Source organism: Catharus ustulatus, chromosome 3, assembly GCF_009819885.2.
Source record: "Catharus ustulatus isolate bCatUst1 chromosome 3, bCatUst1.pri.v2, whole genome shotgun sequence".
Lineage (NCBI taxonomy): Eukaryota > Metazoa > Chordata > Aves > Passeriformes > Turdidae > Catharus > Catharus ustulatus.
In genome coordinates, this window is record NC_046223.1 from 114,901,785 (window position 1) to 114,962,460 (window position 60,676).

Consider the following 60,676-nt stretch of genomic DNA (forward strand, 5'->3'; position numbering starts at 1 on the left):
TCAAGTGATACAGGCACTTATTTTTGGAACCTTTGAGGGATGGTGACTGCATCACTTCCCTGCCTCAGTGCTTTACCTTTCTCTGCAGCTGCTCTCTGCAGGATGACACAAAACATTCCCCAGAAACATTCCCAGCAGTGTCACCCTGCAGCAGTCCTGGCTCTCATGGGAGCTCCTGAGACCCCAAATTCTGCCCTGGCTAGGGCACTGACATGACTGCAACTGAGAACTGAACCGGTTTCCTGATTCAGTACAACCATTACACCAGGTTTGTTTGTTTGATTTTTTAGGTTTTGAGAAGGTAATCTATGGTCAAATCACAATCCCATGGTTATTTTCTACCCAGCCCTGGACTGTGCTGTCTTTTCAGAGATGGAAGCAGGACGCAAGTACCGAGTTCAGGAGTGGGTCTGGGCACCTCATGTTTGCAATCACCAGTGCACCCATCCCAATACAAACAAAAATTTCATCTAAAAACTCCAACAGATCAGACCTCTCACATATTAGGAGTTTTCTCATCACTCTGAGGAGGTTTACAATGAGCCAGGCACCTTTGGCTTCTTTCTTTCCATTGAGAGTAAATGGAGCTCTCTACTCAGATGATGACATATGAAGTTAAATAATACAACTAAAACTCTGATTTGTATTAAAATAAGTTGGAATTCAATGCCTTAGTTTGAAAAAGCTTCTAGGCAGTCTCTGGCTATTGAGGCATAGGAATACCTTACATAATTTTTATAGAAAATTTCTGTTAATGGTCAATTTTCCATCTGTAAAATTAAATGTGACTCACTTCAGAACAAAGATCAATTATTTGAGAGAGGCCATTATTCCAGAAGTTAGAGCATGAGGATAACACTGCAAAGGCTTGGATTCCACCCCATTACTTTTCCAGTAATACTGTGCAACTTAAATTTTGTCTTGTTTTCTTCTCTCATCCGCATAACAGAGACAGTTTTGCTGCTCATGAATGTAGAACATGAGCTGTTTTACTCATGAAAACTTCATAGAATCACAGAAACACAGAACCATAGAGTGGTTTGGGTTGGAAGAGACCTGAAAGATCATCTTGTTCAAGACCCCTTCTGCTATCCCAGGTTGCTCCAAGCCCCATCCAACCTGGCCTTCAGCACTTCCAGGGATAAGGCAGCCAGAAAATAACTCTCTTTATAAAACTATAGGTAGATAAACCATAATTGTTGAATTTCATGGCTTACTAAGATACAAATGCTGTACATGGCAGTAGCTGTACAGGAGCAGCTGTGCTCTGTCCCCATCACTGCCCTTCCCTGAGGCCACCATTTCTCAAATCAAAGTGCTGCTGGATTCAATTCCATCTCTGCTGGATGGGTGACCCTGCCTGAAGACTTCTACTATAACTGCCAAAACATTCAAAACAAGTTCTATGCATGCAAAAGAGATCAGGCAAAACAGACCAACCAAAGAGCTGCAGCAGTTACTTTATTTATCAGTATATCTGGAAAAAAAAACCCCAAACACACTTATTTGAATTCCCTTCACTTCCTGAAGTCATAGTTCTAGAGATAAAATTTTCTTGTGGGTACCTATATAAATAATCCTCAAATAGAACAAGCAGAGAGTTTAGAACTTTCTTAGAAAGCACAAAACACGAGGCCAGGGGGCAGTGAGAGCAGAGGTTTGTGGTTGGCCATCCCTTGCTGACAATCAAGTGGTCAGTGTAAGGCTGCTGAGTTGGGACATTTCAGAGTCACATGGATTGCTGTCTCTTCTCCAGGCACTTCTCAATATCATCCAACACCTGCACAGCTGCTTTTGGAATACGAGTGCCTGGGCCAAACACGTTGGCAACGCCGGCTTCATACAGGAAGTCGTAATCCTGTTGGAAAAGAGATTTATAGTTAATAGTGAAACAGACAATTGATAATTGATTTGTAACTGGTGCATGCTCTGTCCTCTATGTTGGGCTTGAGAAAGGAACAAGCCCCAGAGAGAGGCAGCCCAGTTTCAAGGAAATGGGAAAAGGGTGGAAGTTAGAAGATAGAAAATATTACTAAAAATATCAGTAGGCAAGGGATTATTTCTTTAGACTCACACTAATGGCAATCCTTGGAAAATATTCAGAAGTCAGCTGTATATGAGTCTGAATAACCTAACCTAAATTTGATCTAACTTCCAATTTTGAAAATACTACCTTAAACAAGGGCTTGGAGCAGATGACTGCCAGGAGTCTCTCGCAGTCTAGAGTTAATCTAATTTTATGAGTGCCCAGAAATTTCAAAAATACTTGGGAAGCAGTTCTGTATCCTCATTTCTTCTCTATAAGATATATTACACCTTTACAACCACAAGGTAGCAACATCCCTTTGAGAGATACTGGGCAGAACACAAATTGTCTCCTAGAAAAACACTATGAGTTTTGTTTGTTCAGTTTAGAATTCTGTCATTCCTAGAAAAGGGAGAGGTGTGGGAAAAGGGCATAACAGGAGATTTATGTGCAAAATCAGTTTGGATTACTCTAGACAGAGGGTGGCTGTAAGGTGATGGAGACAGGCAGATTGTGCATCAGCTAAGGAAAATTTAAAGATGAAAGCACAGATCTGACTGCAAGGGAATCTGACAAACTGCTCAACAGTTTAGGAGAAAGCAGAGGGAATGAGAAGGAATCCCTGCCTGATGATGGGGAAGGTGAAGAGAGGCTAAAAAGTGAGTGAGATGTCCAGCCTATGGATGATGGGACCTGCCAGAGGCCTTTGTCACTGGCTGTGGCTTTTCCCAACCAGTGCCTGATGTCAAAAGGTCTCTGGAGACAGGAGCCAGCCTGTACCAATGATATGCAAGGACTGGTGATGCAAAACAACAGAACATAAACATCTCCCTGAAGCTCATCTCTTCACAACACAGCTGCATATTCCATCCCACAAATACTCTAAGTTAAACCAGGGCATGGTGTACAGAAAATCAGATTGGAGGAATCCCACCTTACAGACCTGTGCTGGCCATGGTGACTGTACAGAGGAGCCTTCAGTGCTCTGATATTACAGAACAGAGGAAACAGCTCAAACAGCTCAGACAGAGAGAAATCAGTCTCTCAGCTCGATGGAAATAATGCTGCCCGTACCTGAGGGGGGATGACTCCTCCACACATGACCAGGATGTCGGGCCGGCCCAGAGCATTGAGCTCCTTGATGAGTTCAGGCACCAGTGTTTTGTGCCCCGCGGCGAGCGTGCTCACCCCGACACAGTGCACGTCTGCATCCACCGCCTGCTGCGCCACCTCCCGCGGGGTCTGTGTGCAAACAAGGTGGGACAGGGCACAGCCTGGGGGCTGAGCACACATTCCAGGGACAAGGGATGCACCGGGAACGCTCCGGGTGCTGCTCAGTCCTACCTGGAAGAGGGGACCGATGTCCACGTCAAAGCCGATGTCTGCGAATCCGGTAGCGATGACTTTGGCTCCTCGGTCGTGGCCATCCTGACCCATCTTGGCAACGAGGATACGAGGCCCTGCGGCCCTCACGGTCCATGAATTTGTTCACTCTGGTTGAAACACACATTGTGGCAGTGTAAGTCACTGAGAATCGCTGGAAGTATTTCACGCATAAAAAGGGATTTGCTGCAAGTGTAGCGTAATTTTCATCAAATAAAAGGATCTTCTAAGTCATGGTTTGGCTGTGCAGTCTGCACACTACGTTAATCTTCATGTTATGTTATTACTAATTTGTATTTACCAGCCTCAAAAATAAAATATTCTTTATTAAAAAAAATCTTCCACTATTTTGCTTTCTAACAGGTAAAATACTGAATTCTCTGAGGGTTTAAAGAGCTGCATTACAACTCACTAAAACACATTTTTTTAGTTTTTAAGAATAATTATGATCTATTATTTCAAAAGTACTCACACACAGATGGGTCCTGGGCATCACATTCTGCATTATCATTCCACTGGGCAAACATCTGTCCATGGAAGGATTATTGTATCTCCTATTCTGTGCACTCATTTCACTGCCTCTCTTTTTTTGGATAGTGCAGTTCATGTTTTTGTTGTATTGATGCTACTATGTAATCACAGCCTCAGATATTAACTTGCCACCTTACTGCTCATTATTGAAGTAACACCAGGATCTGTCTGTGTTTACAGGCTGGACACACTGATCTTAAAAGTCTTTTCCAACCTAAATGATTCTGTGATTGTATGTAAGAAAAGGAGGTACATCTTGATTTTCAAGGGGTTAGTTCAGTTCTCTTTCACAAAAAAGCTAATTAAAATAGTCGAATTAAATAGTTACAATAAAAGAACAATGGTGACATTTTCCTAGCACAACTACTTTCAAGTCAATCTAATCACCACCACTGCAAAGCCATCAGTAATTCCCCTTGAGGAGAGCCTGAACTCTTTAAGGGGTAAATCCCAACACAGCAGGGACTGTTGAGCATCGATTTGTGCTGCATCATCTCCCACAGCAGCAATTGAGGCTCTGTGCCCCTGAGGGCAGCAGTAAAGGCAGAAGCTGAGAAAAGGCCCAAGAGGTAACAGTTTTCACACATACCAACATCTTCGGGTGCCTCGGGGAGTAACGCACAAAGACTGGAGGTTGTAAGTGGATATCCAGGCAGATTTTAGCAAGTTTTATCAACAGTAAGAGTGAAATTGCAGACCAATTTATGGGTAGATCAAAACAAGATTTTGTAGTATGAACTGCTGGAAATATTTTAGAGATGACTATAACACAGCCTTTAAAAGAAGCAACCCAATGTACAGGGATTTCAGGCAATGTTTCTCAGCTTCTTAATCCTGTGGCTGCTTAGACTTGTTTGAACAAAACCCTCAAATCATAACTTCACCTTGGTGAATTTTGTATGCAAGCAAATACAACTTCAATTAAGATTTGACTTTGTCTTATTGTACTTGATCTCTGTCATTCTACTTCCGTGCTTAGGAGAGTGCTTTTTGCAGGTCGTTGTTTTCCCCAGGGATGTCACCCAGGTTGGGAAATGGTTTTTTAGGGCACAGTCAGCAGCACATGTACCTCTGGATTAAATGTGAGGCCATTACACGTTTGGCTAGCTGGGAAGAGTTCTCACCTCTTGATGGCATGAAGGATTTCATCACTCTCCCCAAACTCCTGGCGATAGGCCCCGCTCACCATGCGGTCGCTGGCCTTGTGCTCCCCGAACACTTTCTTCATGGCATCTGTTATCTCCCCCACGGTGCACCTGAGGCACAGACAAAAACATTTGTATTATCAGCAGGCTGAAATGAAAATAGGACACAGACATCACTGGCCCAACCATCTGCCTTGCTGCTGGACAAATTTACTTACATTGGTTTCCCTTTCAGTGCTGCAACAACGAATATCCAGCTCACCCACTGCCACCCACTGACCAGAACATGCAAAGGGTTTTTCAGAAAATACTTTACTGCTCATGTGAGAATTGATTTACAACTGGCAAGACAATGGAGAATGGCAAAGTATTTCAGAAAATTAAATCAGATTTTCTGAATGGGGATTTTTTTAGGGGAGCTCAGACTGAAAGACCCTGTATTTGGACTCATGCTAAAATACAAAATGATGCCTTGGGTTTTAGCTTTTATGTTTTTCAGAATCTTTGCTGCTTAGTGTGTAACTCTGAAACTTCATATTAGGTGTTAGTTCTATTCACAGGGTAGTTAGACAAAACAATTCCTTTCCAGCTAGAGAATAAAGGACACCTGGTACCAAAAACAGAAACAATGGTGAGGGAAAGGGGTAAGGCAGGGGCTGAGACTTCATAGCCTGGGGCTGTGGTTGGACAATCGACCCCAATATGTAGATGAACCAAAACGTATAAGAGTGTAAAACTTGTGACCTGGATCCATCTTGGATTTGATTTGGGTGTAGCCCTGGCCAGGTTCTTGTACTGCCCAAGGTGTATCCTTTCAATAAATACTGATTTTATCCCTTTTGCTCTGTCCAGTCTCTGTTCCAGGTCAGCCTTTCCAGGCAACAAAAATGTAAATCAAGAGGGGACAAAAAAAGGAAGAACACACAGAAGAGACTGAAACCCAACATTTTAACAGGATTTTTTTTTATTTGCCTTTCCCTTTGATTCTTTTATTTTAGTGTGTGTTCTCCTCTACTCCTGACACAGCTCCTTTACCCACTGAGATACAGAAGGATCTGGGAAATTTATTTACATGCAACTTACAAGGTTTTTTTGCTACTGGACACACTGCACATGTTTGAAATAATACTTCTGCTGTAGCAGACTTTGCAAACTTTGTCAAAGGAAGGAAATAAAAATATTGTTCTTCTAAACCACTTTAAAAGTGTGCTTACAAATAGACACCAAAGTATATAACTAATTAAGGTAGCACATTCCAGACCTCTGGAATTGATGTTTTTTTCCTGCCACATTATATTTATTCTCTTCAACTCCCTGAAAGGAGGGTGGAGCCAGGTAGGGGTTAGTATCTTCTCCTAGGTAAGAAATTATAGGACAAAGTTGCACCAGGGGAAGTTTAGGTTGGATTTTAGGCTAAAAAGCAAGTGTGCAGCAGACTTAAAAACAGTGTCTATATATACTGGCTCCATTTCAGAGTGCTAGATTGCAGCCCAAATACCCCATGCACAAACAGTGAGGGCTTACTCCTGCCAGTGTGGTGAAGGGCTACAGTGGCATAAAACACATCTTTTCTTCTGGAGAAAACTAAGCTTAGATAAATCTTTCTCATTCTCTTTTGCAGAATCAGTATCTGAGTATACTTCAGTATTAAATAAAGTCCAGCATGGTTGTGGTGTGCTTTCCTGCTCTTACTATGTAAAAGTGTGAATGAAATTTTAGTGTTACAAATGAAAAATAAATTAGGTATAAGCTGGTGGCTGGGATGAAGCAGTTCTTGTGTACTGTACAAAAAGGAAACACACTTCTTTCTTCTATAGACACTGCTTCTGAAATCCCTGTGTTTTGAAAATTGTGTCCCAAATCTCTGCAAACCTTTAAATCTAATGCTTTTAAGTAATAACAGGAGTTCTGCTTTTAAACTACTCACAAATACTTTCCTGCTGTTTATCAAGAAGCCTTTTTTTTCTTTTTAATCTCTGCCACATATGCTTCCACAATGGAAAAGCTGTCTCTGGACAGGAAGGCTCAATTTCCCAGAGCTCACAATCCTCCTTCAAACACTGTATCAGATGCCAGGACAGTTTCTCTCTGTGGTCACATCCCATATAGTTTTGGGGCAGAACTAAGTTTTGTGTTTGGAACTTACAAAGTGCATTTTCAGTCCATTATGCTTTCACAATTACAAAAATGAGGTCACCAAGGGGAGAAACTAGGAGTTAAGTGGTCAGTTTTGGTACAGAAGATATGAATCCCTTGTAAATCTAACACTGCCCTCCTGTGACCTTCCCAGTTCAAAGACAAATGGACACATACTGCTGGAGGTTCCTGACAGGCTGTGGTTAAATGTATTTAAAATACAGTTATTAATATTTTAGGAATGGGAATGAAGGAATTTGAGACATGACAGTAAAAACAGGGCAGCACCCAATAAGGAGTGGATTTGGTTTGTTCATATTTGGGCCATTTAGTTAATTAAGGAACAGACAGACAGGATCTATTCTAGAGATTGATGCTGACCTTGAAACAGCTTCAGAAGCACCTTGGGTGAAAAAAGGAACTGTTCCATTGGACTCTAAGGATGCCTCACACTGCTCAAGAACATTTCTTACAACCTTGCCTGACTAAGCAAACTAATTTCTTCTTCAGCCAAAAAATGTTTTCACACCAATCTGTGGTGCAAGGAAAGATGAAGCAATAGAGCATGATAAGACTGTGAATATCCATTTTCACATCTCAGACGCTTCTTAAACTCCTTGACCCATGACAGAGCTGAGTGACAGAGAAACCCAGTTATGTCCTGGAACTGGTAAGAATATGAGTTTAAACAGAAGAATGTGTATGAACAGCCTCATTTCATATCAGATTCTTTATATCTGTAGTGTACCTTGTGAGAAATCAAAGCATTGCCTTAAGAAGCTGTAAAATATAATAATGGTGTATCTTACAATAGGGAACTGCAGCTGTTATTTATTTCTGTCTCTAAAGAAAAACCCCAAAACTCCAATCTTGGTGACACCACACCCAAGAAAAGTTCAAAGGTGAAAATGAACCATCAATTTTTGAACAAGAATTGCCTGTTCAACCCCACCCTCAGTACCTGGCACGTGCTGCTTCCACTGCCAGAGCAAGTAAGTTGCCTTCCCCAGTGGCAGCACATTGTGTGAGAGCAGCCAGGGACTGCTGGGCTGCTGCTTGGTCTCTGCTGGCCTTCACCTAAAGTGCAGGAGAGAGACATTCAGTTCAAAGAAACCACAAAGTGAAATGGGAAGTTGAGTGTGGAAGACTGTCTAATTTCAAATATTAATTCTGCATGTGAAATTGTCAATGTCCACTCCCTATTTCAATGAGATTAGAAGTGAAAAGGCATCTAGGACTTTAAAATGTGTACAAGTCTATAACATAACCCTAAACCAATTTTATCTACATTTTCACTGATTATGAAATTGTATGTTGATTTTCTGGTTCTGTAACCCTCAGTAACACTTGAAGCACCCAACAGTGAGTGATTAAGCAATGTTACAGGCTTTTAGAGCAAAACATTACATAGATGGTTTCTATCCTATTTTCAGAACATGTCAAGCTCTCAGTTTTTAAAAGTTGGACATACAGATATATATTCCAGTTTCACCACTAATGACCAGAGTGGACTCTCAGAAACTGGAAGGTCAAACTTCTGGCAAGGTCCCTTCCTCAGTCTCTGTCTGCAGGTACACTAAGATTCATTTTTAAGAAGGTTGTTCCCACCTTGTTGATTTTCTCAATCTGCTTGGCACGGACTGCAGAGTTATCAATGGCCAGAACTTCCACTGTCTCCTCTTTCTCTAGCTGGTGCTTGTTCACCCCAACAATGACTTCAGACCCTATTTCCAGTGGAAACACCAGAAACTCAGAACAATTTGCAAACTACTGTGAAAAGACACAATGTTAACAGGACAAGAAGATTTTGAGCATTATTATGCATTGCTTTGCTTATATCACCACATACATTTCAAATACGTAAAATCTGCTCTTATAGAATGGATTTAAGTCTGCATTTTCCAGATTTTTTTATGATGAGAGATTAAATGCATGAACATTCAAATCAGTGAATACTGCAGCAGAAAAAAAATGAAATTAACAATATTTATCTTGCAAACTGATTTAGCAATGACTCCCTAAAATACATTGGCTGTTTTTCTCTTTTTAAGCTTACATAAATGTATCTGACAGAACTAAGCAGAAATGGTCTCCTGTTCTGCATTTACTTTTCTGATTTAACAGATAAATAAGAAAGTGAAGTTAATACCTAATATACTCCATGTACATAAAAATTAATTTATCACGTTGGAAGATTTTATTTTAGATTTCAATCCTATGGATTTATCAGCTATTTTTATTTGCAATGCCTGCTAACATCAATATGCTCTTTGAAGCAACATTAAGTAATTTACCTTACGAGAAAAAACACAGAACTTCACTGATTATTCTTTATTGGTGTTAATTAAAACCTGCTTCAAAATTATCAACCATACAAAGAAGTCCATATGACTTCTTTCATGTTTAAGTTTTCCCTAGTTTCTGTTCCTGGATTACTATTGGAATAGAGTGGAAAAAGTGGAATAGTTTTAAGCACACATGTATAAATATCTCTATAAATACTTACTCTGTGATTACATATACATATGTATGGCAGACAAGGAGCTGTATCATCCTCTGCTATGACCTGACCATTCAGGAAAAACGGCAGCTCTCCAGAAAACCCAGGAATTCGGGTTTATCGCCATCTGGTGGCACTTCTGCTTTTAAACTCGGAATCACAGCTTAAAGCTCCTATCAGAAATCAAATGTTTCACTACTGAAGGCTCCAAACACTCCTTTAAAATGGTGTTCCTACTGCTTTGTCATCTGATCTTGAACCTGCCAAGCAAGACTTTTCACACTGGTGCTGTGTTTTGTATATGCTGTGCCTTTCCAGAGTTTTCACTGACATAAAACCATCGACATTTGTTCTATCACTCACAATCTGCTACTCCTAAACTGGGAAATAAAAACCCTCAGTGAACATGTTGTAAAAAGCCTTTATACTGAAGTATCCTATTGACACTTTTCCCTCTTTAATCCCCCTGCTCCTACCAGAGTCAATCCTGGCTTGTCTCCGGGCTGCACACTCTTCAATACGAAGTTTGGGGATGCCCTCAGCAACAGCTTTGGCCATTCCACCCATTTCTTCTATCTCCTCAATAAGCTGAGAAATGAAGAGGATTGAGATAGTGAGTAGTAGCAAGGTTGAAAAATTGAGTTTGTACCTGTGCTACCACCCACATTTTCATTAAATCTTTTTTTGTGCTCTACTGTGTTTTGTACAGTTTATTTACAAAGACCTCACTGAAGCAGAAGTGTAAAATAACTCCTTGATTAGAAGTTACCAATTTATCAAGCAGTCCCTTAGAAGACATTTCTCAGAACTCCTATCCATAAAATTTTCCCAGAGAAGATTTTGCAAACTGACCTTTAAAGCAGCTTCATAGACATCATTGGTGAGGGACTCCATGAGGTAGGAGCCCCCCCAGGGATCTGCCACTTTGGGAATCCCTGATTCCTCCTGGATTATGATCTGTGTGTTGCGGGCAATGCGAGCACTCTTGACTGTGGGCAGCCCCAAGGCTTCATCAAAGGAATTGGTGTGCAAAGACTGAGTCCCTCCAAACACCGCAGCCATGGCTCGATTGTGGTGCGGATGACGTTGTTGAAGGGATCCTGCAAGGAAAAGGGCAGCTCTGAGGCTCAGTGGTTCTCTGAGGCAGGTTAGTCATTATTGCAAAGGAAAGCAAAAATTCCCCACTGAAACACTGTAATCAGAAAAAAGCGAAGAAAAACCCAAATCAAACTGATTTATCACTTGTCGATATCTTAACAAAGAGATTAATCCATAAAGAAAGCTAAAATCATCACTGTGCTAGTAAACTGCTCACAGTAACAAATCAAAGTCTAATTTATATTTAGTGGTGTTTCAAAGAACTTAGTGAATCCAAATCACAGGATGGAACAGCAGGCCTGATGTCTTCCATCCTCCAAATCCAGAATTCCACATGTCTAACATGTGTCAGAAAAATTAATAGTCAAGATGTGTTTAGGAACTAAATGTGCTTGAATATTTTCATTAATGACACCATCACATAAGGTAATTATAGAAAACTGTGGTTAGGATAGGTAAGAATATAAAACATACTTTATTAATAGATACCTATTTAAAGGCATGTTAAGTATATTTGCCCTCTGAAACCTGTAAGGAGAAAATACTGCACACTGAGAAGCTTTATTAAGATGAACCACAATTTAGACAAAGAGTTATGATCTAGTCAGATGGACACAGGAAGACAATGGGATATAGTTTTGGTAATAATAACATTTTTACACTCCCACAATTCTTTTAATTGGAGGACTCACTGTTCTGAAGATTCCATGTTTTAGTTTTACTGTGTTGTTGCAATATAAGTAAACATTACATTTACTTAAAAAAAACCAACAAAAAAGCCCAAAACCTCAAAAAAACAAGGCACAGAAGTCAACAATGGTTGCAATCCCAACCTAAAAATAAAAATAACTCCTCTTGCATCTCTTTGAGCAGCAGGCATTGGGATCAGAGCTGGAACCCAGCTCTAACCTCACTTGGGACAGCTGCTGCACCTTTGTGAGTAACACCAGTAGCCACACCACCACAAGAACAGCTTTAGGTAAGGAGGTTGGTGAGAGTCCAATTTCTAACCTGCTCAGTGAGTGACCAGCCCGAAGTCTGACAATGAGCTCTCAGCAGAAGAGATTTGGAATTCTTGGGCTTAAACATTTTCTCAATCAAGTGAGCCCACAGCCGCCTCCCAGCTCTCAGCTTGGCTATTTCCATATAGAAGTTCATGCCAATTCCCCAGAAGAAAGAAAGCCTGTAATAGGAGAACAGAATATAACACTGAATCAATCATTCTAGTAACTCTGGATCAGTAATGGAGAAGCCCTACAGCAAGGTCTCTGATTAATGCACTTTTACAGATGATGGGAATTTTCCTATTTGCTTGTATGTGTAAAAATACTGAATTTGATATTAAACTCTACAGGGGTTTTACCAAAAGTGGGTTTTATACTTGCAAATTTCTTGAGCTCACCTAGGTGCAAATTCATCAATGGTGAGGCCAGCTTTAAGCCCAGTTCTGCAGTACTCCAAGCCATCTGCTATGGTAAGCCAATTCCAGGATAGCATCAGCTCCTGCCTCTTGCATGTGGTATCCACTGATGGAAATGGAATTAAATTTTGGCATATACTGGGGGAAAAAAAAAAGATACAACAGGGTATAGCAGCAGAAGGGAGGATTAAATACTTGTTCTATCAGCATTCACACAGAATCACAGAATGGTTTGAGCTGGAAGGGAGTTAAAGGTCATCCAGTTTCAACACCCACTGCTATGGGCAGAGACACCTTCCAGGATCCCAGGCTGCTCCAAGCCCAATCCAACCTGGCCTTGGACACTTCCAGGTATGGGGCAGCCACAGATTCTCCAGGAAACTTCTGCCAGGGCCTCAACATCTCACAGGGAAGAATTTCTTCTAACACCAAATCTAAATTCTCTTTTAGTTTAAAAATGTTTCTTCTTGTCCTGTCACTATCTGTGTAAAAGGTTGTCACTATTGGTGTTAAAAGTTGCTCTCCATCTATTTTATAAACCCTCCTCAGGTACTGAAAGGCTGCAGTGATGTCCCCCTGGAGCCTCCTCCAGGCTGAATATCCCCAGCTCTCTCAGCCTGTCTCCAGGGCAGAGGTGCTCCAGCCCATTCTCTGAATTCCTCGTTGACTCATCTCTACAAAGATGCGTTTGCAGATTTGATCTGACTCAAACTTCTAATTTATAGGATAAGTGATACTGGATCTTAACTTCTCCTGCTGGCCCTTTCCACAACCACATTTCTCTATGACATGTTTTCCCATCATTTCTTTGTTCTCCAAAGTGCCTCATGAACAGTAAGCCTAATAACAGAAGTGATACCTTTAAACAGTGAATACCTTTGAGGTGTACTGGAAGATGTCGGCAATGATCCGCATGGATGGCTCTGGGGGGAAAATGTAGGTGTTTCTGACCATGAACTCCTTCAGGATGTCATTCTGGATTGTCCCTGTCAGCTTGGCCTGAGGCACTCCCTGCTCTTCCCCAGTCACAATGAATGTAGCCAGCACAGGAATGACTGCCCCGTTCATTGTCATGGAAACGGACATTTTCTCCAAAGGAATTCCATCAAAAAGGATTTTGGTGTCTTCCACTGTGTCGATGGCAACTCCAGCCATTCCAACATCTCCTCGAACTCGGGGATTGTCTGAATCATACCCACGGTGGGTGGCTAAATCAAAAGCAACTGATAAGCCCTGCTGGCCAGCTACATGGAAAAAAAAAGGAAAAAACCCAAGAATCAACAAAGAGAGATAGTCAGAAAGGTTGAGCAGACTTGCATAAGAACGGGATCTAAGTTTATTAACTCTTATTTTACATGATTCAGGCAAACTAAATTTTGCTGTTAAACACTGTTCCCTCCCCAAATCTGTCCAAGGCCTAGTAGTCTTAAACTTCATATGGAAAAGTTTTAACTGGGAAAAAAAGCCATCCTTACTATGCTTTAAAAATTGCTGAAAAACAGCTTATCCACAAGTTATATGCCTAGACAGAAAGTATAAGACATATAGTTCAGCTTGGCTTAACTAGGAACAGAAGTGCCATAAACTCTGTCACATTATCACAAACTAAACACATACAGACTGTTCTCTGGCTCCACTAACACATGTTGTTATCTGTAAATCTGCAGTAAGAGAAAGTTATTCATATAAAGCAGGGACCAGGACAGCCAGAGCTCTTGTTGCTACAACCTGAAAGCAAAACCCAAAACTCTGCTGTCCCCAAGCATTCCCCCCACAACGAGTGACTGGGCTGTGCTACCAGCCAACCCAGGTTACCACTTCTGCTTCAGCTCTGTGATCTCAGCTGCTTGAACCCTGGGATAGATCCAAATTATGTCTGTGTGCTAAGGTACAATAACTAAAAGCAGAATTTAACACATTCATTCTCCACAGCAAAATGAAACAAAGGCACTTCCAGAAATGATCCAATTTCCCAGTAATGAAGACAGTGCCACTGGGAAGATCTTATAAAAAATCCAAACTCACAGTGTAGAATATCAACATTTGCCATGTACTGACTGAATTCATGTCCCCCATTGCTTCACAAGGCAGTGTTGTTTCCCAGAACAGTTGCCCCACCTTTGATGTTGTCCTTGTAGAACCTGTTGCTCTCCTCCACCGTGCTGAAGCCAGCATACTGGCGGATGGTCCATGGCCTGTACGTGTACATGGTGGGGTAGGGCCCTCGAGTGAAAGGCTTCACCCCTGGCAGCTCCTCAGGGAAGTCCTCCGTGTCCCTTTTGGAGTATAGAGGCTTGATGTCAATCCCTTCTGGGGTGTGCCAGATTAAATCCTTTGGGTTCTTGCCTTTCAGCTGCTTCTGAGCCAGAGCAGCCCACTCAGGGTGCAGTGGCTGCCTGTGCAGGGAGCGCCAGGCCAGGAGCGCGCAGCGGCGCGGCCGCAGCCGCAGGACAGCATCCCCGGCCCTCAGCATGGCTCTCCTCACAGTGTGGGGCGAGCTGGACAAAAGAAAAACAAATATTTTGCATTATCATCTGCACCTACATAGGAGATGTAGGATGGATGGAGAGGTCAACAGTTTGTAAAGCCAAAACAGGGAAAAATGAAACATGTCATTCATGCACTGGTTTGACAGACAGCCCTTCCTCTTGCCTTTCAACCAGGAACAGAGTTCAGGAAAAATCCCACATTTTCCTCTAACCAAGGAAAACATTCCCACAACTTATCTACATCCACATCTGAGATGTGTAACTTATTTCAGTCCCTCAGCATCTCCCTCATTAATCAGTCACTGAAAAGCCAGTGTGAGGCATGAAGATGGCACAGCCAGCTGCCTCTCACCTTCACATGTCTCCACTAGAATTCCTTAATGTCAAAGAGTGATGCTTTGCCAGGGATGGGGCAGCTACAGCTTCTCTGGGAAATGTGTGCCACCATCCTCACAGGGAAGAATTTCTTCCCAGTACCCAACATCAAGGAGGTGCTCTGCAAGAACTGAGTTGTCAGAAAATTGCTGATATAATCATACACTTTGGAGAAGATGGCTTGGGCTGGATGGAAACCAGATATAAGTTGAAAAAGAAAGGAGAAAAAAATGTGGTACATGAGAACACAGGGACAATACAAGCTGCAGAGCTTGTCCCACCATACATGAGACTACAGAGGCAATAATGTGAACAATTCCCTGTGAAGGTGGTGAGGCCTTGGCACAGGGTGCCCAGAGAAGCTGTGGCTGCCCCTGGATCCCTGGAAGTGTCTAAAATAAGGTTGGATGAAGCTTGGAGCACCTACTGGAAGATGTCCCTGTCCGTGGCAGGAGTTGGAATGAGATGATCTTTCAGGTCTTTCCAACTCAAACCAGCCTTGAGTTCAGTAACTCCTAAAAGCTGTAAGCTCCTTTGCTTCTGCTCTCCATACCTTATTCTTGCACTTCCTTACAAAAACAAAACCTTTACAGCTTGGCTCTAAGAGCCAGTTACCTCCTCACTGCCTCATCTCTTTCAGAACTCCCAAGAAACACACACTTCCCTGACACCTTTATGAGAAATCTTGCATAAAACTGGAAAGCACCTGTATCACTGAAGCAACACCCTCCAAACATGTGCTTTAATAATATGCTAAGTGTGGCATGCCTATAACCTGAGGAGCACAGAGCAGCTCCTGAGGAGCACATGCCCTGCAGGGATGTGATCCTGCAGCCAGGATGGAAGGCAACCTGTGCCCACATCCCTGCATGGGTCACAGATGGGTCAGGCTGGGAGGGACCACAGGGGCTCATCTGATCCAAGCTCCCAGCTCCAGCAGGGCCATCCCAGAGCTCAGGGCACAGTGCTGTGCCCAGATCATTCTGGAATATCCCAGTGAGGAGACTCCAGAGCCTCTCTGGTCTCTGTTCAGTGCTGGGTCACTGCCCAGACAGAAGTTCTCCTCCTGTGCAGGTGGAACTTGCTGGGATCAGTCCCTGCCCGTTCCTCTGGTGCCATTGCTGGGCCCTGGAGCAGACCTGGGCCCTGCTCTGCCCCTCCCTGCGCTCAGGGACACTCAGGGATGAGGTTCCCTCTCAGGATCTCCTCTCCAGGCTGCACAGCCCCAGCCCCCTCAGCCTTTCCTGGGCAGGGAGATGCTCCAGCCCTTCATCCTTTGTCACCAGCACTGGACACACCAGGAGCTCCATGGCTCTCTTGTCCTGAGGAGCCCAGAACTGGACACAGCCCCCCAGATGTGCCTCCAGGGCTGAGCAAGGCAAGGATCACCTTCCTGCTGGCAGTGCCCTTCCTATCGCACGCCGGGTTATTCCTGTCCTGGACGCTGCATTTACCCTTGTTCCGTGTCAGACAATTCCTTCAGCCCATGTCCCATCCCTCACCCCGCCCTGTCACCCCTCTCCGCACCTCTCCCTCCTCAGCACCCACAGCCGGACACGAACGCGCCGCTCTCCGCCCCCAACACGCCCCTCGGGCGGCCAATGGGGACGGGGGGCCGGGCCGGGCGCTGGGACAGGGGATAAGGACAAGGACGGGGGCAGGCTCGGGACAGGGACACGGAAAGGGATCAAGGCTCAGGCTCAGATCGGGATCAGGATCAGGACAGGGATGGGGCTCCCCCCGTTACCTGCCGCCGGCCCCGCCGTCAGCGCGCGGACCCCGCGCACGCGCGGTGGGCGGGAGCGGCGGTGCGCGTGCGCCGCGGGGAGCGCGGGTGGTTTGGTAACGGCCCGGCGGGCTGAGGCGGGAGCGGCGGCAGCGCCGCGGAGGGGGAAGCGGCGCCGGGAAGGTGAGGTTTGGAGCGAGATGAGGCAGGATGAGAGGAAGGGGGTTGTGGAGGTGTTATCTGCGATGCTATCCGGCAGCACCGGCATTTGGGGATGGGAGGGGGTATGGGTGGGAAGGACTACAACTCCCAGCATGCACTGCGATGGGGCGAATGGCTGGGCTGCGGGAGGAGGAGCGATGCATGCCGGGAGTTGTAGTCCACACCTTATTGCAGTCCACTGTGAAAGCTGTCCCACAACATCGGTAGTTATGGAGGCGGGGACGGACAGGGTTTTTCCCTGGTTAAGGGCTTATTTACCTGGCTGTAGTTTATTTATCTGTTTTAGGCCTCACTAACCCGGCCGGGGCTTTTTGTCTGGTGTCATTTTGACATTTGCCTAGTGAGAAATGACAGGACCTGAGAGGGAAAAGTGGCCTGAGGGGGTGAGGGAAAAGCTGAATAAATCTGAGTCGTGGTGCTTTAGAGACGAGAAGGGTGGTGGGGTTTGTGGTTACTCCCTTCTGTGTGACTGCTTTTCCTCTATCTCTATAGTAAGAAAAGAAACTGCAGGTTTAACTACATCAGGGACCACTGATGTGTTTAGGTGCTAAGGTAAAAAGTTCTTGGTAATTGGATGGCTGCACTGAAAATTAGAAAGATAAACCATAGAATCACAGAATGGTTTGGATTGGAAGAGAACTTAGAGATAATCTGTTTCTAGCTGCCTGCCAAAGCCAGAGACATCTTCCAAATGGGGATGCTTTTTTAGTGGTCCTGTATTTAGGTAAATGTACAGAATTTGGGCTCTAGGTTAGCAAATATTCAAACGTTTCAGCTCATTTAGGCTCATTTGGATTGAGCCCAATTTCCATAATTTTGTTTTTTAAAGTGTGGTTTGCACTGTATGGGTTATAATTGCTGGATTTTTATTTTGTCTTTGTTTCCTCCTGTTTACAGATAAAGAAACCCTGCCAAACATCTTCCAGTAAAATGGGGAAACCAACTGGTGGGAGATCATCAAAAAATCCTTTTAAATCACAAAATCAACAAAGGACTTCCAGCAAAAAAAAGGGAGCAGATGAACAAGGAAGAAAACAAGGTCAAAAAAGACAGGTATACATTATTTTGATCAAACAAAGTAGAAAAGTAATGGGGGGGGCGGGGGTGGGGAGGGAGAGACGAATTTTTTCCCATTTTTAGAATTGGAATTTATAGAGAATAATTCATTAACTAAGCATAGTCCTCAGGAAAAAGCCCAGTGTGAAGAGCTCTTTTGAGCAGTCTTCAATAAAGCTTTTTTGTTTGTGGTCAGTGTCAAAGACTTGCCAGATGCTGGCATAGTTCATAGGAGCAGATGAATGGTTACACAGGAGAGGTTGTCCAAAATTGCCTCATTCTCATGTAGATTTTTCCCTTCAGAAGGTCCCTCAGACAGTCAGAAGGGAAGCTGAGGAACTGGAGGAGTATTCCCTGCAGGTAGGGTCCTGTTCTTTCCTGTTTTACACCTTTGACTCCAGTCCTGAGCTGAGTCACAAAGGTGTCTGTCCAGGTTTGACAAGTCACACCTTCCCTTTTCTCCCTTCATAACAGGAGGAAATGGTTCTTCAAAAACAGTGAAGCTGTCCAGTGCTGCAATAGGATCTTGGCAGCCTCTCTCAGAGAACAGTAGGCTGTTCCTGGAAAATACACTGGATTCAGTAGTACTGTAAGTGCCAAATATCCTGGTGGTTCTTCTTTATTTCCTCAAGGGACAAAGTAAAAATAGTAATGCTACTTGAACTGGAAGTCAGTGTGTTTTTGACATGTTCTTTGTGCTTGCAGACTGTGTGATGGAAATTCTGCCTGTATTTTCTTTCCAGATCTGTTTTGTTCCAACAGAGGGAGAGAAAAGATGATGTTCAGAAGCACCTCAATGTACTGAAAAAAAGGTAAGAGATCATAAACTTAAAAAAAAAAGAGGAGAGGATTTCTTCTACCCAGTTGTTTTGTACCATCTTTGAGGGTGAGCTAAAACTCTCTCTCTGACATATACATATCTAAATATATATATCTGTATATATGTTTAGAGATACATATATATAAAGCTATATATCATGTTTCATAAAAGCATTTCCAGGTTTCACTAAAATAATCATCGTTTGGAAGCAGCTAAAAATCCTCCTCTTAGAACTTAATTTGAAAAGCAGAAGGGTCAGAACTGGGAAAATATTAGGAAAATATTAGTTAATATCATTTTATAGTCAGGGAGTGTCAAGGCCAGTGGAATATAAACCACACAAGGTCAATGCAATAGAAAACATGAGATTTGGGGATTTCTTGCTCCTGATTCCTTCCTTGGACACCTATTCCACATGATTTTGGAGAACAATTTAAGGCAGTTTTTCTTTCTCTCTGCAGTCTTCTACTTCACTGGCAGCAATAAAGTTTAAAATTATGTGAGATTAGAATTTTCTTTTTGCTTTGCAAAGAACTCCAAACAAGTCATGCTTTCCTTTTTCTGTAATTAAAGGGTGCTGAGAAGTTTCATGACTTTAAAGGTGCCTCCAGGGAGCTGGGCAACCTGAAGAATATCCAGAACCTTCAAGTGGCAGAGAAACAAATGCTTGAGACAAATGAGCAGTGTTTGCTACAACTGCAGGTATGAAAAGCAAGGAAGGAAAAAATTACCTCGCCACACTGCTGGCTGTGCCTGTGCTGTTGTGGAGGAGTGTCCAGTGTTTGTCATTGTCACCCAGCTTTGCTGCAAAGCTCTGTCTCTTTTTGGATGCTTCTTCAGTGGCTCAGTGTGGTTTGTGAGAAAGACTCACCAGCTTAAGTAAATTTTCTTGTGGTTTTGTGGCTGTTTGTTTCAGGATGAAATAACTGAAGTGGAGAGATTAGCAGAGCACATTAAGGAAAATACACTCCAGCTGCAGCACAAAATCCAGGTGCTCAAGAACCAGGTAGAGGAAGATGAAAAAGAGGCCAGGAAGGTATTTCTCATAAATACTTGTGTACTCTGTAACCTAGAGGAGTGGGCTGACTTCCAGAGCTTTCTCAAACAAACAATTTCTCAGGCAGTGTCATTTAAGGAGGGCCTCATTTGCTTTTGGGACTGGATCTTTTTAATCTTTCCAATTTCAGTTGCAGAGTTAAGAAGTTTGGTTTTAGAAGTTGGATATGCAGGTTATTTTCCTACTTTGTGCCTGAAATTTGGGGGTTTGGATTGCTTTTTCATTCTTTTCTTCTTTTTCTAGGTATTCCAGGAAAAGCAGTGGAGCACTCCACCTCCCAGACTCCCCAAGTGCAGTTTGCAGGCACCCACTTTGCAGGTGAGTGTGGAATATTTATTTATCTTTTCAGAGACACTTTGGTTATGAGGACGAAGGCAACAGAATGTGCTTTTATCCCTTAACCTCTGCCAGAGGGAGCAATTCTGAAAATTCAGAGAATTTGAATAGGTTTTCATTTTTCCTTTTTAATTTTTTTTTTTTCATTGAGAGCTATATGCTTATGTTTTAAAATCAAGACAAAATCCTAAAAAATACCTCATCCCTGGAAGTGTTCAGGGCAGGTTGGATGGGCTCTCAGAAACCTGAGGGTTGGAACAAGCTGGTCTTTAAGGTCTCTTCCAACCCAAACCATTCTGTGTCTTATGATTTAAAGCATAGTTTATCTTTTCCTAGAAACTCTGTGGTCGGGAACTTGCGATTTCTGAAATATTTCTCTAATTACTGGAGGGAAGACTTTGTTCTCTGACTTTGAATCTTTTTTGTTTTAGCTGTAGTTGGACTACATGAAATTGCTGTTGCACTCAACAAAAGCTGTTTTTTTTATTTGTTGTCTATCATTCTTTCTTTCTTTAGGAGGAAATTTTGAAGGTAAAGAATCAGGGGGGCCTTTTAAAGGATTTGAACGCTATTCAGCGGTCAGCTGACTTGAAGAACTTGTTAACCCTTGTTGAGAAGACCTATGAGAAGGTGGATTTGCTTTGAGTAGCCAAAATGTGTGGAGTCTCCATGCTGAGTTTGGAATCTGCTTTCTTTCTAATGGGCTCCAGTTGTGACTGCTGAAACATTTTCTATTTACATTGGTATATAAATCTGTAGATATATTTTGGACTGATTTAAGTCATTTGTAGGTTTTTTTGGGGTTTTTTTGAACTGTGATGATGTCTAATGATGATATACCCTGTCTTAGGAGAAGGGAGGGAAATGGATGCTGGTGTTTTTGCAGAATAAGGGAACTGCTCCATTATGTTTGCACTTCTATATTTGTAAATCACTGAAGGCAGTGTCTTTTACCAAAGTAGATTTATCAGGGGTTTAATCTTTAAACCTGAAACAGGTAGTAAAAATAAATTTATCTAATACTCAGTTGTAAATCCCTGTTCAACTTTTTTCTATTTTTTAATGCAAAGCCCTCAATTGAAAAAAACTGAAAAATTTTTATCAAATGTACAAAATAGTTTTTATGTTTTCATTACTTAATACAGAAAACAACATCAAACAACAAAGTATTTTCTCAGGTTAAATTACCTGCTGGAATATAGCAGTGCTCTTTACACTGACTTGCCTCATAAACTCTAGTTCTTCTGTGTACAAGCTGCTGCTACTCTTAATGAGACAAAACCTAATTATTTTTCATCCATGAGGGCTTGAAAGCCTCTCTGGAGTTAGAATCATGGAATACCTCAAGTTGGAATGAGTCTATAGAGCTCTCTGCTCCTCACAGGATTGCCTAAACCATGTAGGATCAGGAAAACCAGTCTAAGTGCTTGCTTTATACTGAATCACAGGTAAAGGAATATGATTATTTAGAAGTATTTCTCAAATTTGTGGTCACTTGACAAGGGGAGCATATACTGCTATAACCATTAGACCAAAATAATTTAATCCAGCATATTGGTTAAAGATTTTCCTGCATGCCAGGAAAAGGTTAAGTAAAGATACACTCCTTTGCTTTCATTAAGGGTGATGATTGTGGGTTTTGAACTTCTGAACCACATAAAGTCCTTTTCCTTTTTAATTTTTTTTTATTTTGAAAAGTGTGGAGAAGGACAGTGAGTAGGAGTCAGATTCAAGGAAATTCCTTGAATCCTTCCACAAGAAAATTGAAATAATGACTGAAGAATGAGCTTCTGCATTACAGTGCTGGATAGTTACAGAGGCAAGCCATAACTACTTAATTTTTTTCCACAACACTGGGTGATTTTTGTTGTGGGTGTTATTACTTTGGGGTGTTATGCACACATAAACAGGGCAACATGAAGCAGGGAACATAAATCCAGACATCTAAGAGGTGGTCTTAGCTCGACTTGATGGTGGATAGTCTTGGACAAAGTCACAGAATGATCACATTGTTGGTTTTGATGAAATTTGAGGCTTCTTCCAGAGGGTTCACTGTTGATCTGTGTGTGGATCTGTGACCACAGCTGTGTGATTTGACCATTCTTCCCTTTTACTCACCTTAGCTGTAAGTTGGAAAGACATTTTCCTGGGTGTGTATGCTTTATTTACTGAGTTTATCCATTTAAGGAATACTCAGGAAAAATCTTAATGAGCCTCTGGATTCAGCTCAACTTGGCTTAAAGTTGTTCTTCAGAAGTGATCTACAGTAAGTACAGAGCTGTGATTTCTATGGAAATGGAAGTAGGGAGAAGAGCCAAGGGAAGAAGCTGTGCTGGGGCACTGGGGAACATCAGGATCTCCAGCCCAGCTTCAAGCCCAGCTGACTGCCAAGGTCAAACAGCCCTTCTGTTCTGACAGCCTGCACATCCCACATTTATCTCCTTTTACAACCTAAGCACAGCTTTGTGGCCCATATGTCTTTTGGGGAAAAACCTGAATTCAGAGCATTTTTTGGGATGTGCTTCAACAAACACTCAGTGAAAATGGCAGCAAGAATAAGGAAGCTGAGGCTCTCTGTTATTTAGCCAAGATTGGGTGAGCTAAGAGATTAATCCATGAGCCATCAATTTCTTCACACTTCTGGTCCATTTCTGCCCTCTCCCAGTAAATAAAACAATTAAAGAACACCACTTTGGTTTAGAAGTACTGGAAATGTTAATTGAAATGTGGATTATTTTGGTCAAAGAATTAAGAAGACAGATGTTATGGAGAAATTATTTAAACATTTTAGAAGCACAATGAACTAGAGCTCTAGGAACGTGCTACAGCACACATTTTATAGGGTTTGGGGATGATATTAAATGAAATGGCAGGGCTGAGGTCCACATCTGACTTGGAAACTCCAGGTGGAGGTTGGAAGTTGAACCTCTGCATGAGACTGGTGAAGAAGAGGAAGAGCTCCATTTTGGCAAGAGTCTCCCCAGCACAGATCCTCCGTCCTGGAACAAAATGCAAAAGGGCCACAAGAAAATCAGTGAGAGCTGCTGCTTCAGTATTGGAAGAAGAAAACCCTCTTTTATCAGCTCTTGCTTTGAAAAAGGTCAGTGGGAAGCCAGAACATTTGAATGTTACGTCCTAGGTATGAATAAAGTAGATTTTAAAATTGTGCTGGGTACAAATTACCAGAGAGAGAAGAATTTTGATCTTCAGAGGTATCATACCAAAGCCAGCTGGTGATGGTTTGTTTTTCTTTGTGTAAATGCTTATATTTAGAGAGAAATGTATGGAAATGTAGTCTGAATTACTTCACTCCAGTTTTCAATAAAATCTGAATTTTTACTTCATTTTCACATTTTTCCTCTACTTGGCTCAAGTTTTGGATCTGAAACCAAATGCTTTAGTCTGGACTTTAGGTCTATTAGTCAACTCCTAGGCAATTTTTTAATACTAAAATTTGTCAGCAAATTCCTTGAAGATTCACAAATGCTGGCTGGAGTGGGACTGAGAAACAAGGTAGAGGAGATATTCTATGGATATTCAAAAGTGCTGTAAATATAAGTTCTGTCAAATCCAGTACCTAGTAAACTACCTTATTCATAGCATGATGTCTCAAGGCCAGAAGTAACAAAAACCTGAACTACAATTTTTTTAACACCCTTGTGGGACTGAAAGTGGAAAAGGGAGAGCTATTGTGTGATTGTGATATGAAATAAGCCCAACAGGGATTGCCCAGACCTGATACTCCCTGGATGTGCTTTCAGCTAGGACATCTAGAATTAATTCTGGAAAAGAAGACCGGGGAACTGGAAATTTCATAAAAAATAAAAATAAAAAAAAAAAGGTGTACTGGATGGTATGGAAACTGGATGGTATTGACACAAGTATGACAACAAAAAAAGTCTTAATCAAAGAGCATACAGAGTTGAAAATATTAAAAAAAATATACTTAAAAAGAGCAATTACAGAGCCTGCAAAGCAGGAGAAATGCCAAAGAAGGAACAGGATTGGAATCCCATGATTTGGCAAATGCTGCAGGGGTGTAAACTCAGGTGAATGTCACACTCTGGGGAAGCCTCAAAGGGCAAGCCCCTTCTGTCCTTTGATTTTACACAGAATTTGGGGTTTTCTATGGCAACTCCTTGTTGTCATACTTTATGAAATCTTGACCCAGCCAATTTTTGTGACTTTTAAAAGGGGCATGGAAGAATGAAGCAGGAAGTGCATAGAAGCATCTTTGTTGTGTGTTCTGTGTAAATGTAAAAGAGAAAGCACCTGCTGAAAAAGGCAAGAAAGCATCTTTCTTCACAAATTTCCCATTGGCATCAAGGAAGTGCTCAGGGTAAAACATGTCTGGTTTCTCCCACTGTGACTGGTCTTTCAGGACTGTGGTCAGTAAAGGGATGATGTAGGTTCCCTGCAAAATAGGACGGAGGAATGAATTCCTGCACAAATTCAGAAGGAAGAAATGTTAGAAGAAGCAATCCTGTAGGCATCTCACCTTGGGAATGAAATAACCTTTGAGGGTAACATCTGCAGCAGTCTCATGAGGCAAGTTGAGTGGCAGGATGTTGGCATACCTCTGAATTTCATGGATGACAGCGTCTGTGTACGGCATCTGAGCTCGGTGCTCGATCCGCGGGGGGTTGGACCCTAGCACTTGATCTATCTCTTCATGGACCTTTTCTGAAGAGAGAATCAGCTCTAAGGTACAAGGACTCATTCAGCCCTGAGACACAGTGTGCTTTACTGATGTAAAGTAAAACAGGACTATAGTGTTTGATTGATTCTTTAACAAGAAACCTAAAGAATTTTTTTTTTCTGTCATCTTTTCTGTCTAAAGATCCATGTTCTGCCCAATGGGTCGAAACCCCCATTTGACTCCAAACAACCCTGTACCATCAGCTGGAATGGAGATGCCAGACAAGGGCAATTCCATGAATCTTCTCAGGTCCCCAAAAGCTCAGTACAGTCCATTTAACAGCTGCACAGGCTTTTGGTTTATTGACAGTTTCTGAGGGAAACTTGGAACAGTTTCATTGATCAACACAGGACAGCTCTTTACTTATTAATTAATGAGATTTCCCTAAGCAAAGGGCTTGGCCTGGATGAACTCTGTGTTCTGCTGCTGGCCAACCAGTGTGACCCTCACTGGGTCTGAACCACAGGGCACAGAGGCAATAATTGGCTGGAAATCTCAGCTTTTTGTAATTTGGCCTATTAGCAGTTGATCCTCCAGGTTCCTGTTTGGTCCCTAATACTCTGAGTGTAACAATATCTGTCATTAAATCACTTACTCTGGATTTCAGGGTACTTTAGCATCAGCAGAAAGCCCCAGTTCAGCGTGGTGGAAATGGTCTCAACACCAGCAGTAAACAAATTGCTCACCAGGCTTATCAAGTTGTCATTATGGAAATACCTATTGGTAGCAGATTTCTCCTGAAAAAAGTGGTTGAGATAAAAGGTTGAAAACTCAAAGCTTTCCATGTGAAAATGCAGTTTATATAGATGAACATTTGCTAAGATGTAAATCCTATATTTTAAAAAAGCGTGAAAGACAAGGAAGAGCTCTGGGCTTGTGCCTGGAGCAGAGTGCTGATATATCTTTGTATTTACTGGGACCATCTACAAAGGGAGCTGCATCCCCATGGGGGAGGTTACCCAGCCATATCAGACACCCAAATAAGCCCAGGCAGTGATTCCATTCTGTTTTCAAAAGAGCCAGAAGGGATGGGACAACAGAGAGAGCAGGTAAAACGATGCAGCCTTGGTAAATACATTTATACAGTCAGAAGCAAATAAATAAATATTCACTGATTAAAAGAGTTTGGAACTCCAACAGTGTGAAGTATCTGTTCAACTCCACCACTTTGTCATAGGTATTTTCTCAAACACAGCTTCCCTAAAGAAATTCAGCTGTAATTTTAAGGACTGAAAGAAAATTGCAAATGTCTTCATAGAACCATAAAAGATGGAATGAGCAAGAAAATACTCAGTTACCTCCTGCTGTTTAACCAGGAAAGCATCAATAAAACTTCTTTGGTCATTTTTGTCCAGGTTTTTGAGGTACTCTACAAAAGTAACTCGTAAAAAATCATGGAATTCATCTCTGTTTCTGAGGATAGCCTTGTTAGCCCTCAGGAGGAATCCAAGGTACGGGAAGATATTGTACACCTGGGAGTGGAAGTTGTTAGAGAGAGTTTAGCAGCCAGAGCTCTGAAAACATTACACAAACAAATTAGCAACATTTGGGGCCTTCTCTACAGATATGAGGTCAGAAAGTTAAGATTAGCATTTTGTTTTTTGGAACATGAAAAAGCGACTGGATGAATTAGTGGTAGAAAATTCATCAAGGACCACCAAATAGTTGTAAAAATCTTGCCCCAAATTACTATTTTTCAGCAGTAGTGTAGGTGTCAGGCTCAAACAGTTTCAAGCTGCCACCAGGCAGATGGAAATAATGACCAGCAACCTTTTTTATTGTTTTAGCCAGCACTTCCTCTAGCTTTTTTTTTTTTTTTTCTTTTTCAAAACCTAGATAGACATAAATCAGTCCAGGGTGTGGCAGCATTGCATGCAAGTATCCAAAGATATTTTTCACTCACTAGCACTCTTCAAACTATATCTTAAATTTGTTTTTGGGAGACTGGGGGCTTGATTGTTGATTCCATGATTCTCTAACTGTCTCTCAAGGCTTTTTTTTTGTCCCAGAAAATGCTTTGTAAACCTATTATCTCTCAAATTCTCAGTTTTCCTGTTTAATAGAAGAAACTGATCACCAGTTGCTATTTTCCTGTGGCATCCAGTGGAACAGAAACATAAACAAGTGAATCCTTACCGTAACCACAGGTTTCCCAGCAAGCCTCATGTTTTCATTGGTCAGATTACAAGTCTTCTAAATCTGGTGTCTGTGTAGTCAAATCGTTTTCCAAGCAAGATTGACACAATTATATTGGCAACTGCTGCATTAATCATTTTGCTGGCATCGATGGGATTTCCTAGACAAGGAACAAGAGCATTTATTACATTTTTATAAAGAGATGTAATTTGTAAGTGTAAATTTATTATTAAATATTGCTATTTATTTGTTATGATTGATTGCTCTTCTTGATTATTATCTGTTGGAGTCTGAAAAACAGAGGCCACCCCTGAGTTCCTCAGAGAGATCAAAATGCAGGGTTTGAATTAAAGTTTCTAGAGAAATTAAAGTATATTAAGCCACAAATACATGAGATAGAGGTGTAAGTTTAAGTAAGTAAGAATATGTTTTAAGTGCCTTAAAAAGTAAAAGCCCTAGACATCAGTGTAGCAAACAAGTCTCAAAAATAAGTGTCAGTGAAAGCTCAAAAACATAGCTTTAGACATAACAAAAATATAGTAAGAATATTGCTTACATTTTTCATATAGAACAGATAGGCCATATGCACAGATTATACATAAACTTTTGTATTAAAAAACTAGAATTCTAATAGGTTAAGAAGGAATGCTTCAGGTTTGTGTTTTTAGATCATTGGGTAGTTTGTAAATAAGAATCTGTGTATTGGGAGTGGGTTCTCTCACTCTCTTCCTCCACCATCATCATCATCACTACCACCACATGAAGAAGAAGAAGAAGAAAAAGAAGACAAGAACAAAAGAAAAAAAGACCAGAGAGCATCAGCCTCTTGAGACTCTGTACCAGCCTGCAGCCTCTGTCTCTGCTCAGGAGCCTGTACCAGGCTGCAACTCTGGCCCTCTCAGGATCTTGCACCAGGAGCAGCAATCAGGGCTTCACTTCTATTTGAGACTCTATGCCAAAAGCTTTTAGCACAGAGTTTAACACTTGGGACTCTGTTTTTTGAGGTTGATGTGCCATTCCAATAAACAAGTTAATAGCAACGAACATCTGCTCAGCTCTCTTACAGAGAAAACAAACCTGACAATTATCCAAGTCAGAATACCACACCAAGACACAAAAATGCCAGAGGAGCCAAATTCATTAAACTGACATACATTTCATAAAAAGGTGTGAATTTGAGAAGGTTCAAAAAGCCTCTGCATACTTGGACAACACCTTAGAGGGAGTGAGAGCCTGGCACAGGGTGCCCAGAGAAGCTGTGGCTGCTCCACTTCTGGAAGTGTTGGACAGGCTGGATGGGGCTTGGAGCAATCTGAGACAGTGGAAGGTGTCCCTGCCCATGCAGGGGTGGAACTGGATGAGCTTTAAGGTCCCTTTGAACCCAGAGCAGTCTGTGACTCTGCAGGTTTGGAGAATGAACAGCCCACCCACCGTTGTGTGAGGCGATGGTGTCGGCCAGGTGCCCGTACTCCTCCACAATCTGATCCTCAATGACCTTTTTGCCCATCCCAAAGTCTCGCAAGGTTGTGAGGGCAAATCTTCTCATCACCTTCCAGTTTTCTCCATGAGCAAAAATAACCCCTGCGACCAAAACAACATTTCAAAGATTTTAAATAATTTTGCAGGCATAGAATGGAGCTGTTTAGTAGCAACCACTTTTAAAACAAGCTAAATTGCATCCAGATTAGGAAAAACACAACTGTGCCCAAGTATTTTCAATCCTCAGCAAAAGGTTTGTTACACAAGAAAAGGATAAATATTTAAGATTTATTTAATCAAATCTTAGAAAGGATATATATCCTCAAAGACTCTTGTCACTGAAAGAAAGTGGACATCAGAAATTCAAGTTCAAACTGCTGCTCATCATAGTTTGGAAGATGAATTGAACTGAGATCTCTGATGACTGCAGGAAAAAAAATAAGCAGGAACAAATGTCTTAAGAATTAGGTAATGTCTTAAAACCTCTGTCTTTAATTTTTTTCACTGAAATTGTTACTGATGTAATAATTGTAACTGATGACTTCACCTATGGGTTTTTTCCCAAATAAAAAAAAGTGAAAAGTAAGCTTCTATGCAACAATATGATGAAAAGATGTATCTGTTAAAATGTTCACAGAATTATTCCTGAATTTGTCAAGAATCTTTGAAGAGATAAATATGAAATATAAATATGAGATATAAATTCTTATGCTAAATTAGAATGAAGTTGGTTGTGAAATTCTTTTTTGAAACCCAGCTCAGTAGACAGCTCTTTTTAAATAAACCCATAGTTCTCTATGTGCTGATGTATCTATTGTCACATTCTGAATTTAAAAGCACTGTTTACCACTGAAATGGCAGGCAACAATAGAAGAGTAATTTCAGAAAAGGTGGTTCTATGATAAGCTCAAAAACCCACAAGTCCAGGGCCATATCATGAGAGCTAGAAATGCTTTCTGGCAAGGATGCCCTGTTCTAGATCCTGGCACACTTGTGTCACTATCCATTCTCTGTTACTTATTTTTAGAGTTATGGTTGTTTTGTTGCCACTGTCATTAGTTTCAAAGTTAATAAGCGTGCTGAAGTCAATGAAATTGCTCCCTATTTTCAATGCCTTTTGTGATCTCTGGTCCAAAATGTTGTCCCAGCTCCTGCTTAGTCTATGAGGGGAAAAAAAAGTGAGTAGGTCAAGATGATAAGGAAAAGTAAGGCCAACTTACCATTTCCTTTGGTCAAATCTTCAAAGAGTGGGATTTTAGGTCTCTCTGAAAATGCATCTGCCTGGTTTATGAGAGCTTCCTTCACTGTTTCATAGCCAGAAATCACCACAATTTTCCTGTGCCCCAGCTGAACACTGAAGACTGGACCATATTTTTTGGACAGCTGTCAGGAGAGGAGAACAGTGATTCACAACTTTTGCAGCCTACAAAGAAATTAATGACCCTTTCCAGTGCTGCTTATTTTCCAGTCCTGCCCCTGGGTTACTAACATGGTAGATATTTTCCTGACTACAGGGAAAGACACTTGATTTAAGTGATGGGAATGTGCCAGACATTGTGGTGGATAATGGCACAGTGGCAGCAGAATTCCAGTGTGCAAAACTGAGCAGAAGTGTCAACAGCTGAAACCCCAAGTCAGCAAAGGATGGAGCTGAGAGGGCTGTCTTCCCTCAGAAACCCTTGCAAATTCAATTTTTGACTCATGTTTTCACACTCACCTTTATTCTATTGTGTTTCTTTTGTGTACAGGCTACACCTAACAACCTGTTCAACTGTTTGCTGCCATTATTTTATTAAAAATAAATCAGTTTGCTTCAGGGCCAGGATTTAGCATTAGATACATTTGAACTTTTTATACACGATTACATGCACCATGAATCTGTCTCAGGGACAATGTGTGTCTTTTTAGCTGGTACAGGTAGATTTTTTAATGTAACTTGTGCTCCTGATTCTTCTAACAGCTGGAGAGGGGTATCCTGACTGCACTCCCTTTCTTGTGGATTTGCAGAGAGAAACAGAAGGAATCTATTTACATCAAGATGCAAAATGTTCAGCAAGTGGTAAGTTACTACAGGCAGCTGAAATAGCAGGAGCTGTGACCAATATCTGAATCATGCTCAAGTCACAGAATCAATATCCAGCATCAGAAGGGAATCACTAAATTACAGGAGATTACATGTTGGTTCTGTGGCCTGAAAACAGATGGACTTGCTTTGTCAACATGATCGGGTCTTGGAGAGCTACAGTGATATTCCAGATACTGCATCTAAGCAGTTTTTTGATTTGTGGGTACAACATCCATACAGGTTTGTTGGTGCAAATATCCCTTTCAAATCATCAGCAGGGAAGATGTGCAATTTTAATATCTAAGCAGTAAAAATTCTAAGAAAGGAGCAGGTTCACAGAATTCTTCTGACTCAAAGTCAGCAAAGCCCTGCAATAAACTAGGTAAAGAAAGCACTAGAAAACTGAAAGATTTATTGTTTTGGCAAAGGTTGGCCCTGAATATTAAGAGTATATAGTTATATCTTCAGCTTTTGGGGAAGCAAAGAGGAAAGGGAGACGAGAACGTTGATAAATCAGTGAAGCCAAGATGCTGCAGTCACAGCTCCAGGTACATCAGTAATCAGTGGAAGACAGAGAGGTTTACACCACACACCAAAACCATTCCTTATTCAGTTGCCTTTTCTCAAATTACTACAAAAATAAGGTGCACACTTGCTATTAATTTGAAAGTTGTTGAAGGCTGAAACCTGGATGCATGGAGAAAATACTACAGTAAAAAAAACATAGTGCCTTCAACATTTTCTGCTCAAATAACCTTCTTGCTAAAGGCTCATGGATGGATGCAACACATTGGGTGCAATAGGAGAAACTCTCTGACATCTTGGACTATGGGGCTTGGTTGATAGGACCAGTAGAAGAGAAAATGAGTACCTGTAGATAAGTCCTGTAGGGTCTCTTCAAGTCAAACAAAAGAAGGTTTCCGATTATAGGTAATGCTCTTGGACCTGGAGGAAAATTCTGTCCTCGGTTGCTGTTCCAGAAACCTGCTGTTTTCAAAATGGAGAGAAAAGCCAGGATTGACACTAAAACAGTGGAAGTGCTGCTGTTCCAGAAACCTAATGCTTTAGAAATGAATAGAAAAGCCAGGATGAACACAAAACCAATGGAAGTGCTGCTGTTCCAGCCCATCTCTCTTCAGCCAAGTGTTTGCCACAGAAAAGAGAAAATGTGGACCCTGATCTCCGTCCTCCTGAAAAAATTTGCTTGAGAGGCTCTTGTGTTAGTCCATAAACCTCTTTCCCAGGGAAGGGTATGTTTTAATTGCAGCTGGTGACTTGTTCTCTTCCCCGTGTTTCCTAAAGAGCGCCCAGAAGGGATCAGGGGTATATAAGTGTGTGCTAACCAGTGTGACTGGGTGAAAGTGGGGGTCACTGTGTAAGTGTGAAAGTCCAAGAACATGGGTAACTGCAGGTCATCAACCTGACACTTGATATAAAACCATAAATCCTGCATGCTGTCCAGGTTACTGATTAATCATGTTTTTGCCTTTAGCCCAGATACTCTCAATAACCTTGTGAAATCAAAATTCCACTGCCCAGAGGTGTAGCACGCAGATTTATTATTTTAAATTATGTATGAATGCAAGACTCACAAGCTGAGAGCAAATGAATCTGTTTGTTGCAGAGTTGAGACAGCATTTATACACTGAGTGTGAGAATCTCTGCTCAGTTCTTCACACGCAACCCGGTTGCAGGCCCCCAATAAATCTGTTGGCCTGACAGTCTGTTATTCTTCTCAAGGTTTGCAGGCTCTGAGGAAGCAGGACGCCTTTCCTGTTTTCAGATTGTGTGTAACCCACTTTCTCCCATGCTTCCCAGGGCTTTTCAGGCCTGCTGTTTCCTCACAAAACTGTTTATGGGTGGCATAACTTTGATTCCATTGAATTCGTTGGGAATTTGAAATCGCAGAATTATTGAGGTTGGTGGAGACTCTGGAATTTTTATGGTCCAATCTCCCATTTAAGCTGGGCCACCAAGAGCCAGCCTATGTCCAGACAGGTTTTGAGTATCTCCAAGGATGTAAAAATGATATGATCCTAAGGAGGGAGACTCCACATCTCCTGGGCAGCCTGTGCCAGGGCTTGGTCGCTCTCATGGTATCAAAATGTTTCCTGATGTTCAGGGGTGGTTCAGTGGTGCCCATGGCATCTGCTCCTGAGGCACACACTGGGAAGAGTCTGGCTCTGACTGATTTGATCCTTCCCCCAGGTGTTGATCCCCCTGAGCCTTCTCTCCTTTAGGTTAAACTCTCACCTCTCTTTGTTTCCTGTATAAGAGATGCTCCAATCACTCCAGCATCTCCGTGGACTCTGCCCAGTCTGTCCATGTCTCTTTGGTACTGGGAATCCCAGAACTGGGCTGGGAACAGATGTGCTCTGTTGGCTGGGGAAAGGGGCTGAGGAACAGCCTAACTCCTGTCCCAGAGTCTAACACAGGGAACAGCAGGGGAGGAATTGTTGAGAGAAGAAACCAAGGGGAGAGTGGACAGAAAAGTTGAGTCACAGCCCACAGAACAGTGTTGGGAAAAGATTTTTTTAGTAGAAATCTAGAACACTAAAAGGCATGTGGCCTTGAGGCCAGAACCTGAAGGTTGTGTGAGGTGAAGTGGCCAACTCTGAGCCCCTCATCCTTCTCTCCCAAAAAGTGTCGGGGTCCCTGCAGAGACATGACCAGAGGCAGGGGAGAGGAGGGAATGGGGGAAATCCCCAGGGAATGGGGGTGCAGAGACCCAGAGGAAAGGAGCCTGGCCCTTTGCTGGAGCCTGGGAGAGGGGCTGGAGCCTGGGAGAGGGGCTGGAGCCATCCTGCTCTTGGCTTGGCTCACCCTGAGCCTGCTGCTGTACCCTGCTCTGAAGGACAGACCAGGACTTTTCACCTACCTGGATGGTGTCCTGGAATAGCACAGGGACAGTTTCCAGCTGTGCTCCAGTTGGCCTGATTCCACCTTTCCAGAGTGGGTAAAAAGGTGGAAAATGTCGAGTTTTTCACATATATCTGGAATTTAACTAATAGCAAGGAACTGAGAGGAGATGGAAAGGTGGCTTGAGAGAGCAGGAAGAGCTCCCTTGGCAAGAGGAGACACATTTGTTGATATATTTTGAGAAAGGGTTGATCCCAGTAAGAGAAAGAAGACATCCCTAAGAAATGTCAAACAAATACAGTTGGCCATCTGATTGTTCAGTTAATGTGTTTATTCAGCAACAGATTTGAGCACAAATGTTAAAAGAAATTTTGTAAGCAATATTCCGCCAATGGCTTTCAAATAATTTTTCTTTTCAGTACTGAAATACAAAGATAGCTGTGACAGAGGTTGGAATGGAGAATTAAACAGCTTTCAAAGCCCTGGTCACCCACTGGTGACCACAGCTCTTCTGAAAAGGGCTGACAGTAAGCTTGATCTTTGGTTAATTTGAAGGAGTATCATTAAAGTTTTTACTCATTAAAAAATAAAAAAAATCCACAACTCCTTATGTAAGCTCTTTTAATGTAAAAACAAGTCCAAGTGAGAACAAAGGTAAGACACAAAGAGTGTTGTGCGTTGTTGGAAGGGATAAAACATTGCCAGTCTTTTATGAGAAAGAAAAGAAATGCTGATGATTGTGAGCCTCAGACTTAGAGTAGTTGTACTTTAACTTTTGTTTACTTTCAGTCCCGTCCTTTAAACTCATCCTCCACTTTGTGTCTTGTTTAACTCTTTATTTTCCTTTCCTGCCAGTCTAAGGCTTCCTATTGAAGAATAAAAGGGCTCTTAGTAAAATATATTTAAGCTTCTGTCTTTTAAATGTCCAGTCACATATTACACAGAAATTCTATCTAACTATTAATGAAGTTCTGCTGATTCAAGGTATTCAAACTTTGATTGATTGGGAAATAACCCACCAAAGAAAATACCTCAAGCCAGAGAACCAAATGCCCACTGGAGTCTGCAACGTGGAGTTGATCAATTAGGGTAAAAAACCTTTGGAGAAACAAAATATAATTTAAAGGCATGGTCACATGGAAAAGAAAATAATATTTAAAGCTCTGATTAGACAAACAGATTCATCTCTTACTCTGTTTTTTGAGGGAATCTAAGGGACTGATTTCTCTGGGGGAGGAATCTTCTGAAAAAGAAGTTCAGGGACAATAATGAATACTTAGAGGATGGGGGTATGAATTACTATGGAAAGATTATAAGGAGAACTGAAGAACAAAACTGTATAGTTCATTTTTTCCCTTTTGGAGTAAAAAAATAAAACAACCCTAGATGTTATTATTGAGGCCATCAATCACAGGAAGTTTTAAGTTGGATTAGGAAAATTCTTCACTGGAAGAGTGGTTAAACATTGGAACAGGCTCCCCAGGGGAGTCACCATCCCTGAAGTGTTCAAGAAGTGAGTAGCTACAGCATTCTCAATGTGATTTACAGGCCATGATAGTGCATCCAAGGCTGACTTGAGGTCTTGGAAGTATTTTCAAACTTAGGATTCTATAATTGAAAGGTTTACTGGCAGTGTGTGGTGTGTCCTCGCTCAGTATTCCTGTGTGGTCAGCACTCAAAACCAGTGAAATTACCTCACCCTCTGAAAGGGGTGAATGAAAGACCCTCTGAACTCCCAAGCAGGAATTTGAGGGGAGAAATCCATGTATGAAGATAAGATTTTTACAGGCTGTCCACAGATGGAATCTTTTTCAAGTACTTCAACACTTTGTAAATTATGCACAAATGCTTCTAAAATATTTACAAATGTGATATTTACATCGTGAAATGCTTCCCCAGTTTTTGCAAAAATGAATGTGTGACAGCTTTGAGAGGATAAAGGATGTCTTAACAGCCAACAAGGTAGAGGAGAGTCAGTCATTGCACATCTGCAAAAGAGCTTATCTGAACTAAAGTGTGGTACAACAAAGGTATTTTTATTAATGGATAGAAATCTGACATATCTAGCAGTATACAGTGGGTATAACATATGGGACAGCCCTGCCTAGTATCTTTCTAAAGATTTTCAAGGAAAAGTACATCACTAGAAATGGAAATATGAGAGGAGATTTCCTGTTAAGCCTGATAAGCAAGACTGAAATAAGATCCTAGTATAAAAAAAAGGTGAAAGTTCACCCACTTTGGCCTGTTATTCAGAGGCATCAGCAGTAACTTTCCCTGAATGATGGACTGAGGCACTGTGTTCCTTCTGTTTGATTTCCACTTCCCATCCATTGTCTCTCAATGGATTATCCCATGCACAAAGGCACCTCATGGAGTTCCTTCAGCCACCTCAATTTTTGTCTCTGAACTGAGCACCATTGTCATCACTTCTCTGATTAAGTTAATTTCCTTAATTTAGCTTCAGTTTTCTTCTTTTTCCTTTCACTTCTTTTAGGAGAAAGTGACTTCAGAGTCTGTGACGTCTTCTGTAGGTTGAACATAGTTTCTTTCCAATCAGTTCCAAACAATTCACGTTTTTCTGGAGCTGGCATTAGTTCAGGTGTATTTCTTGACATTAACACTGCTAACATCCCCTTATTATTACACTTACTATTATATTACAATCCACTATTGAATAGAACATGACCTACTATGCAATCACTTGCATTTCATAGCTCCTGCTCAGTTCCCTTATTACATCCTTGAAACTAACTAAATCTATGACAATAAATTAATAGATCTATGAAAATTATGGATTTTTTTACAATTTCACTTCTTTCCCTTTCAATAAACATATTCACAATGAATCTATACTCATATTGCCTTATCATCACTGTATTCTGTGCTTTGCCATAAGAATTATTTCAACATTTTGCCTCCTGGCATAATCAAACTTCAAAATACAGCACATTTTCTCCTCCATCAGAAAAGAGGACACACTTTCTTAAAAAGTTAAGCTGGGATATTCTGGTGAAAAGTTTGTTCAAATCCATATAAAAAAAAAATAAATTCATTTCTTCTTGATTACCCCTATACTGTTGAAGGATGTAACTCATAAATCTCACAATTAAATATATTATCCTGTAATAATCTTGAAACCCAAATTTTATTACAACAGCTATATTGTTGTCAGTGATAAAAACTATAAAATATAGATAATTTTAAAGAGCAGTTTGTGGTGCCTTTTTCTGATGATCAAATATATTAGAAGGCCTAATTTATTCACCTGAGCTTGGCATAATGACTAAATAATCTAAAATCAAGCTTGTTTTCTTTTACAAAAATATAGCTATCTTCAGCCTTTTCTTAAAAACCTGGTGTGGTTGGAACAATAATCAGATGTTGTTTCATTGTTTCTCAGCATTAGAAACAGAAAAGAGCAATTAGGAAATATGCAGAGTAATTACTTTTCTACATGGCAGCTTCAAATCTGCTGTGCTCATGGTGGCTGGAGTGAATTTCGGGCATTGTCTCCTCCTCTGGAACCTGCCATGAGAAACAAAGAGCTCAGTTAGGGATAGATAGATTTGCTTTTGCCATAAAAGAAGACTAGAATGTGCTGAGAATGTAATTCTCTTTGCATATATTATATGTCTGTTTATTAACATTGGCACAGCCTGACATGACCATGATTCTGGGTACTGAGGGATGAGCTCAGGGTTTTCTTCAGAGCAGGAGTTTAACTCACAAAAAAAAATACTAATAAAATTTCCTTTAACTTCATTTCCTTTAACATTTTATTTGCAAGGAAGTATATATATTACTTCTTGCCTTGCCTTTTTAGGTTTGTCCTGGCATAAAGGATAAAGTTCACCTGAACTAAGAATATGTTATTAGTCTCTGATAAGGAAGAGGATATTTAATACAGTGAGCATGTAAGAGAGACATAAGGGCCTCCACTGTGACATCAGTTTGTTGTCTCTTTCTCCTTTTTGTTCAATGTGAGTCCAATTAAAAAGGCATGATTACCTAAGAAGTCCGAAAATGATCCTGAAAGTGGCCTTGATAAATTCACAGCCTGAGGCAGATCAGCATTTTTGATTTTGAAGAGGCAGCCTTTCTGACTCGTGTGTGCAAAGCCCAGGAGAGTGGGGCTGCAGTGGCTTCATCCCCCAACATAATGAAAATAAGAGGTTGTGTCTTACCTCCCAATAAGCAGAGTCATCAAAGCAGTTCTGGTCAGATACTTGTCCCAAGAAGGGCAGCTTTAGAATAGCACCTGCATGAAAACCAGCATCAGAGGTTTAAAAAATGAAGAAATGACCAAATAAATGTCCCTCAGATGTGCCCCAGGCAGCCAGCTAAGTTTCTGACTGATTTCCTCATCTACAGAAATGCCAACCATCCTGGGACATCAGGTGATTATTCTGAGAGATGCAAATTTCTCCATGCATTAATAAGAGCATAAATAATTGCTTGTTTTTAATTGACAGATTTCAGACCAAAATTTTGTATTTCAGCTTGATTTTTGTTGTTTGTTTGGAAGTATTCACAAACACATGGAAATGGGTGATGCCTCATTGAGTATGTCCTGATCTCAAACTATTACTGCTCAGAATTTGAAGGGTCTGAATCTAGAGAGAATTCCTTTGGAACAACACCTAATTATTCCTACAGATATAAAACTCAGTGTCTTTGGAGCATGTACTCAGTATATAGATTAAAGAATCATAGAAATTTAGGTTGGGAAAAACCTCCAAGTCATCAGGTCCAATCAGCCAGACCAGAGCCCTGAGTGCCACATCCAGTCACTCCTTGGCCACCTCCAGGGATTTGGGCTCCATCACCTCCCAGGGAAGCCCCTTCCAATCCCTGACCACCCTTGCAGTGAAGAAATCCTTCCTGACCAACCTAAACTTCATTTGAAGACAAAACCATTGGAAAACTGCTTTTCCATGTTTGAGTTTCTGGCACCGGGACCCGTTATTTCAATTCTGTATTATTCACACAAAATTGTTGATACATTTGAGTTCTCCACGGAGAAACCTCTAAATCCACATGTGTTTTTAGTCACTATAAGCCTCCCACTGACCTGTGAGTGCTCCTCCCACCAGTGCAATTCCAAGTGTACTTCCTAGGGCAGCAGCCTGCATGGCAGGAGTAAGCAGGTGACCATCCCTGAAAAGGATGGAAAAATCAAATCATTGCATATCAGAAAATTGTTACACTTTGAGACTGATGATCAATTTTACAACATTGTACTTGCTGCATGCTGGAAAAGGTGACTCATAGGAAAATATCCTAGAATCTTCATGGCTGCAAAAGATCTCCAAGATCATTGAGAGTGACTCAAAGGAAAATATCCTAGAATCTTTATGGCTGCAAAAGATCTCCAAGATCATTGATTCCAACAAATCCTGCCACTGCTGTGTACAATGACTTTAATTTAGCTTTGTTTTAGGCTACAGATGAAAACAAGTTCTTTGAGCTGGTTATTAATGTCCTGTAAGCCATTAAGAATACTCCTGTTGGCAAAAAGACCAGCATTTCATTTTTTTGGAGTCTTATGAGTGAAAAAACCCATTTTGCCTTTTAATTTTTTTTAATTTTAAAAATACCAGAATTGTAGTCATAATAAAGATTTTTTAATCTTTATCATCTTTTTTTTTTTTTTTTAATGGTTTCAGTGTGCTGTTTCTTCATGATGTTTTAACTCATTTATTTGTATTTGAGCTTTTAATCTGTAACAAGCTTGGCATTTAAACTGCGTTAAAGATAGAAGATCGAGAAGAACACAAATTAAATGAGATTACAATGTTTGACATCAAATCAATGACACATTTCGAAAAAATCATAAGGTAGCAAATTATAACAGACCTTCAGAAATTAAAAAAAAAACTTTCTCTCTTCTCTCTAGGACTCACCTCGTTTCGTGTTTTATTGCGGTTACTACGATGCCAGCAAAACCTCCCAGAATGCCAGGTAAGCCATGTAAGTTATGAACTCCACAAGTGTCTTGAATTCTCAGCTTGGATGCCATCACAGGCTGAAATGAGGGGAAATAGGAAATTTATAGTGAGTTTACAGTCTTCCATGATGTCTAGATGGATGTGCAAAAGAGCAGAAGTAAAAGAATCAAATTATTATTAAAAGTCCCCATTACCTGGAGTTTGCTGTATCTATCTTCCCTTTGTAGCAAACCAAGGGAGCTCCAGGAAAGCCAAAGAGAAATAAAAAATGGGAGAAGAGCTGGGTCCCAGTACTTACAGTCAGGAACTGGAATCCAAGGACAGAGACAATTCCAGCAAGGACCCCGAGGAACATGGCAGAAAAAGGGTGGATTGCCAGGTCAGCACAGGTGCCCACTGCCACTCCTCCTGCCAGGGTGGCATTTTGAATGAGAACCTGCAGAGGGGACACAGGGCAAGGCAGAGGTGACACATGAGGAGCAGAGGTTTGTTTTAGGGCTGAGTGCCTCTGAAGGCTCTCTTGCACATGCTGGGCTCACACAAATAACGAGCTGCTGGAAAGGAGGGTTGGAAACAGAGCTGGATTTTGGGACAAGGGGATGGAAGCTGGTTTGGTTTTGTCTGCTGTGCACTGAGATTTCCAGGGAATGGGTAATTTCCTTGAGAGACCTATTTTGGCTGTTGTAATAAGGAAACTCAAGTAGGAACATCTTTGGAATAAGATACAGAAGTCCAGCTGAACACTGGACTGATGCCTCTAAGTGCCTGCAGGTTCTGTGGACAAGAGAGAATTATCAGAGAATCATTAAGGCCTTGAGATTAATAAATCCAGCCATCAAACTGGTACCACCACCATGTTCCCAGTCTACTACACTGCTTTCTAACCCTTTCTGTGAAGAAATTTCTCCTAATACCCAGTCTGAACCTGTCCTGGTGCAACTTGAGGTTTTTTCTCTCATCTGTTAATTGGTATTTGAAGAAGAGGCCAGGCTCCACCTGGTTCCACCTTTCTTCCTCAGGACGTTGTAGAGAGTGAGAAGATCCTCCTGAGCCTCCTTTTCTCCAGAATGAGCCCCCCCAGCTCCCTCAACCACTTTCATCACACTTCACAGGTTTTACAAGCATAATAGCTCTAATTCTGGCCATACTATGGGGAAAGGCTCCAGATAGCCTGGAAAGATAGATGGACACTGGGAATTTGCTTCCTCATCCTTATGAGAGAGGGTTGACTCGATTTAATGAGGGTTATGATGTGATTCTTACCATACTGAATTTGCCTCTTTTATCCACCAGGCTGGAGAGGGCGAATGTTGTGACAGTACAGGCAGCCAAGGCGAAGTAAGTGTTGATAATGGCTGTGCCCTGTTCTTCTGCAATGGCAGAGTTAAAACTGGGCCAAAAAAGCCAAAGGAACAGGGTACCTGCACGAACAGAAGTCAAAACAAAGCAAAATCTATTTAGTCACAAGGGCCAATACAACAGAGTGAGCTACAAGAAATGAGGAAGATGATTAATGAGAAAAAAAGAATAGACAAAATTCTGGAAGAAATAATAGAATATGCAGAACCTTTTGACACTGGTAGCTGGGATTTTGACACCTGGTCTTTTGTGAAATCTTACTGGAAGGCTTTAATGACCCCTAATCATTCCCCACTCACTGTTGGAGCTCACACCACTGTGAAACCCCAGCCAGAACAGGAGGCACAGGCAACACAATTCACATGCAAATCCTTTATCATCTATCAATACAACTGGAAGTTTTAGCTGGGGAATTGAATATGAATATGAACAGTTCTCATGGACAGATAGCTACGTGGTTTCTGACATTCATTACATGACAGGCACAACTCAATCCTTTAATTACACAAATTGATTTGGAAATACTGCTGAAAAGCACAAGACTTAACAGAAAGGAAGTCACCATTAATGCACAGTGAAAACACATATTTAATTTGATCTTTCCATCCTTGGAGCAAGGAAAACTGTAAAAAACATGTGCCATCTAAAAGTACAGTGCATACATGAGACTAAAAGCAATTTCCTCCAGAAGTGTACTTAGGAAAATAAATGTAGCGTAATAATAGGTAATCAGAAAAAAATGGAGATGGAAGAGGGATGAACAGCTCATCAGCTCTTGATATTACTTCACTTACCAATCATGGCAAACATGTCTGAGTGATAGGTGGATTCATCATTTTCATGTTTTTTTGTCAGACCAGGGCGGTACAGGACAAAAGCTGCAGCCAAACCAAAATAAGCTCCAAAAGCGTGGATAGTCATCGAAGCTCCAATATCTGTGGCCTGTAATAGGGACCCAAAATAATGCCACAGGTTTTATACAGCATAAAGACAAGGGCCTGATGTAGGAGAAGCCTGGAGGACTTAATTGTTTAAATCTGTGGTGGAAACCAGAGCCTAGCATAAGCAAACTGGAAGTATTACAAAGTGAAAGCATTTGTTATAAAAAGCATCAGTGATTGCTAAATAGTTGTACCTTTAATACTTCGGTTACTAGATGTTCATTGCATGCAAAGATGGTGATCTCCAGAAGAGTCAGGATCAGCATCTGAATGGGACTTGTTTTCCCCAGGAGTGCTCCAAATGAAATCAAAGCAGTTGCTGTGCTGAAGTCTGCATTTATCATGCTGAAGTTAAGAAAAAGAAAAATAATACCCCAAAACACAGGGGAAAAAAAGGAAGAAAATTAGTTAAAAAGCTGTAATATCCAACATGCCATTAAAATGATATGATTAAAATTATAGAGCTTTAACTCTTTAGATACAAAATTATCAAGCTCATCTTTGTGAATAAAAATTAATCCAACCTTTCCAGATGGATCTTGTAAGGATCTTACCAGCTAGTGAAGAGTAAGTGTAGAAGGTTTCCTCCTATACCATATATGTGTTTAGCTGGTTCAAATTATGATGAAAAGGCAGATGAGAAATATATTGGGATGTGCAAGGAGGTCATGGAACTCACAGAATTATTTAGGTTGGAAAAAAGTCTCTGAGACATTGAGTCCAACCTTTTACCCTAGCACTGCCAAGTCAACACTGAACCACGTCCCTCAGTGCCACATCTGCAGATTTTTTTAAAACACTTCCAGGGATGGTGACTCCACAGCTTCCCTGGGCAATCTGTTCCAGTGCCTGACCATCATTTCTGTCCTGACCTGCCTGAGCCTCCTTTTCTCCAGGCTGAGCCCCTTTCCCAGCTCCCTCAGCCTCTCCTCATCACACCTGTGCTCCAGACCCTTCCCCAGCTCCGTTCCCTTCCCTGGCCACGCTCCAGCCCCACAATTTCCAGCCCTGAGTGCCACGGAGGCTTCAGAGATGCCAGTGAGGTCTTTGGTCAGATGGTTTATAGAATCCTGGAAGCCTTGCCCACCTGTCTGTCTCTGTGCATCATCTTTGCATGAGCTGTCAGGCAGAACCAGTGTAAATGTGTTTTGGGGATTGGCAAATAAATAAACCAGAAATTGATCCAAACCTTAGAGCACAGAGGGGCACTAACCTGTGGGTTCCTCTAAAATGCCTTCCTGCAAGCATCAGGGAGCTGCTTGTGTCATTCCTGCTTTCCCCTCAGTAATGTTTGGATGCTGTTCATTTCAAAATTGCTTACAAGTTGTCTCAGAAAACAGAACTGCAGATGTGGAAAACACTTTGAGACCTTGGTGGAGGCAGGACAGGTGAAAAGGAGGGGCATTAAATGTGCTGGGAGACCTTGCCCAGGAGGTCTCTTATTCTGTGATCAGTGTTCAGACCCTGCTGGAGTGTGATGCTCATGAAAATCATTCCTTGAGAAGTAAGAGAAAACCCCATGAGTGCACAGGCTGGCTGCTCCAGCCTTTCTTCTGTGACCCCCTGGGTCATGGAAAGACAGATCCTTCCATGCCTGCTGGATGCAGGATGTGCTGTGCTACTGCTGGAGATCTTCCCAAAGCCTCAGAGAATTAAAACAATCTATCCACAGGACCCACACCTCCCACACATAATGTAGCACCTCACATTTCTTCACAAACTTTGGTTTCCAGTGGCCCCCTCAATGGTGAAGGGCAGAAGGATGTGGAGAGGTGGACAGCAAGGCTTAATGAAATCCAGGTAAGGTCTGACCCCATAAATGTTGTGGTTTATGGCTTCTCCTGATACCTTCAGGGATAGAAATATCAATTTTTGTAAATTCACATATACCTGTTGATGCTAACGTGAATTTTCCCTCCTTTCATGTGCCAAAATCCTTGCATCAGAATTCCCCACTGGAGACCGAAGGCAGCAATGAGCATGTTGAAACCAACACTGCTGAATCCATATTTCTTCAGAAAGGTCATCAGGAAACCAAATCCAACAAAAATCATCACATGGACATCCTGAAAGTCTGAAGGGAAAACAGGTCTGTGTAGAGACTGTGAAGTGTGAAAAGCAAGGGACACAGGCAGCTGGAGTGGAGAAGAATTCCAAACTCCAGGCATGCATGTGATCCATTCTTCATGAGCACTCTACCAGCTGAAAACAGAATGTTTGGAAAATGCCACACCTAATTATTGATTGTGTTGATTCCTCTTTCATTATGGAAAGCCACTGGGTTTCTGTACTTGCAAATTTGCTTGTGTCTGGCACTGTCCTCTCTTTGTGAAGCTACCTGGAATATCACCACAGCTTCATGTCCTTACAGAAGAGTTATGTTCCCCTTCCAGTAAAGGTGTTCAGAGCCAGTGTGTCCTGACTAACTCCAAAACTGTACATGGGACTTGTTTGGCTGTCTGCTAGGTGTCCAGTGCAAAGGAATGCTTGGGATCCCTAAAAATTACTGTCCAAGACATTGAACTTTTTACATGGATAAAAGAAAAATTAATTTTAAGGCAACATTTAAGATTAAAATTAAATTTTAATTTAAATTTAAAAATAAATTAACACTTTAAATTTAAAAAATTAATAGAGTTAATCAGCATACAATTAATCTTCATTGAAGGGTTTTTTGGAATATGAATTTTTAAAAATATGGTTAGTTATTTTTCTACTTTTTAAAGTTATTACTTTAAATTTTTCCCTTTTAATGCAAATTGACTCTATTACAACAACATGGATACTTTATATTTTAATTATTTTTTTTTTTTTTTTACTTTTAAGCATTATGTGATTTAATTGATGCTGAAACCAGACAGATTTGACTCCTGTAATTGCAAATTTTTGTCTTATTTTACTGTTTCACTTACTGTTAGTAAAAAACTCCGTTTTTAATAATTTTATTTCATTGCTCTTGCATGCCAATAAGCATGAGCAACTTGAGCTGGTGAGTTGTGACATTTGGCTTGAAGCTGCAATTCCCATTACCTGCAGCATCCCTCAGTTTTGCATTACCAGGCTTGGCCAAAAGAGGGCCCAGGAGTATAAGAATTAACTGGGGAATATTCCCAATAAACTCTGTTACATCTGCAGTGTCATATTCCTGCCCTGCCCAGCACTGAAATAAGCAGCGAGAGCTTTTCCTTTGCATTTAAGACACAGCATCGTTGGTTGGCTTGGGACTGGATGATAAATTTTAAGGTCCCTTCCAGCCCAGGGCATTCTGTGATTCTGTAGAAATGCAGGTGGGCTCACAAACACCTCCAACCCTTTTGCTTCCTCTTCAGGATGGACATTTTAAAGCTGTCAGGACTTAGTCACACAAATGGTTTAAAGTCCTCGTTAAAAGTTAATTCACAAGTGTTGAGAACAAATACCTTCTTCTTTAGCCCATATCTTGGACTTTAACTATCCCTTATGCACAATTTTAAAGAAGAGTAGATCTGAAGTGACTTTAAATGATGAAGAAAACAGCATGATTTGAGCTGAACTGTTTCAGTACCTATTTGTGTTTGACAAAGCAGAGCACTTCTGTGAGAGGAAAATAAAGATTGGGAAAAACACTTCAGCTGATCCTGAACAAAGCCACTACACAGAATTCTGCAAGGCTGGCCAAACCCAGCAAAATAACTCCACTGCAAGGTGGTCAGTCTCAACACAAAGATGCTTGTGACAAACTCTAAAACTGATCTTGCCTGGCCTAAAGTTGTAAACCACAGAACCCTGAACAAGAGGGATGCAAAATTTCTCCTAAGCCATGAGTCATGAATGCTCACAGGACAATGTGTAGAGGATGCCAACACGAAAGAAATCCTCTTGTAGTGCTCTGAGAAGCACCACACCCCTTGTTCTCCCGTTCCAGTGGCACAACACACCTGGAATTGTCCATCCAATTTTGCCATGCCTCCTACTTGTATCCACCAGAAACAGATTTAATGCAAAGCTACACTTTGGGAATGATCCCAGCTTAGCCCTCCTTACCTGACTGCAAAGCTGTGCTGATCCTCCACTATTATTTTCATTTTTCTTCTGTCCAAAACTACTGAAACAGCTTGAAATCATGGTGTTGAGGTGTCTAAGGCATACAAAATCAGGATTTGCACTGCAGTCCTGAGAATATAAATGACCTCCTGGATGAAAGAACTCAATCTCTGAGGTATAGATGGGATAACATCCTAAGGCATAGCGTGGGAAGCAGTTTAAACCCATCATTTTAGGGGCTAAAGGGAAATCCTGGCTCAAGATATTTCCTAATACACCTATACAACCATAGCATTAAATTTCTGCCAAGTCCTCAGGCAAACTGTACTTTTGTTTGCACTTTGTACAGATAAATTTGAGAGTAAGGGGTCCTAAAAGTGAAAATATATTGTGAAAATCTACTTTTATTCCCATTCCTTATTGGGAATTACCTCTGTGAGATCAGCACCTAAAAATTCAACATGGCATCGGTGGAGTTTGCTTGTGTCTACTGGTAACCTGAACAGCCTGGCCAAGAGAAATGTGTGTTCTTCTCTCCTAAAACACTGTTCCCACCTTAAAAGCAGCCCCTTATCCATGCCATGCCTAGAGCCATGCCTGGCAGGAGGTCAAGGGACCAGTTTGCATGAGCCCAAACCGTTCCAGAAGGATGCTCAGAGGTCAGGAGTGGGGGCAGCCAAGGGACAAGTGTTCAGGAATAACACTGCCTGTGCAGGGAGGCGTGGAGGGGGCAGCAGGAAATTCCTCCCATGTTTTAGACACTGAGATTAATGAAAAAATAAGCAAAGGTGATCTCTAACTGGGTAGGTTACATTTAAAGACCTGTACTGTAGTGTCAGTACAATTACCTGTGCTGTCAAATTACTCATGTGGGTTTTGGCATCATTTTGCCTAGGCCAACAATCATCTCCTGGGTGACAGTGGACCAGGAGTAATTCCCAGTACACTTTCTAGATAAGGCCACCTAATTTGGGAACTTGGATACTTCCATAAATTGGGATAGTTTAATATAGCACCAGCTAAGAGAGCTGTGCTTGCTCAGCACAAGAGAGGAAAAGGCTCTGGGAGACCTTAAAGCATCTTCTAGTACTTAAAGTGGGCTGTAAAAAAGTGAGAGAGTGACTTCTTAAATGGGCAGATAATGACAGGACAAGAGGGAACAGTTTTAAATTAAAGGAGGAGAGATTTCATATTGGATATCAGGAAGAAATTCTTCCCTGTGAGGGTGGTGAGACCCTGGCACAGGGTGCCCAGAGAAGCTGTGGCTGTCCCTGGATCCCTGGAAGTGTCCAAGCCCAGGCTGGATGGGGCAGGGAACAACCTGGGACAGTGGAAGGTGTCCCTGCCCATGGCAGAGGGTTGGAACAAATTGATCTTTAAGGTCCCTTCCCACCCAAACCCAAGGTCTCTTCCTTTGGCTCTATGAACATCGTTTACATGGCCAAGCTGTGTCACAGAGAGGGGGCTCTGGCACAGCCCAAATTGCCACAGCTCAGGGATTCTGCCACATCTCACTGGAGCTAACCTAAATGTGAGTAATTAACCCCTGAGGTCCATCAGCTGACTTGCACCTGGAGCTGAATAAAGCTCTCAGCTGCAGTTCTCTGACCCAGACAATGAGAATACACAACACAAGATCACTCCAACCTGAGATCACATTGCCCTGTAACAGCCATGGAAAGAAGAGTTAGAATGAGAGAAAAAGAGGGATACATCCAAAATTACACAGGTGCTACCTGCAGGCCGGGAGTTCTGTACTCCAGCATCCTCACCAAGCACATTGCAATCAGGGCTGCCTTGCAAGTCATGGAGACCTCAGAGCCAAAAAACTGAACAACAAACCTTCAATACTGCCAGGAAAACACAGTTTGCAGCTCTGCAAATTTTGTTTTCAATTTATTTTCACAATAGCCTAATCTTTGCATGAGGAGGAGAGGGTGAGACAAGTGAGTAACTACTTCTCAGGCCAAGAGCTTTTCCTGATCTTCACCAAGTATTTGCAGAGCAACAAATCAACAGAAACATTTTCAGGCTACCACTCCTACCTAATGGAGCCACTGCTTTGGAAGATAGCAGGGTGTTATCCACCTTGTCACCAAAACTGGCCCTTTTTGGAGTCCAGCTTTCACAAACATTTTATAACAATGATGCAGATGCAGCTCAATTTCCACATTCCCACAAGACACCTTTTCCAAATTTGCATGGTAGTAATGAAACATTCTATTCATTTTAATTATTAAATACAGTAATCAGGATAGAAGGTCTGGCAAGAAACACCCCCCATTTGTGTCTGGAAAATGCTGAAATCTTTCAAAGTAACACACAGTTTTCCAAGTCCTAACCTGCTGTGCAAACACCAGAACCATTTCCCAGAACAATAAACTTCTCAGCAGTGAGGTACTTGCAGAATTTTATATGTGCTCAATTTGGATTTGTTTTTGAAGCCTGCTGCTTTCACACTTCAGAAAAACGTGTTTATCCCCAAACACAACTTTCTTTTCTTTTCTTTATCAGTAGGTCTCATAAATTATTCAGAAATCTTACTTAGGATAGATTTAAAGAAATTTCAGCTTCTATAAGTCATAGACAGAAATACTTACGTGGGTATAATGCTGTAGCAGAATTTCTGTCATATTCCACAAATATCCCATACAAAACAATGACAGCCACTTCCAGAAAAAGCGCCAGGATCGAGAACTTGAACCTCATGTTGGTGTCCAAGTCTGGAGGCATTGCTGGAGAGCAGGTGGCTGTGAGAGCTTGATAATGGGTGTTTGCCCTCAGAGGAGCAAACTCATTCTGTGGATCTGGGTGATATAGCAAAAAAGAAAAAAAGAGACGTGAACACACCGTCACACCCACTATGGGAGGGAAAAACTCCAGGTCAATACAGCGATTTCAATTTCCCAGGGTACTCCTGTGTGTGAAATGCTGCTTGCATGTGTTTTGTTTTTTTTTTTTTTTTTCCAGTTTGTAATAAAAACCAGCTCATTCAGCCATTCAGTTGTACTTCTCACTGCCTGTATGTATTTTAAAAAGGAAATAGCCTTCAAGAAAATCTCACAGGGCCTGGTTTGCTGCACGTAGTAAGGAGCAGTGGCTCTCAATTGTGTTTTCCTGCAGTCAATGATACTTTCAAGTTGTAACTCTTCTTCCAAATTTTGCATTGAAAATAAACATGAAAATCACCTCTTTATACAGGCTGTGATGAGCAAAGTGAATCTCTTTCAACAACCTGAAGACATTTTTTTTTTTATTTCACAGTGAAGTATTCATTCTCAGAGCACAAGTTCTCATTGTAAACTTAATTTAAAAAGGAAATTATTGTACTTCTTTATATGTAAAAGGATATTCATAGTTGGTAAAAAGGAAAGCTGTAATTACTAAAATGAGGAATTTGAAGAGAACAGCTCCATTTTTCATTTTGAATGATTGCTTCTTTTTAACTTTCCCCTTAGCTCAGACAATGGAAATTGGTCAGAGACCAAATCTCTTACGTGGTTTAAAAAGCTTAGTTTGTAAACTTTAGCACAAATGGAGGAGAAAATTAAATTTCACTTAGTTTAGTGTTAGATGATCTCTTGCTCTTGGGAGTCCCATTGCTTGTCAAAATTTGTCTTGAATCCTCAAAGTTTTGTGGAAAAAATATTGTATTAATGCAATTTCAGCTCTGTTAATCCAGTAGTCAGAAAACGGCAGAATTGTACATCAGGAGCTTTTATTTAATGAAATATCATGTCTATTAAAAAGAAGGATGATATTGTAGTAGTTGACTAATTGATCATGAAGAAATAGTGCCAGGGTGCAGCAATAAAATGCTGTGTCAGTCCTTGGGTATAAAAACCAGCTTAATATAGAGATGTTGGGAGATGATGCTAAGCTGGGCTGCTGTCCTGGTGAGAAAACTGCTCACATGCTATTTTAAAAACTCAGTTACTTTTTAAAGGTACTTCTATTCTGGTACAGGGCAGTGCCATGACCTTTTCTCAGTTCCTAAGTCCAGTTAACAATTCTCTGATACAAAGGTAGAGTTTTACCTTTCATATACCTACATTATCCAAACTAAGTTTAAAATTATCACACCTTTTTCTCCCTGAAAACGAGGCTGTGCATTTGGAAGGGAAACTAAAATATTTAGAGAAAAAACTCGTCTATCACATAATGAATCCTATGAGTGGCAAAGCTAAAATGAGCACATATGTGATTTTTTTTTCCTTCATAGCAACTGTATTTAATTTGAGCAGCTCAAAGGGAGGAAACAGAGCTTTGTTAAAAAGCTATCACTCATCCTTAGTGCCCCACAGGATAGGACACACAGCCAGGTTTGATTGTGAGCTCCTACATTTGCTCAGGAGGTGATTAAAAAGGACAAACTCAGGAGCACAGTTCATTGAGTTTTTTTACTCACAGCTCAGCCAAAATATCTTGTGCATTCATTGCATAAAGTTTCTCCTAGTGAAGATCTCACATGACATATGTGCAATCCTTATGTTAAGATCTTTTAGGGGTGCAGAAAAGTTCCCCTGCAGAAATTTTATCAGGAAAAGAGCCATTTAATAGTGTTTAGAATTTAAAATGGGTCAAGTCCATTAAATCAGGACTTTTTCTGAGGTTATTATTTTATATCTTAAATCTTATGCAGGTACTTACACACAGAGAGACACACAATTTTTGTTAGAAGAGTATTCATCCATGTCTTTTTCCTTTTTCCTTGACCAGGAAGAATAATTTAGTTATTTTCCCAGTGAGTGAACTAATGCCAGCTACAGAATGGCCTCTAGACATGTACAGGTGATTTACACACAAATACTAAAGAAATTATATTCCAATATTTATACACTCTAGTATTTGTTCTTCTCAATAAATGAAACATTTCTCTCTCACCACTAACAAGGCTGAATGTGTCACAAGTTATCTAGTTACTTAAGCTGAAAAAGACTGACAACACAAACTACCAGCAAGAAGATGCTTTATCCAAGGAGTGGCGCTGGACTGTTTTGCTCACTGCACCTTTTGGGAAAACCCAGTTTGGCCTTTCTGCCTCAGTTTTTGCTTGTTGAAATGGGCTTTGGCTTGTGTCTTATTTGGGTCTGGGCATTGATTCAGGAAGTGACAGGTGCTTTGGATATTGTCCTCAAGCCTCTCCAAGGGAAGAATTGAGAATAGCCACCCCCTGGGTACATACACACCCAGCCCTGGCACCTGTGGAGAGTATGGAATGTCTGTCCTGTTAAATCATGGAAACCAGGTCTGGATCTTTCAGCCCAACTTCACAGTGGCAGCTCTGGACATAGGAGGTCCCACATTTTGGTCTGATGCATTTTTCAGCAGAAGCAGCTGCCATGTCAATGGCTGGCTGTCATTCCCATTTTTTCCTGATTGCCTTATTTCTGACACAGCCTCTCCAGGTGATGGGGAACAGCCACCTCCAATTCTCCTTTCAAATGCCTTCATGTGTCCATCCAGCTGCTGCATACAGTAATCACACACCTTGAACTATTCCTCTTTAGGAAATTCCTTATGTCTCCTAATATGCTTTATCCCAATCCTGGTGGCCATTAATGCAAAGGAAGGAGTGAGGGTGTTTGACAAATATTGTTACACACCTGGATCTACAAAGTAACATTGCACAATTGTCATTTAAATAGCTGTTGGATTTTTTTATCCACCTGTCCATCTAAATAGGATGTTGGTGACACATACAAACTTTATGTCAATAAATGTGAGCAGTTATGGCAGAGTTTCAAGCTTTTGGAAGGATAAAAAAAAGAAATAAAGGGGTTGCTTGGCAGTATCTTACCTAAAGAGTGAGAAAGAATTTGCATTCAATAATCTTCTTAGAGAACGCCCTCAAGCATCATTAGGAGTAGCATTCCACTGACCAGACACACTCTGTGCATTTCTGCACCTGACCTAAACTGCAAAGTTTTCCTTTTAAATCATAGAGTCATGGAATCATTAAGGGTGGAAAAACCTCTGAGATTGGGAAGTCCAGCCATTAACCCAGCACTACCATGTTCATCACTAGACCAGCACCACCAACTATACTCCCTCAGCACCATACCTACAAGTTTTTTTTCTTTTTATTTTCCAGAAGAAATAGAAACTTTCAAGGGCAATTGTTTTCATGTTAAAGGAAGTTACCTAAAATACCTGGCTAAATAGGCCAGGTGAATGGAAATGCCCTTTTTGGTCGTGTTTGTTGGCTGACACAGGTTCAAATCAGGTTCAGGATGTCTCCTAGAAGGGGCTGATGTTATTTAAGACTCTGAGCTCAGTTCACTGAAGTCTGAGCTACAAAGATTGCTCAGTCAATTTGGATTCACAAAGCATGACTTGGGTGCACACTGATCTTCAATTTTCTTCTGGTTGTGTGCTCTTCTTGTAGACACAGCTATGGAGACCAGGGAGGTGGAATGAGGTGCATCTTGCCTCCACACTGAGACAGAAATATTTCTTAGATCTCCTGCACTTTGAGCTAAGTTTTTTTTTTGGAGAACATTTATCCCATTTCTGCGGTATTGCAGTAGAAATATTTTTTTTTCATTAAACATTAACTTCAATTCTTTGAGTCAGCAGACCCCTATCTCTCCTCAAGCTGAAAGCTCAGCCCAGAAAATGCAGTTTGTCCATGCAGTCCTTAAACAGCCTCCTCCACCTTAAAGAGGGAAGTGACACTCACTGGATTTTCCGACTCCATAGATAGCAACAATAGGATCACAGGATGGGTCAGGCTGAAAGGAACCACAGGGGCTCATCTGATCCAACCTCCCAGCTCCAGCAGGGCCATCCCAGAGCTCAGGGCACAGGGCTGTGCCCAGATCATTCTGGAATATCCCAGTGAGGAGACTCCAGCCCCTCTCTGGTCTCTGCTCAGTGCTGGGTCACTGCCCAGTACAGAAGTTCTGCCTCCTGTGCAGGTGGAACTTGCTGGGATCAGTTCCTGCCCTTTCACTCTTCACAGGATCCAAATCACCCCACCAACCTCTCAGCTGATTTCTTTTAAATGTGGGTTGATATTGCAGTGTCTCTTTCTAAAATAAATGTTTTATTTTTCCATTTGAAATCTCGCAGACTTTGTTCTTTTAGACCTTGCTTGGTTACTAGACAGTATTTTTGATCTTTCCAGTATACAAAGAACATCAATAGAAGGTAACACTAGAAGAAATGAGCTTTTTTTCTTTCCTCTAAATAGAATAAGCCAAATAATTACATCCAGTCAGGCTGTGTTCAGCTAAAGCATGACTTGCTGAAGAGGAGCACATTTCACTTAAAAACTTCACTTTCATTTCTGCTTTTATTGCATGAAGGCTGCAAAGCAGGGGTTAAATGCTGAAACAGAAACTTTTGGTGGAGGTGTTTCCCAAAGTTGCAGAAAAGCTGTTTGCTGGAGATAACAGGGTTCTGCTCCCTCCTCCAAGGGCCAGTGACTCTGTCTGAGCTGCTCTTGTGATGGAAAGGAACCTCAGCTAGGATGAATGCTTTGGATAGCACCTACAAGCTCCACCTATTATTTTGTGAAAGCAATAAGAAATACTAACAATTAGATGTCTATGTTTTAGTCTCAGATGGTGTGAGTGATGAATTTTCTTATGTTAATGTTAGTTTTTCTCTTACTCCTCCTCAGTCCCCTGTGCTCACTTGTACCAGGGCCCTGGTGTGCCTGTTTCTGCCTGTGTGAAATCCCTCAGAGTCTGGCTCCAAAGGCAAGCAGGTCTTCAGCTTCTGGAAAAGCACAAGGAGACAGCTTCAGATGACGTGGCAGTGAATCCTCTCTGCTGTATTTCCTTACAGAGGACTGGCAGCCTCTGTTTCAAAATCCACTCTGTAGCCATGAGTACACCTGAATTTGTGTTCACTCTTTACATCGTGGCAGAAGAGCACTGGGAAAGGACCCTTGTAAAGGAAATTGGAGAGAATTGCATTGGCTCTTGGGTCTTAGGAAGAAATTCTTCCCTGTGAGGGAGGTGAGGCCCTGGCACAGGTTTCCCAGAGAAGCTGTGGGTATCCATCCCTGGAAGTGTCCAAGGCCAGGCTGGATGGGGCTTGGAGCAACCTGGGACAGTGGAAGGTGTCCCTGCCCATGGCAGAGAGTTGAAAATGGATGTTATTTTAGGTCCTTCCCAATCCACACCATTCTGTGATTCTGTAATTCCATAACTCTTTTGTTTCTCACTGACCTTTCACGATGCATTCCTTAATTAAATCAGCAGACACAAGCACAGGTCAGTCTGAGCAATCCCAGAAAACCTCCTGCTAGGTGTGGCTCTTCCATCATTTATACAACCAGCATCCTCTGGAGGCTGAGCTGGGATGTTCTCAGTGGTAGCATCAGGGTGTGGTTTAGAGGTGGCATCAGACAGTTGGTCTGATCCACACAAGGACAGTAACAGTAAATATAAAATTTCTATGACTCAGCGAGTGCTGCAAACTCTGAGCCACACCACAAGTTAAACCCCAACACAAACTGTGCCTTCCATCCATGTGTTCACCCTGACCCACAAGTTCTAATAATTTTGACCTTGGCACAAGCTGCAAATGTGGGTAGAACAATTAGTACATTACAAATTCCTATAAGAAACTCCCATATTTCTTGTTTTTCCTGTGTACATCTAACATCTCCTCCAGCTGGATGAATGTTAGGCCAGTGGGGGCTTTGTTTGCAGTTTGAATGATGACCTCATGGAAGATATGATTTGGGACCTTCATAATTAATTTGTATGACTGTTTTTTAATTTCAGGAAGTAGGTGCTAAATCACAGCATATCCCAAAGTAGTCTTGCGCTATTGAACTGACAAGATGAATTTATTATTTCCTCACAATGGGCCAAGGACAAATTCAATGAACAACTACAACTCAACTTACTATCTAAAATACAACACCCCTTCCTGGACAAGCCAACATAGGAGGTACTACAATGAATTGGGAGCAAATAAATCGGAGTATGGAAGGAAAAATTACCTCAGTGGAAAAATCCAGTCTCTGAAATGCTCATACCAAGCTGTGAAAGGTTCAAGTTTTTGTGCTATTAGAGCTCATTAGATGCTACATTCTCCTTAGACACCTCTCAAACATGCACAGAGTGTTAAATAGCTCATACAAAGCTGGATAAAAACCTTTACACTGGTTTGTTCGACTGATCTGTTTAGATCTGAAGTGACTCTTAGTGCAAGGCTACTGGAATAACCTAAGATCCAAAGACTCAAGCTTGGTTTATCACATGTTATGGTTAATATTGTGTCAAAATGGTCTGGATTTGGTTTCTGTTTCCAATGCACCCATCCTTACGTTTATTGATTACAAAAGGATGGTCCAAAGCTCTTTCAGGAGGCAGGGCAAAGAGCAAGATCAGAGACAGACTGAGCCAAAATGGTGCTCCTGGGCCATGGGCAGGTGTGGGAGAGGCTTCAAGGAGGCTAAAACCTTCTCAATGCTCATTATTTAATACCAGGCTCGGATGACTGTTGATATTTCTGGCAATTTTTACCTGCCCAGCAAATTTCCACATCTTTGGGTGGCTTCTTTCTCCCTTTGTCCCTGCCTTCACACTCTACAGCTCGTTTTCCTTTCACCTTTCCCCTCCAGGTTCTTTACAGATTTCTTTTCCATTGCCATTTTTCTCCTTTCCCATTTATAAGCTGATTTCCTCATGAGCACTGAGCCACTGCTGTCTGTGGAAGAAGCATGATTTCTGCTTCCAACACCTAATTTATTGCTGCTGACATTTTATACCTCTTCAATCACCCAGCATTTGTCTCTTCAGAAGCATGGAATTTTAGGTCATGGAGGACTTTTCCTGCAATTGTAGGTAGGTTGCCACATAATACCTTCAATAAATATTTTGCTCTAAAATTTTTATGTGCTTCTACATTCAAGTAGAAGGCTGCTGCTGACTTTTCCAGTTTTAATGCTTAGAAATTGAACTTTTTTCACTAAATTTCTTAATGAATATATATATGTATATTGGTTTTGTGCTGAAAATAAAGAATAAAATGCAAAATACTGAGAATAAGAAATAGTGCCATAAGAAATAGTGGCACCTGCACAGACCCACTCCTAGAAAAAAGCATCAATTTAGGAGTCTCTTTTAAGAGACATTTTCTCCATCATCTGAGCAGAGTTGCACAGCCACATTTACATATGAGGTGAATCCATTCTTGCTTTGAATTTACAGAAATTCTGTAATTTCTGTGCTTCCCAAGCACTAGTGTCAGTCCTGTCCAAAAATCACAATGCCTAAAGTCCTATTTTTGGCAAAATAAGCTTCTTTTGACCCTTCAGCCATCACTTTGTGGGAAAATTGTCATATGCCTGCACAAAGAAAGCTGTGTAACATTAAATAAAAAGAATATGTTTAATATAAGATAACATTTCCTTTGTTATCTTTAGTGTAATTTTCTGGATTTTTTTTTTACATTGGGAAAAGACTTTTTTAAGAGGATAGGTGAATGGTTTTGGATGCCTGAAAAAACCCTGCTGGTTTAAAGTCAGTGAATGAAATAAACAATATTGTGGTTCATTCAACAAAATAAACAAAAGCCATAATTTGATTTTAATGTGGTGTCCAGGGCTTTCCTCTTTTACTTTCAGGACTTCATAGAACAGTGGAAGAGAGAAGGGAAGGGAAGGGAAGGGAAGGGAAGGGAAGGGAAGGGAAGGGAAGGGAAGGGAAGGGAAGGGAAGGGAAGGGAAGGGAAGGGAAGGGAAGGGAAGGGAAGGGAAGGGAAGGAAGGGAAGGGAAGGGAAGGGAAGGGAAGGGAAGGGAAGGGAAGGGAAGGGAAGGGAAGGGAAGGGAAGGGAAGGGAAGGGAAGGGAAGGGAAGGGAAGGGAAGGGAAGGGAAGGGAAGGGAAGGGAAGGGAAGGGAAGGGAAGGGAAGGGAAGGGAAGGGAAGAGAAGAGAAGAGAAGAGAAGAGAAGAGAAGAGAAGAGAAGAGAAGAGAAGAGAAGAGAAGAGAAGAGAAGAGAAGAGAAGAGAAGAGAAGAGAAGAGAAGAGAAGAGAAGAGAAGAGAAGAGAAGAGAAGAGAAGAAGAGAAGAAATGTTAATGATGCAAAACACCAAATCAAAATTATAATTTGATTTCAAGTGGCCATTTATGTGGAGAAAAATCCCAAGAATCTGAAGATAATGATTTTAAAGAGCAATTTCTGGTTACATGAGTTGAGCCTTGGGCTCTCCATCAGTGACCGAATGAATATTTAACATGGCCATTTTCCATGCCAGCTTGCCACCTCAACTTTTCATAAAGTTTACCATTCTTCCAGCATTGTTACTGGTGCTGGTGTCAGAGTATCTGTGAGTGCTGGGGGGCAGTCTGAGGCTGGCATTTCCCAAACCCCAGAGCACAGGGTGAGCCCGGTGCCCAGCCCACGAACCCTCAGACGTCACCGGTGGGTCGGGAGGGAGTGTCACGTCCTCCCTTCTATCTCCCAGTGCCCCCTGTCCCCTTTGGCTTGTGCCTAAACTGATACAGAATTATGCTGGAGGTGTGGCTATCAAATGTGATATTATAATTTACAGGGCCTGGTGCTCTGTGGGCTCTTTCTCAGTGTTCACTAATTAATCTTCCTTGCCCCGACCGTGTGGGTTTATCTCTGCCTTGCAGTCGCTGAGGCTGAAGCTCCCAGGTCAAATGTCTTCCTTGGGGCTTAAAAGGCCTTGCTCACAGCCCAGAGAGGAGACAGGAGCTGTCAAGAAAGTTCTTAATCAAAGAGTCCATCTCCTGTTTTTCACAGTTGAACCACAGCCTTTACTTTTAGAGGAATCCCATTTTTGGCAGCTTGGCCTGGAGAGATGGGAGCAGCCCAGGGTGGGGAACATCCTCTCCTGTCCCTGCTCTGATGGACATTTTCTGCTTGGGCTTGCTCAGGCATCTTGCCATGATTTTATTTTATGGGCATAAATTGGATATTCTGACAATACAAATTTCTAAGGCCACGTGAAAGTTTCCAACCCTTGCTTTCTATTTAGCATGAGGTCTTGAGGGAGTAGCCTCAGGAAAGATTTAGATTGGTATTAGGGAAAATTTCTTCATGGAAAGGGTTGTCAAACATTAGAAAGGGCTGCCCTGGGAAGTGGTGAAGTCACCAACCTGGGAGGTGTTTAAAAGTCATGTGGAAGTGGCACTTGAGGTTTAATGGTGAAGGTCTTTTCCTACCTTAATGATTCTGTAATTTCATGTTAACCTGTTGGTGAGATTTGTCAAGAACAAGAGTGAGGCAAGTTTTGTGGAAGATTTGTGCTAACACAGCAATAGATGGAGAAAAATAGGGGAGATAAAGGCCCATGACACTCAGCAGGACACTGGGATACTGAAAGGGATGAACTTCCCTTTGGTTTAGCCCAGAGCCCAAATTTGGTAATGAAACTGCTGCTGTTGGTGCATTTTAAATATCAAAAACACTTTTCATTCAGAAACTGTCAGACTGTTAAGTAACTTCATAACCTTTGTTCAAAACTGTGTTTAAGGCCCTTGTCACATGAGTTAACAGCTGAAGAGCTCTTACACCCCTCTCACAGATAAGGCTTAGACTTGTTCTGCTCTTATCTTCTCTCAGCATATGTGCTTCTTGTGAACCAGAATAGAAATTGTAAGAATTCCTGGTGTTATTTGCTTCTTGCCTGGCCTAACACCTGAAAGGTAGCACAATTCAGCACAAACCAAAAAAGCACATCCTAGTATCAAGAATGAAACCACTGTCAGACATCAGTATGAAACATAACTCTGTGAAAATACAGGTAAATAAAGGAGGGAAATGTTGTTTGACATGCTGGATCTCAGCAAATGTCATATTTATTTTACATCATCAGAGTGTGACAAACTCATATTCAGCAGCATCTCAGCTTTTCCAGGGACATGAACAACAAAATGAAGTATCCCAAGCACTCCTTGATGTCAGCTCTGGAACACCCAGGCAGCATTTCATCTCACCTCCCATTTGTTCTATTGCACATCAGCAGGAAAAGAGAATCTTTTTAAATCTCCTACAAAAGCACAAAGGTTGTGCCTGGATACCCTGTAGTGCTCCAGGGTGGTGCTTCAAGTTGTAGGAGATCCCTTCCAGCTCCTGCTGCTGTGCTCAGACATCACAGCTGGATTTCCAGAGCATGAAACTTGGCTCTCTGGGGAGGGGGCTCTGTCAGAAATCTCTGATAATAAACTAATTCCTTGTTAAATATTCATTGGCCCAGATAAAGGGGGAGGAAAGGCTTGGAAAATAACTCAGAAAACACCTCAGAGTTTTGCCAAAATTGTACATCCTTGCATAAGAGAATTGGAGTTTTACAGGTTAGTGCTTTCTGAGGAAAACACAGGTTTTTAGGACATTTTCACCAGTTTTAACTTGAATTGCACTCTCTACAAATCATAGAATAAAAGTCTGGGTTAGAAGGGAGCTAAAAGATCATCTCATTCCACTCCCTGCCATGTGCAAGGACACCTTCCACTGTCCCAGGTTACTCCAAGCCCCATCCAGCCTGGCTTTGGACATTTCCAGGGATCCAGGGGCAGCCACAGCTTCTTTGGGCACCCTGTGCCAGGGCCTCCCCACCCTCAAAGCAATAAATTCCATCCTAATATCCAATCTAACCCTGCCCTCTCTCCATTTGAAGCCGTTTGCCCTGTCCTATTGCTCCATGCCGTTGTAAAAAGTCTCTCTCCAGCTTCCTTGGAGCCTTGCACAGTGGCAGTGTCATAAAGGTGAAACTGAGCTTCAGGAAGGTAGAAAATCAAGGCTACCAGAATCAGTAATTTATATCCTGAAAACCCTAAATTTCCCTAATTTGGCACTCTCAATTGTTTTAATATGATGGTGATTTGACCAGCAGAAACAGGATGGAGCAATCAAGGGGAGGAAAGCATTGCCAAACTGTTTCTATATGTTCTGATTATTTGTTGAGCCAATATTAGCTAAGAAACTTTGTGCAAGCAAGTGTTAAAATCAGGCAGGACTAGGCCCAGAACTTTAACATCTAATAAAAAGAGATATCCTTTGTATAGATAGAAAAATGAAAAAGCAATGCAGATCCATGTCTGGGTATGGCTCACCCTCTTGTGTCTTTATCTAGAATTGCAGTCTTGTGGAGAAAATTATTTTTGCTAGCCTGAAATAAGAAGGGAAAGTGGTGAGTGAGTTCAGCCCTGCTCAGGGCTGGGTTATGTGATTCAAGAGCTGTGGAAAAACCTTTCAGGAGCAGCTGGAGGTCTGGTGGGACACCCCACTGTGGTGCAAGGTTAGTGGGAAAGAGCCACAGGAATAAAGTCATCATTTATCACCTGCAGGCAGATGTGGCAGGATTTTTGTGATTAGGTCAGAGCAAAAGTTGCAGATACAATGTGCGCCTCTTATTTTGCCTGTACAAAAAATTGCCTCCCTTCTTGCTTTGTACATCTTTTCCTTTGCCATCCACACTCATATGAAGTATAAAAAGAACCTCAAAATATCCATAAGGAATTTTCCAAATTAAAAAAACAAAAAGAAAAACAACAACTAAAAAAAACCCCCAAACTAAACAAAAAAACCCACAAACAAACAAACAAACAAACAAACAAACAAACAAACAAAAAAACACCCCAAAAAACCCAACCCTCCCCCCAAAAAACCCCACTTGATTTATAAATAACTTTAATTAAAAGCCCTGTTTGTGAACTGGTGGTGAATAATGTGTTTATTTAGCAGGAAGACATTCCATTAATAATCAACACAAAAGTTAACAGAAGAAAATTCAGTGTCATTTAACAAATTATGCAAAAAAACCTGAAGTGTTTTAAAAGTGGGCTTCCCATTGAAAAGAAATAAATCAGTGGCAGATCCACTGCAAGGAAAGACACAAACTAATACATTA

At 41.4% G+C, this 60,676-nt stretch overlaps 4 protein-coding genes across 4 annotated transcripts; 1 reads left to right on the top strand and 3 right to left on the bottom strand.

The window, feature by feature from the left end:
* Positions 1-1,442: 1,442 nt before the first annotated feature.
* Positions 1,443-16,725, bottom strand: MMUT (methylmalonyl-CoA mutase). Its single transcript, XM_033056393.2, is given in 16 exon segments — positions 1,443-1,858; positions 3,101-3,268; positions 3,371-3,484; positions 3,486-3,519; positions 5,065-5,196; positions 8,183-8,298; positions 8,830-8,945; positions 10,198-10,309; positions 10,574-10,785; positions 10,788-10,821; positions 11,831-12,002; positions 12,222-12,293; positions 12,295-12,377; positions 13,116-13,483; positions 14,358-14,737; positions 16,631-16,725. Coding segments are annotated over 15 exon segments (2,217 nt in total). The 5' UTR covers positions 14,713-14,737; positions 16,631-16,725; the 3' UTR covers positions 1,443-1,729.
* A 463-nt stretch (positions 16,726-17,188) lies between these two features.
* On the top strand, positions 17,189-21,386 carry CENPQ (centromere protein Q). The gene is given in 10 exon segments (XM_033056636.1): positions 17,189-17,254; positions 17,949-18,104; positions 18,411-18,477; positions 18,585-18,696; positions 18,851-18,919; positions 19,501-19,538; positions 19,541-19,629; positions 19,844-19,963; positions 20,228-20,302; positions 20,837-21,386. Coding segments are annotated over 10 exon segments (921 nt in total). The 3' UTR covers positions 20,966-21,386.
* A 3-nt stretch (positions 21,387-21,389) lies between these two features.
* LOC116994730 (cytochrome P450 2K6-like) lies at positions 21,390-31,828 on the bottom strand. Its single transcript, XM_033056634.1, is given in 11 exon segments — positions 21,390-23,319; positions 24,593-24,734; positions 24,819-25,003; positions 25,615-25,756; positions 26,318-26,491; positions 27,156-27,205; positions 27,208-27,315; positions 28,587-28,736; positions 29,855-30,017; positions 31,571-31,683; positions 31,756-31,828. Coding segments are annotated over 11 exon segments (1,488 nt in total). The 3' UTR covers positions 21,390-23,131.
* A 3,335-nt stretch (positions 31,829-35,163) lies between these two features.
* Positions 35,164-48,627, bottom strand: RHAG (Rh associated glycoprotein). Its single transcript, XM_033053710.1, has 10 exons — positions 48,433-48,627; positions 43,700-43,883; positions 42,004-42,154; positions 41,663-41,810; positions 40,773-40,930; positions 39,808-39,945; positions 39,465-39,586; positions 38,633-38,718; positions 37,746-37,819; positions 35,164-37,086 (listed from the first exon to the last, which is right to left on the bottom strand). Exons 1-10 carry the CDS (start codon positions 48,563-48,565, stop codon positions 37,012-37,014), a joined length of 1,269 nt encoding a protein of 422 aa, XP_032909601.1. The 5' UTR covers positions 48,566-48,627; the 3' UTR covers positions 35,164-37,011.
* Between the last annotated feature and the right edge of the window lie 12,049 nt (positions 48,628-60,676).

What these genes read in the sequence shown, in the direction of transcription:
- RHAG (XM_033053710.1), bottom strand. Translation starts at nt 48,565, where the DNA reads ATGCCTCCAGACTTGGACACCAACATGAGGTTCAAGTTCTCGATCCTG. An exon ending in ATTCACGTTAGCATCAACAG is followed by an intron (nt 42,155 to 43,699) that starts GTATATGTGAAT and finishes TCTTAACTTCAG; the next exon opens with CATGATAAATGCAGACTTCA. An exon ending in GGTGGGAGGAGCACTCACAG is followed by an intron (nt 37,820 to 38,632) that starts GTCAGTGGGAGG and finishes GTTTTCATGCAG; the next exon opens with GTGCTATTCTAAAGCTGCCC.